Raw genomic sequence first — 72,089 nt, forward strand, 5'->3', positions numbered from 1 at the left:
TATGTCAAGAAGTTGCAAGTACGTTACAGTATCCTCCATCGGTATCACCGTGCATTGAGGGTCCTTGAAAATCCACTTATTCCCTTGTAATTCCCAAACACCATTGTAGGATACAAAAACGTAGACAATAGAGCCTGTGTTGGAAAAAAAAACATTAACATTGTCAGGAAAACTGTCATTTTTCCAGAAATGCAATAAAAAATAACATTATCGAGCTTTATCGAGCTATTATCGAGTTGGAATCGAGCTACCATTTCTCAAAACAGAATACAAACCTAACCAAACCCTCCATCGAACCCCTATCGAGCTATTATCGAGTTATCATCGAGCTACCATTTCTCAAAACAGAACATAAACCTAACCAAACCCTCCATCGAACCCATATCGAGCTATTATCGAGTTAACATCGAGCTATCATTTCTCAAAACCGACTATAAAACACAACCAAACCCTCAATCGAACCCTATCGAGCTCATATCGAGCTACTATCGAGCTCACATATTATAGATCCATTCGACCCCTTATCGAACCCTTATCGAGTTTCCATCGAGCACTAAACCGAACCTATCGAGCTATTATCGAGCTAACATCGAGCTACATCGAGCTCTTACAAAGACCTTCTTCTACATACCATCGAACCGTTATCGAGCTTCTATCGAGCAAAAAAATTGCAGAAAACCCAGAAAAACACAGATCGCGGAATCTCTCAAAAAATCCCGAAAAATACACCAATATAGGCTCAGATCTGTTCAAAATAGCCAAAAAAAATGTAAACAAATAATACCCAACACAAAATGTAAAATCTCATTACCCATGGTTTTTCTCCTCCAAAAACTCTCAAAATAGATGTTGCCTTTGATATTAACGAATTCACAGAAACAATGGAGATAACTAACAATGATTTTGACAAGAAAATTATACAAAACTGTAGGTTTTATGAAGATTTCGTGAGAATTAGAGAGAGAGAGGGAGGAGAGTGGAAGAGAAGGTTTTGTGAATTTTTGATATAATGGGAGGGGTATTTTGGGTATGGGAGGAAAGTTTAGCATTAATTTGAAAATATTATTAATGTTGGGATTTTTTGGTAATATTAGGTATTATTAGAGATAAAAAGTGAAATTTCCCAATATAAAACACACAATCTATCAACAAAATTAATTTATAATGGTGCTGTTTGGTGACCATTAAAAAAACAGTTTTTTATTTATTTAATTAAAAATTTGACAATTAAACATAAAATAGCATTTGATAACTCTATTTTTATTTTTTATTTTTTTAAATTTTAAATAAAATTTATTAAATTTTGAAAATAAAAATTTTTCACTTTCAAAATTTTTTTAAACAGTTTTCATTTTTTCCTTCTCTTCTTCAAATTAACACATCACATTGTTAAACAAAAAATAAAAATAAAAGTTATCAAACACGTTTATTATTTTTTTATTTTAAAAACAAAAAAACAAAAATAGTTACCAAACATATTTTTATTTTTTAAAAATAAAAAACAAAAATAAAATAATATTTCTATTTTTGTGTTTAAAAAATTTAAAAACAAAAACCCAATATTAACCAAATTAATTAAAATCTAATAAAAAAAACAAAATCAAAACTAATAATTAAAACATAACACGTTCTTCATCCTTGAACCCTAGAAATTCATCATAACTTCTTCTTGAGTTCATCCTTCAAATCCAAATTCAACATCAGTAATGCAAGAACTTCAATAAAAAAATTCGAACAAATCGTCTCTTCCACGTCATTATGCCAACAAATTGAACCCTTATTCCCGTCTAGATTATAATGTTTATATTCATTATGAAATTATCCCCAAATTTCATGTCCTACACATCTTCTTACAAAAATTTCTGAACAAATCCAAAGACACAAAAGCTTGGACAATTCTCTGCCATCAGCAATATTGTCTTCCTCGACTGAAAATTTCATGAGCATTCGATTTTTTCTGAGCAGGAATAAAAATACTCACTACTGGAAAACCCTAGGTTGCAAACAAAATTCTCTGGCATCACCAATGGCTTCTTTGTTGATTGAGCCTCCGCGAGCTCCCCACCTCGCCTCCTCAAGCCCAGATTTGTAGGTCGAAGTCGACCAAGCTCATCTATGTCAAATCCGAAACCCCATCCGTCGCCCTATATTAGATCTGAAGCCTCGCCTGCCTGTGTCGGATCTGAACTCTCGTTCGTTGCCCAGAAACTCGACCCCAACCAGTACCTCTCTTCCTTCGTGCTAGCCCATAACCCATTGACGTCTCCCTCCGACGACGACTTCGAGTATTTCACCAGATCTAGGTTGAAGGGAACAACTTGCAGAGAAGAAGAAGAAGAAGAGACTATTTGATTTTTTTTGTTTTTAATTAAATCTGATTATATTTATTTTTAATTTAATCTGATTATGTTAGATATGTTTTAATTCATTAAATTTATATTTATATTTTAATTCATTTAAATGTATTTAATAATTAAAATTTTATTTTATTTATTTTTTATATTATTAAATTAATTAATTAATAAAATATGAAAGCATTTTGGTCATGTTAAAAAATATTTAACCAAAATCAATCAGGGATTAATTTGTTCTATTTTATAAAATACTGAATTATCATATTTAGCAAAATACAGAAATAATTAGTAGCGTTTGCAAAATACTGAGTGCAAAATGGTATACCCTGCATATATATATATAGATATATATAAAAGTGCTTCAATGTTCTAATTTGAAGAGAGTGAAAGAGGGGGGAATTCGAGAAAGAGAGAAGGGGAAGAGAGAGATAACCTTCTTTGAATGTTAAGGCAGCTTGGTCAAAATTTTACAATTTTTTAAACTTGTTTTTATATTATGTAATGTTATGGTCAAATTTCCCAGTGATTTTTGGTTGTATTTCTTTACTAAAAGACTTCATTATCTCATTATTACAAGTACGTGGAAATTGTAACCAAGAAAGAAACAGCATTAAAGTAAGGATTATCATATCCTTTTCTTTCTCATTTATGAAAAACTTTGCAAAAGTTTCCAACTATTCTTCCATCTCAGAAACTTTCCCCGTTTCATAAACATGATACATCCAAACAGGTTCAAGCAATACTCTCGCACTCTCTAATTTCTGCTTTCCATCTTCATCACTTTCTTCTTCAATGTGTCTTTCAATCTGAGGATATATACTTTGCAGAGAGGCCAACATTATATCACCCCACTCTTTGTCACCATGTCTGAATAACTTGACACATACAAAGTGTACAAGTCCTAATACCAACCCATAATCTTTCCCTTCCAACCTGACTAAGGAGCCAACCAAGAAAATTTCACCAGCAGCATCAAGAATGCTGGGATTTCCTTTCACCAAAACGAGAATCATTTCCAAAAGTTTCTTGAAAGCAAGTAGTTCTTCTGGTTCAGAAACTGTTTCATCCTCCTCGTCAAGTTCAGTTTTGCTCAGCTCAGCTAGTTCAATCTTAGCCAAGGCCAAGAGCCACAGTGGAAAATGGACCCTGAAGGAATCGAGGACAGTCCTTTGTGCCACTTCTCCCTGTAACTGTTTCAACATGTGCCCATATCCTAATGCCAGAATCAAATCAGGCAGCCAAGGCTTAGCTGCCGCCACAAGCCTGGCAGCATAATTGGAGCCCAGATGTTGTTCAATTGAGGTCAGTAGATCAAGCATGTCATTGGCAAGAACAAAAGTTTGTGGCCTAGGTGGTGAAGTTTCTGTGACGTCTTTAAGAGCTAGATTGAGTAGTTTTGCTCCATAGGTGAGGGAGCTCTTCAGACACAGAATTATATCTTTCCCATCATCCTCTTCAAAATGATTCAGGTTATTTGGTTGCTTCCTTAAGGTCGATGCAATATGCCGCAAATAGTCTGATGTGAATTTTAAGCACCACTCGTGATTATGAAAAACAAAACCCATTGTAGTAGCATCAGCCATGAATTTGAGAACTGAAGTAAGCATTTTCACCTTATTTGACAACCTTTTTGATTCAGTACAGACAGATCCTGCATATATGTTACAGGAATTAGAGGCTTAGAGCAGTATATTGTTACAAGAGCTCAATACCATGCAATGATATCCAACCGATAGTGCTCCTTGATAGTGTGCATCTTTGCGACAACGGATAGTGTAAGTATTCTACTAGACTACCAACTTACTCACTAAAAAATGTCTGTCTTTACTCTTCAAAGAAGCAAATAGGGTACAAATATTATACATTCGAGTATATAATTATGATATCTATGAATAATCCACTAGAAATTTAAATATATATACCTGTATATTTTAGATAATAATTTATGCTCATAATACCTAACAAATATATAACATGTTGACAGAGGTTCCGTCAAGAGATACAGAACACTAGTATTTATAACGTGATTTAGATAAAGAATAGCCTACGTCCAAATTACTGATACATTATTTCTTGTTACGCTAGCAAAATTTAACGTCCAGAATTTTTACACAATAGATTTTACTAAATATGAATGGTAATGTATACAATAATAATAATTGATATAGAGTTCGACAAAGATACGTTATTTTTACTAGAATATTATTGTTCAATACTAATATTTAGAAGAAATAAGAAGACGAATCTCAGAATTTTCATCTGAAATTTAGAAATGTCTTGAAATGAAAATAAATTTCTAATTATAAAAGAGATATCCCCTTACAGAACATATAAAATGCGAATGCATATTTTTGTGACTAAAGTGTGAATACATATTTTTGTGATTGATATTTACATTATTTATGTGAGGTATTTGTGAAATCTAATATAAATAATAACATACAATGTTCCCTCAAATCTAATGTTGCTATAAGAAGCTTAGATACTCGTCAATCTATTACTCATTCAAATATTTTCATTGTGCTACTAGCTTTTTAAATTTCTGGAAAACTGTGGAATTTATATCATCTTTAATCATTAGGTGCCCGAGTTAAGGAAAACCATGTCGAGTTGGTAATTTCGGACAGTGATTAGAGCCAAAATATGCCTCTAGTAGCTCCTTAAGCAAAGTGAGCCTCAAATGCTCAAGGTGAGCAAGCTCCAAGCAAGGCACCAAGCTCAGATGCTTAGCTAATTCGGTCCTGTCTTGAACGACCATCCATCAATTTGAAACTATTAGCATAATATCAGAGTTTAACTTGTTTGTAACACTTATGCAACCTCTTGACAAAGGGAGGCCGCATACAGATCCAATGAGATTGGAGTTTAACCGAAACTTATAGTGACTTTAAAAGTACAAATATTACCTCAACTATCTAAATACATTACCTAATGATTGAGCCTATTTGATTGATTAAAATAATAGGAGAATTAGATAAGAAACAAAACAATTTGAAAAGACTAGATGACATGTGCGCATGCATGAAACCAAAACTTGTGATGTGTTCCACAACTTCAAAGAAATAAGGTCAACACTTAAAAGTCAGCATGCCCAACAAAGTCATTTAAATGATAGATTGACAAGCCCAAACTTTCCTAGGCTAGGGATGATTGTTATATATGTTATTATTCAAAATTAATAAACATTAACCACAGTATATGTGTTGGTAGTCACAAAAGAATGTGTTCACACGAAGATCTATTCTACATGGATAATTTTAAAGAATATGCTTAATAAGCCCTCAAATTGAAGAAAAAAACTGGGTTTCTAATTTAATATTTTTGAAAGACATGCCTCGAACTCATTTTTATTCAATGAAATTTTAACAGAGATCAATTTCAATCAATTTTTTTTTAATAATAGAAATCATTGTTAATCTTGAATGATTGTCGAAGATAATGAATTGACTCTTAACTGTTTCTTAAAATCGTTGTTATATATATAATTGTTTCATTTATTGTTTTATTTTCAAACTTTAAAATCACTTTTTCATTATTGTTTCTAATTTCGAATAATAAATTGAATATTAATCTTCGTGGTTCGACCTTTAATATTCAAACTTAAATATTGTTTCTAATTTTTTAATTGCTTTAATATTCTCTTGCTATATGTTAGAATATATATATATACACTAGGTAAAAGTAATGTGCAACGTACGTTTGCTTAGTTTTAAAATTGTAAACGTACTTATTCAAACATGTATTTATTTTTACTATATTATTTTAATTATCATTTAAATTCTAAATAAATAAACAATATCATAAAAATAAATAAAAGATGTTTAATATATAATGAATTACAGTTCTATAGTTTTTTTTTTTTTTTTTAAATTGTTACTAATTGATAGTAGATTATATTATATTACATGTTTAATATAATATTATTCTAATACATGAAGTTTAAGTTTAATTTTAATTAAATTTTATTTAAGTTATAAAATATATGCTTTTATTATTTTTAAATAATTATCATTGTAAAATATCTCTAAAATATCATATTTTAATTTGTTTATTTATTTAAGTTTAAGTCATGTTTACAATCTACTGTTAAATATAAAAATATTCCGTTAAAGTTAACGGAAAAAAAAACCGTTAAAATCAAGAATTTCTGTATCTACACATTTTTTATATAGAAGAGAAATATATTAGCTATAAATTAAGATTAATTGTAATTATTTTAATTTCCTATATTTTTCTAGTTTCCTACATTCTCCTAATTTCCTATTATGACTTCTCTAATTTGTATATAAATACATGTTATTTTCTCAATGAAATATAATTCTTTTCACCTCTTGTAACATAGTATAAGAGATTTTAGCTTACAAAATTAGGGCTTTTCTATTGGGGTTTTGAATAAACACAAATCAAGGTTTAGTCTATTTTAGGATTTATTTTGGAAGACCTACTTCTGTTGGTTTCCTATTGTGACAGTAAGAATCTCGTGATCCATAGGGGGAAAGACCAGGTAAAAAGCTGTGCAATCCCACATCGCCTGGGAAAGGTCAAGTGTGATGATTTTAAGACTGTGTAGGTATGGGATTACACAGTTAAAGAGGGCTTAAAAGGATTGATGGGTACTACCTATGCCAACAAGATGCATATTCTTTTCGGTAGCCCATCACTTGAGAATTCCAAAGTTAAGCGTGCTTAACCTGGAGTAATCTCAAGATAGGTGACCTCCTAGGAAGTTTTCCCAGAAAGCGTGCAAGTGAGGACAAAGCACGCTGGAAAGACTCGTGTTGGTTTGTAGGGTCAGTCGTCATTCCAAGAAGCAGCCATAGTGACGTGGAGCGTTACAAATGGTATCAAAACCTTGACCCAGCTGAAAGTGTGGCTGACGAGGACATCAGACCCTTAAGAGTGGGTGATTGTGACAGTCAGAATCCTGTGATCCGTAGAGAGAAAGACCAGGTAAAAAGCTGTGCAATCCCACATCGCCTAGGGAAGGTCAAGTGTGATGATTCTAAAAATTTTTAGGTATAGGACTACACAGTTAAAGAGGGCTTAAAATGATTGATGAGTACTACCTATGCCAACAAGATACATCTTCTTTTCGGTAGTCCATCACTTGAGAACTCTTTTCCCAGGAAGTCTAAAGTTAATTCCCAAGAAGTCCAAAGTTAAGCGTGCTTGACTTGGAATAATCTCAAGATGAGTGACCTCCTAAGAAGTTTTCCCAGGAAGCGTGCGAGTGAGGACAAAGCAAGCTGGAAAAACTCATGTTAGTTTATAGAGTCAGTCGTCGTTTCAGGAAGCAACCATAGTAACGTGGGGCATTACACCTATTCTCACAACCCACACCACAAGATTCCCTAGTCGCCGATCTTCGTTTCCCCAAAATCTGGCGATCAGACTCCCTGTGCGTGGGCCCCACGCGCAGTCACAAGCAAAGGCCACGTCTCCCACGCGCCAGCGCGTGTGGTTTCATCTCCAACAGGCATCTTTGTTCCAGTTGGTCTCCCCAAAGTTTCTGGTTGATTCGTGCCTCGCTTTTGCTCACTAGATTTTGTACTTGCGACTATAAAGGTTTGTTCTTAGTTCGTTGTTGTGATTCTACCTTGGTTTTTGTGTTTGTTGTCGTGTTTATTTGTTTAGGCTTTATGGTTGAGAGTAAATCAAAGGCTAGATCAATGGTTGTATCTGATGTGGTTCATGTGACGTCTAAAATCACAAACCATAAACTGATTGGTTCGAATTACTTAGTATGGAGTAAGACTATTTGGTTTTATCTACGAAATATTGATAAAGATGACCATTTAACTGATGATCCTCCTAAAGCGAAAGATGATTCGAGGCAGACGTGGCTTAGGGAAGATGCTCGCTTGTTCCTTCAAATATGAAATTCTATTGACCAGTAAGATAATTGGCTTAATCAATCACTGAGAGTTGGTTAAAGAACTAATAGATTATTTGGAATTTTTGTATTCTAGAAAAAGCAATCTCTCCTGTATGTATGAGGTTTGCAAAGCATTCTACCGTGTGGAGAAACAAGATCAGTCTCTTATCAACTACTTTATGGCATTTAAAAAGACGTATGAAGAGCTTAATATGTTACTGCCATTTAGTCCTGATGTGAATGTTCAACAATGCCAGCAAGAGATGTCTATCATGAGCTTTCTAGCAGGACTCTCACCTAAATTCGATTCTACCAAAGCACAAGTTCTTCTAGTTCTTATGTCTCTTCTTTACAAGATGTCTTTTGTCGTGTTCTTTGCATGAAAATTACTCCCTCCGTTCCTATTAATAGCGCTTTGGTTGAGTCGTAATAATTATCTGCCTTGGAAATCTTCTACTCAAAGTGGGCACAAAGGAGGCAATTCGCAAGGATTTGAAACTCAACAACCAAATTCTTGAGTCATTTGCAACTATTGTAAAAAGTCAGGCCACACCAAGTTTGAGTGTCGAAAGCTACAGTTTAAAAATAAGCAAAATCACTCTGCTAATGTTGCAAGTACTAGTGATGCCTCTAATAAATCGGTCCTTATTTCTGCTGATGAATTTGCCAAGTTCTCACGATACCAGGACTTACTCAAGTCGTCATCTCCCTCTATCACTGCTATTGTTGATTCAAGTAAATATAATACATGTCTTCTTTCTGCATCCTCCAAATGGGTCATTAATTCTGGTGCCACAGATCACATGACAGGTAATTCCAGTCTATTTTCAACTTTTCATTCTCACACTTCCACTTCTATTGTTACTTTAGTTGATGGACACATCTTGTGTTTGTGGATCTAGCACTATTAATCCTACGCTTATGCTTACTTTGTCATCTGTTTTACATTTATCAAGTTTGTCCTTCAATTTGCTCTCTATCAGTCAACTCACTTGTAATCTTAATTGTTACATCTCATTCTTTCCCGATCATTGTTTACTTCAGGATCTTATGACGAAGAAGATTATTGGTAAAAGGCATGAGTCTGGCAGACTCTGTTCTTGACATACCACCACCAACTTCAATTGCTTGTTCGAGTGTCACTTTCGCTTTTGAGGCTCATTGTCGTTTGGGTCATCCATCTCTTCCCTTCCCTTGCTCAAGAAACTTTGTTCGCAATATAATAAGGTGTCTTCGTTAGATTGTGAGTCATGTCAATTTGCCAAACACCATCATCTTAGCTTGAGTAAATAAACGTGCTAATATTCCTTTTGAATTAGTTCACTTAGATGTTTGGGGTCCTCCTATTTTGTCTAAACCTGAATTCAAGTATTTTGTTACTTTTTGTGAATGATTATTCTCGTGTAACTTGGTTATATTTAATAAAAAATTGTTCCAAGTTGTTTTCTATATTTTGTGCATTTTGTGTTGAGATTAAGAATCAATTTAATGTTTCTATTCGAACTTTGCGAAGTGATAATGACAAAATATACATTTGTTTTATTTCATTCTTATATGGTATCTAATGGCATACTTCATAAAACTTCTTGCGTTAATACTGCGATTGCTTCGATCCAGAATAAGGCGAAGAAGAGGCTAAAATAATTCTTTCAACACTTGCATAGACAGCCACTCGAATATTCGAAGATCCCAAAATGGTGTAGCAGACCGTAAAAGCAGACATCTACTTGAAATTGCATGAGCCCTCTTATTTCAAATGCATGTTCCAAAACATTTTGGGCCGATGCATTTCTACAACATGTTTTCTTATCAATCGCATGTCATCTTCTGTTCTTAATGGTGAGATACCTATTAAAATTCTTTTTCCCGGTAAGTTATTGTTTCTCGTTGATCCTAGAATATTTGTTAGTACTCGTTTTGCTCGAGATGTTCGCCCACATGTCACCAAATTAGATCTTAAGTCATGGAAGTGTGTATTCCTTGGTTATTCTCGTCTTCAAAAAGGGTATAGGTGTTACTGTCCCAATCTTAACAAATATATTGTCTTAATTGATGTTACCTTCATGGAAAACATGCATTACTTTTCGTCTTCCTCTATTCTTCCTCATCAGGGGGAGGATGATGATTTGTTGGTATATTCTATCACATCCTCTACCCCTATCTCGAAAGCAGCTCCTCCCAAGCCTCCTATTATTCAAGTCTATTCCAAGTGTCCACCTCCTGATTCATGTCCTGCACCTACTCCTTCGTCATTAGATCCACTCCCGAGCCATGATCTTTCTATTGCTTTGTGCAAAAGTAAACATCATTGTACTTATCCTATTTCTTCATTTGTTTCATGTAATGGCTTGTCATCTTCTTCTTGTTCTTTTATTGTTTCCCTTGATTTTGTCTCTATTCCTAAAATTGTTCGTCAAGCTATATCTCATCCTAGTTGGCATAATGCAATGGTAGAGGAGATGAATGATTTAGATGACAATGGTACTTGAGACTTTGTGGATTTGCCTTCAGGGAAACAGGCTATAGGATGCAAATAGGTGTTCGCAGTTAAGGTCAATTCGCATTAGGGGTGCACACGGGTCGGGTTTCAAGTTCAGTGGGTTTGGCTTTTACAGGTTTTGGGTTGAGAAAAATGGTACCAAAACCGATCCGAAATTTTCGGGGTTCGGGTTTGTGTTTGATTCGAGTTGGGCTGGGCCATTTGTGTTTTGGGCTGAAAAACCAAATTTTGCAAAAATAACATTTTTTTACACTTGCTTTTCAAGAATACCATTTTTTCGGATTTTGGGTTGGACTAGGCAAATTGGGTTTTGGGCTAAAAATCCAAATTTTGCAAAAATACCATTTTTTTACACTTTTTTTCAAAAATACCATTTTTTCGAATTTCGAGTTTGAACCCGAACCCAAGTTTTAACAAACTTCAAACCCGAATCCGACAGGTTTTCCCAAAAAACGGGTTTTCGAGTTGCGGGTTTTTCGGGTCAAATGTTCACCCCTAATTCGCATGGGTCAATTGCTCAATTGAAAGCCCGTCTCGTCACTAAAGGCTATGCACAAACCTATAGGGTGGACTATTATGAGAATTTTTCTCATGTTGCCAAATTGACAAATATTCGATTGTTTATTTCAATGGCGGCTACTCATAATTGACATTTGCATCAATTTGATATCAAAGAATGTTTTTTTTCATGGTGATCTTCAGGAAGAGGTGTATATGGAGCAACCTCCCAAGTTTGTTGTTCAGGAGGAGTCTGGGAAAGTTTGTCGTTTATGAAAATCTCTATATGGTTTGAAATAGAGTCCCTATGATTGGTTTGGGAAATTTAGTCAGGCTGTCGAAAATTTTGGTATGATGAAAAGTAAGTCTGACCATTCTGTGTTCTACAAACGAATGATTGCCAGTATCATTTTGTTAGTTGTATATGTGGATGATATCATTATTACTGGAAGTCATACTATGGGAATCTCTTCTCTTAAGTCTTTCCTTCATACTCAGTTTTACACGAAGGACTTAGGGATGCTAAATTATTTCTTGGGTGTTGAAGTCACGAGGAGTAAAAAATGTATCTTTCCATCTCAAAGAAAATATGTTCTTGACTTAATAACTGAGACAGGAAAATTGGGAGCAAAGTCTTGCAGTGCTCCAATGACTCCAAACATTCACCAAACAAGAGATGGGGAACAATTTGAAGATCCTTAGAGATATCGAAAGTTGGTTGGAAAAATGAATTACCTTACTATGACTCGTCTAGATATTGCATATTCGGTTAGTGTTGTCAGTCAGTTTATGTCATCCCCAACAATTCATTATTGGACAGCTAAAGCAAATTTTATGTTAATTGAAAGGAGCATCAGGACATAGTATTTTATATGCAAATCATGGGCACACTCATATTAAATGTTTTTCAAATGCCGATTGGGCAGGCTCCAAAATGGATAAAAGATCCACTTTAGATTATTATGTTTTTGTTGGAGGAAATTTGGTTTCATGGAAGAGTAAGAACCAGAATGTTGTGTCAAAATCCAGTGCAGAGTCAGAATATAAGATTATGGCACAATCTGTGTGTGAGATAATGTGCATATATCAGCTCTTGATTGAAGTAGGTTTTAAAACTTCAATACCTGCAAAATTGCGGTGTGATATTCAAGCTACCCTTCATATTGCATCTAATTCTGTATTTCATGAGTGAACTAAGCATATCGAAATTAATTGACATTTTGCTCGAGAGAAAATTCATCGAGGTTTAATTTCTACAGAATATCTGAAGGCTGGAGAACAACTAGGAGACATCTTCACGAAAGCTTTGAATGAGGCTCAGGTTGATTATCTATGTAACAAGTTGGGCATGATTAATATCTATACTCCAACTTGAGGGGAGTGTTAGAATATATATATATATTTATATATTAGTTGTAAATTAACTATAAATTAGGATTAATTGTAAATATTTTAGCTTTCTATATTTTCCTAATTTCCTAGAATGACTTTTCTAGTTTGTATATAAATAAATGTTATTTTCTCAATGAAATACAAGGAAATACAATTCTCTTCACCTATTGTAACACTATACAACATTGAAATTCAAACAGAAAATTTTTCTCTTGCTTTTTGAGCAAATCTAGGTCAAAAACATGGTTCATTCATGAGGAAGAACAAGAAAAAATCTACTTCGAAGGTTTAAAGAGCTAACGTTTGTGTTATTTGAACAAAAGAAAATAAAAAATGTTAGGAAATGAGAGATAGTGTGTGGTTCAAGAAGGATTTCAAATAAGAAATATAAAGTTTGAGAGAGAAAATATTGTGTTAATTTTATCCAAAAATGAGTTAGGCATGTTTTTTAAAGTTTTCAAATTAGGGGAAAAAATTCAATTTGAGAGCTTATTAAGCATATTTTATTCTCTCAAATTTCCCTTCTACAAATAGAGTGATTTATTCTTATTTCAAGAGTCAATTCTAAGTTTCTCTTCTTCTAAATATTAGTCTTATATTTTTCTAATAACAATAAAATACTAACACATGTAGTGTTGAGCACCACAACTAAGTGTTGGACTCACATGAAAATTTAATGTTGTGAAAACTTATATTAGTGCATGATATCTGACACCACAAATACCCCAATGCTCGTAAATATAATGTCTATATATATAGATGTCGAACTCTATATTAGTTCCTTTCACATAAAGAGTATATGATATTATTACACATATTACATATATGTTATTATTCACGTATATCTATTCATATTTCTTGGAAAGCACATTGTGTAAAAGTCTTGTGAGCCAAAACCTTGCTAGTGTAAAAGAAAAATATAATACTAAATCTATGGACTTAAGTTATTATTTGGACCAAACCATGATAAAAATGCCAATATCTTTTATCTCTTGATATTTTAATATTTTTAAATCCTACTCTAAGGACTTATGTTTCCTATTGACAATATCTTACACGATAATTGTATATTAATTGGGTAGGATGAGGTCAATAATTAGGGCGGGTATTCTTAGCCTGCTTAGAATCTGAAAGTGGCTTCCTCAACTTATATATATAAATATATATATATATTGTATTTATTCATCACTTACCATTATCACTTAGACCAGTGGCATCTGCTTCTGGTTCCTTGTTCCTTTTTCTGCGAGTACTCTTCACTTGCCTGGACTCTGAAAGTGGTTTCCTCAACTTTTCTATGTCACCTGCTCGGAATAGCTTCTCTGTACAGTTGAGCAAGTGGCCCAGTGCCTGTTCCAAAATTGTCTGCTGAAGAAAGAATGGATTTGATATTTGTTAACAGTACTAGGAACTTAAAAGTAGCATCAGGGCAAAAGTTTAAACAACTAAAAACTTCAGTTGCATGGCAGCATGCTCGACAAAATAACATAAAAAAATGTGAGAAATATCACTATGCTATTTTACATGCAAGAGCTACCATTACATAAAGAAAAGCAAGGATTAAAGTAAGCACATAAATTGTGAGAACTGAGTAATTCCACTTGCCTTCAGACTTGAATCAGAGCTATCATTCCCCATGTTACCACAATCTAAAATACTACTTATTCTAACATTTTCAAGAGTCATGTGCAATGAAAGAGCTGCGTATGCCAAAACAGACGACACGTCCATATATTCACAATTTGTGCACTGCAAAATGCTGATTTCAGAAATGGCCTTTAAGGCTAGAATTAGTGGTTCTAGATTCTGAGATTCCAATATAGCTTTCCTACCATCCATTGATTTAAGCAAGTCTTCAATTTGCCAGGCTATTCCTACAGAGACTGAATAGTCCTCCTCAAAATTGCCTGGCTTTTTTTTACTGACATTTTTCCACGGATCTATAATTTTGCTAGAGGACCTAATTTTTTTTCTTTTCGTAGAGAAAACACTTGGTTTAGGTACTTCAATATCAAATTTGAGGTGGCAACGATAAGCTGTTTTCTGTAGAAGTGATGTTAGAACTTCGAGCATACTATCAAGCTGACTACAAGACAGCAATAACTTGTGGGCAGACCTCACTTCAGCTTGTCTTTCTACATCTCCTGATAAACCACTACACTTTGTTATTAAATTTATGCATCCATCAAGAAGCTCAATCACATCATCCGCTGATATGATGGATGCAATGTTGAATATTGAAGACTGAGCATGCTGACTAGATGCTGCTTTAGCAAACAAGCTCTTCAATTTTTCGCCAGCAAAGAATTCTCTAAGAGCATCCTTGTATTTTGGCTCACTGGTAAGGTTACTGCAAAGATTGGCAGCAGCAAGAAGAAAACCATTAACGTGATCTCCTTGCAGCTTATCAAGTGACAAGACCAAGCTCATGATTACTTTGACAAGTTCCAAGGCAGACTTGAGAGATGCCCCCTCTGATACAGCAAACTCACAGAACCTTGCTCCAGCCATCGGAGATCTTTTTATAAGTGTAACACAACGGTTACAAGCCTCTTCAGTGGATGCTTTAGAGGGAAAATACGAGGGCATAAGTAATTTTGTTATTTTCTGAGCGACATGAGAATGATCATCAGTTAGTGTAAATAATAATACATCTAACTCCACCACCTGTGAACAAAATGATATAAACAAAATCCATCAACCCAGAATATGAAAGAAATACCAAAAAAAAAAAACTAAGCAAAATTTTGAACTCACTATACCTTATGAAACTGGAAATTTCTAATATCCCTTATGACAAGGAGAAGATCTACCACAGCTAGTCGTATTGAAAGGACATTATCAACCATCAAATGCCCCAATCTAGGTAGAAGCACTTTTAGAATTTCATGAGATTGTGGATTTCCAAGTAAATAAATAATGCCATTCAATGTGGAAAGCCTGACTTCATTGCATATGTCATGAGACATGTCGTTAAAAACTTTTGTTAGTATCTTTGTGATGGTTGGTGAAGGGATAATTTCCCAAAATAAATGCAGTATGCGGCAAGAACCTTCCACTGCAACAACTCTTATGTCAGGACTGTCATCCATGAGCATTCTCTCCAATAAGTAAAATTGTTTATCAAGCAAAGCATCTTTCACCTCCTTTGTCGCATCAGGATCTTCAAAAGGAAACAAGTCCAGAAACAGATGTAGTGCATTTTGACGAACATTTGAGTTTGCAACCTGAAATAGACGGCACAGCATTATCATACACTCTTCCCCACTCAATTGAATTTTGTACTTAAAGATTAATCATCATCATTTTCTTCAAATAGAAGATTGACTGGTTCTACAAACTTGAAAGAACGAAAGAGAAGCATAGATAAGTACGTAAATACACCAATTGACAAACAACAAAAATTAACAAAATGGAATTTTATCCAGCTAAATTGCACCACCAAACAAGTAGCTTTGGATGGAAATGAATCATATCAAGCTCGACCAATTATTGATAAAGAATTGCAACAATAAAAGACACATGATCCCAACTGAACTTTTGCATTGATAAATTAAACTTGCTCTTACCCATATCTCCTTCACTTCAAAATCAATGAGAATGCTTTAAAAAAAAATTGGGATGTAAAATCATAGATGCTAATCTAACGCCCACTAAAAGCATTCATTCGCACTAAACAATTCATGCAAGGAAGTTTGAATAAATACGAAAAATCATACGTGCTATTGTAGATCAGGTTAAGTTCTGAACTTAGTATGTCATTAGTAGAAAAACACATACAATGATACCTGTAAAGACCGAAATATCACAGGCTCAGTAAGCCCGAAAAGTAGCTTCTCGACACCATTTGTGGTCCGCTGATTAATAAAAGCTCCCAAAACTCTCCTTACAGAAGCAGCCAATGTCGCAGAGCCTGCATATATGGCACTTTCTACTAAACCCTGCAAAAACCCATTTTCAATCTCCTCCTTGGTGTCCATCTCAGCGATTTTCCAAGCTCGAAACAAAACGTCACCATAAGCCTCCAGCATTGATTTACTCCCGAAAGGAATTTGAGACCGAATCATGGCCAGAAACTCCTTCAACAGCTGCCTACTTAGTCCGAAAGCGAAAGCAATGAATCTCCTCCCTTCCTCTGTTTTCATATACAATGGAGCAATCACACACCGTATCAACAAAAGCTTGAGGTCTTCAATGCTTTCGTCCTCGAAATCAAACAGAATAAAGGCCTCGCGAAGGGCACATACTCTATACACATCCTGCTTCTTACTCAAAGTCAATGACCTCGACATCAAGAAAGGAAGTGACTGAGAAATCAACGATTCTCGACCCGCCAAATCCTCCTTCCACCACTCTTCGCACAAGTTCACAATCTCCGACGACAACGCCGAATCCGACTCGAAAACGATCAGATTATCATGCAAACCTTGAACCCCCGGCAACAAATCTAACGGCGAAAACACCTTCTTCGGGTGCGAAACGCACAATCGCGTAATGTAAGTGATAGCTTGGAGACTTTGCGTGATTTTATGCTTCTCATCATTTGAATTAGGCGCCGAATTGAGTTCCGGGTCGCGTTCGAGCCGGGTCCTGGGGTTCCGAGATGATCTTCGGTGGCGTTTGGTTGGGGGCGAGAGCGACGACTTACCGGGACTCCCGTTAGACATCGGTTCGGATTTGGGCCGAGGAGGGTTGCGAAAGGATTCGATAGCTTGAGAAATGGAGGTGTTGAGAGAGAGAGGTAGAGAGGAGCAGAGGTCGGAAGAGGCATTTATGGCGTGAATTAGGGTTTTAAGAGCTGACCTTGAAGATTTAAGGCCGAATTTTGAAGCTGAAGCGATAAATTCCTCTGCTGAGGATCGAAGACTGGAACGTAGCTGCTTCTCCATGTTTATTGTAACAATGGCAATTATCTGTGTTTTTCTGAAAACTTTTTCAAACAAAAAAAAAACGAAGAAAGAAAGGCGGTGAGTTTCGGACTTGATTGTTTGAGAATGGAAATAATAAAGTTACAGACTGTGGTATAGGGAAAAGTAACAGCCGTGGTTTCAAAGTCGAAATATTGTTTTATCATCCCATTCGTGAACCACGATTGGTCTGTTTCATATGAGTTCAAAGAACGATGTTAAGTTAGCGTTTGAAAATTTAAAAGTATATTTGGCGCTACATTTGATAGCGGGAAATTGGGCCTAGCCATGTCCGCGTAGCGGGAAAACAGCCCGTTTGTATCTGCACAGGCCTGGCCTGGCCCAATACTAATTTCTTTCTTTTTTTATTTTAATTTTTAAAAAATAACAAACTTTTACATCATTTATTTTGAATTTTAATAGTATTATACTTCATACACATACACATGTATGAATTTTAAAGTTTTTTTTTGGTAAATTGCATTTGTGGTCCCAAACTTTACTGAGTGTATTACTTAAGTCCCAAATATATTTTTTGTAGCATTTAGATCTCCAACCATGATTTATTGTCTGACATAAGTCTCAAATGTCATATTCTATAAATAAACCCTAAAAATTAAAGGTAAGATGCGATTTTAACAAAATAAAAATAAGAATCTGATTGATTTGTGATTGGAAAACTGTAATTTCAAAAATTGTGATTATGAAATAAAAATCTGAATTTAGTGACTGAAAATATGTTTCTAAAAATATGATTGGTTTACTATTTTTAAAATATTAATTTTAAAAAACTTAATATGTGATTGGTATATCAGTATCATAATAGTCATTGTAGAAAGTATAAGCACAGGGGTAAAAGGTATGAGCAACATGGGGTTATATCTCAAAACAAACTAGTGATGAATGGAGTAACACATGCTCTTATATATTGTTGAATATACTCACGCACTTTCCATATGGGACACACTAATACTAGGTGTGTTAAACACAATCTATATATCTATATAGAGGAAAGCCCCATGTACTGATGTGGTACTTTAAAATTATTTTAAATTACTCTATCTATTTTCTTATTTTTTTATTCAACTTTTTCTAAAAAAAATAGTTTTATTCTATTTTTAAAAAAAATATAATAATAATAATAAATAACTCTATTTTGTTTTATTTTAGAGTCTAAATATCTATCTAAATATAATAATAAATTAATTACTATTTACCATATTTTATTTTATTTTCTAAATATCTATAAAAAATATTATAATAATAATTAACTCTATTTTATTTTATTTTTATTTCTAAAATAACAATTACAATACATGTCAATTAAAAAATATCTACATATAATACTAAATAAATGATCTATATATTAATATTTTTAATATTTTAAAAAATAAATGTTCAATATGGTTTGAACCCTTACACAAAACATAAATTATACGTATAATTTACTTTTTATAATTTTAAAAAAATAAATATAATTAGCCAGACTAATCTTTACACAAAACATAAATTTATTTATATATAATTTAGACTTTTTATAAAAAAAATAATATAATAATAATAAAAGCACATGTATAACAAATTGTTTGAACTTTATTTTAGGCACTTTAATTATTAAAAAAAATCGAAAACATGCAAGAAGTTTGATATACAATGAACAATATCATGAAAAAAAGTTTGGAACAAGATACCCTCACATGTCCACATAAGGAGCATGTTATATGGGTAATGTGAAAAACACTTCATATAACATAATCTCCAAAAAAAAAAAAATTAAAACATATATTTTTTATTCATTATAAAGACTACGCAATGCGCAGTTATATTTTCTAATTAAAATAGAATGTACATAAAAATTTGCATTGTGTTGAACAAGGAAAGCACATACATGAGAAGTTTTTATATTATTTTGACTTGCAATTGACCAAATCCCATATCTCTTCTAGTGCGATGCTATTTAGGTCAAGTATCTTATCTCTTGCTAGTCATGATATACGAATGAAATAAAACTCCAATCAAGTCCAAATCCAAATCGAGTTCAACATCTCAGGCATCTTAGGGTTCATGTAAAAGAGCAATCAACAAGTATATCACTTACTCACTCTATGTTAATTGCCTATATCCGTCTATGGACAGGCCTGGCCTTGGGCACAGGCGGGTCAGGCCTGTGCTTAGGGCCCTCACATAATGAGGCCCCAAATTTTTTAAAATATCATTTTTTACATACACAAAGGCCTCAAAAAATTTGAAAAAATATCATTTTATATATAAATTATTTTAAATAACATATTTTGTATAGGGTCTCGTACCAGTTAGGGTCGGGTCGGCCCTGCCTATGGATGTACACAAGTCAGGTTCTCCAAGTTTAGGGTTTTCGAGTTCTGGTTTGCTGAGTTCAAGTTGGGGAAATGAGCTACCAAAACCGGTTCAATATTGGGTTGGTCTAGGCTAGGGTTTTGGTTTTGGGCTTCAAATAACAATTTTCAAAAATGACATTTTTTCTACAAAGTTCATTTTACCTCTTTTTTTTTAAGCACATTCATTGTTCTTCATTTCAACAACTATTTGTTACACATAATATCGCATCATTCACCATATTTGAATATTAATATACATTTAAACTCATCAAATATTACCAACAAAATAAAAAAGAAAACAAAATGCACTTCAAAGTTCTAAGTTAAACTAACAGCCAGCCAAATCTGAAACTCAAAAGCAAAAGAAAAAAAGAGAATTGATGTAGGAGAGCACAATGAGAGAGAGAGAGAGGTGTGAATGAGAATTGATATAGGAGAGCACAGTGAAAGAGAGAGAGGTGAGAGGCTCATGGTCGTGGGTGTGCACTGGTTAAGGTTTGGCGCCATGAGTGAGGGAAAGAGGAAGGAGGTCATTACTTGTGAGTAAGAGAAGAAGGTTGTGACTTGTTGTGGTTGAGGAGAGCTAAAAGGGAAAGACTCAAACTTGAAGTTCGACATGGCAAGAGAAAAAGGCAGCAGCAACAACTATGGTGGACTAGTGGCTAATGAAGGGGAGAGAGAAACTTTAAATTAGTGTTTGTTTCATTAAATTATTATATATAGAGTTACCATGTAAGAAAAAAGTGCAATACACATTTACTTAGTTTTATTTAGAAAATGTATTAATGTATTTTTATTATGTTTTTTAATTGTCATATAAATTTTAAATAAACAAACAATATCATATGTTACAAAAGAATGACATAAATATATTTTAAAAAAATTAAACAAAAATATTGTCTATAATTTAAATATAAAAATAAAAAATAAGATAAATTTATTTTTTTAAGAAAATAAAAAAATTGTTATTACATTCACATTTTTTATATATAAAGATATGGTATAATTTTTAAATTAAATAACCTTTTCTATTTTTTTTAGAAAAAATACCTATGAATTTTAAGAAATTAAAAATATTATGAATTTAAAAAGTTTATTTGATCAAATTTTAATTATTTAATTAAAAAAATTTAAAAGTCAACAAAAATTTATACATAAATATACATTATTTAATTAATGGCTAGAGCAATTAAAATAAGTAATTTCTCATTAAAAAAACTAAACCGCAAAAAAAAATGTATATTTATGCATTATTTCACTATTACATATATGTTTGGATAAACAAAATACTTTAAATGACAAAATAAATAATTAATAAAAAAATAATTCAAGCACATAAATATTTTTTTGTTATAGTTTTGGAAACATAATTAATAGAGTAATTTAAACAATTTAATATGAAATTTTAAAATATGTGACGAGAAATTATTATGACTCAATGATTACTTTTTATTTTTTTCTTCAATTTATTTATCTTATTTAGATGATTTTATTATTATTTTTAAATGTATCTACCTTATTTAGATGACTTTAAAATTAACGGTATTATAAAATAATAAAAAATATATATTAAATTTAATGAAATTTTTTCATTAAACTCACATTTATAATATATAAAAATATATTATACGTGTATTATTATATCTCTTTTATATAAAAAGTATGTAGATAACAAAAATTCTTAGTTTTAACGGTTTTTTATTTTTTTTTTCCGTTAACTTTAACAGAATATTCTTATATTTAGCATAATATTCTTATATTTAATGGTAGATTGTAAACATGACTTAAACTTAAATAATTAATTAATTAAACAAATTAAAATATGATATTTTTGATATATTTTACAATGATAATTATTTAAAAATAATAAAACCATATATTTAATAACTTAAATAAATTTTAATTAAACTTAAACTTAATATTATATTAAACATATAATATATAATCTTTTGTTGTCACTGCCAAATTCAAAAAATAGAATAAACATAAACTTAAACAAAAATAAATTAATTAATTAATTAATTAAAATATAATATTCTAAGATATTTTATGATAATTTAAATAATCAAATCATATTTATTTAAAAATAATAAAGACATATGTACGCCCTGGTTTTCCCACGGGCTGTTTAGCAGGACGAGCCTCGGACTAAACATAATTTAGTCCGAGGTTCCCACAGGCCAGAGGCTCTATTTCCAGGACGGGCCATTTCCAGCTCGCACTTGTTGCACCAGGAGCTGGGAATAACATCCGGCGACCACGGACGAATAAGCTCGGGTTATGGATTGCTCCAGTGACGAGCTTCTCAGGAAGCTCTGACCCTATGGGAAGTCAACACGCAAGATAAACGTGCATAATCCTGCCATCACGTGTCCGATATCCCCCTGACTTCTCGGACACGCAGCAGGAACATGCGTATTCAGACACCCACGGATGAGTTGGGCCGTGCGGCCCATTATCTCCTTCCATACTGATTAGACCACACTTGTGTGTCAGGTTTAGGAATTAATCATGAATATCACAGACTTGATAATGACAAATGGTAAGGTCACGAGATGACCTCCCTACCAACTTCCAGGTGCCTTCTCCTATAAATATGGATACCTTGGGAGTTGATAGGGGTTGGAAAAATAGTCTTGTAAGAACTATATACTTTGTAAACCAATTACCCAGAAAAGATCAATAATATTGACTAGTGGAGTAGAAGGATTTTAGCCTTCGAACCACTTAAAAACGTGTCTGGAGTCACCTAGTTCTTTCCACAAAGATTTCATATCTGCGACGGTTCTACTTTTAAGTACTAATCTCTTTCTCTTCTTCTCTTAATTACCTGTTGCCGAAGAACCGCGTCAACAGTTTGGTGCTTTCATTGAGAGCAAGTCCGATTAGTACTACCACAAACATACAACTATGGTGACCACTCGATCCAAACATGGCAACGAGACAGAACAGCATGATGGGCAGGAGGCCCGCCATGTTGCCCTCCCTGATGAGCAAGTTCCTGAAGTCCAGCAAAGGCCAGGAAAGCAGCCGGCCGGCCAAGACGACACTGGTAGTTCGGCACCCCGGCCGCCTAATCCGAATCCATGTTATTACACTGCGGTGGAGATGGAGAATGCTCAGCTGAGGAGCCAGCTAGCAGCAGCTGGTCAGCAAATCCAGGATATTCTGAGTCGACTACCCCCTCTCACAACCAACGGTAACGTTGGAGAGAGGCAAGGCGAGGCTCCTAAGTCTCGCCGGAGTAATCGATCCAGGCATAGCCGTTCGGGTAGACTCCATGCAGCCAACTCCACCCCTTCAACGCACCATCAAGAGGCGAACTTCAGGGAAATGCCTCAGACCGAACAGCAGCAGTACAGCCGTTCGGTTAGGACATCAACCCCTAGCTCTCAGCCTTCGTCGAGGACGCCCAGAAGAGATCGAGGAAATTCCCAAAGGAGGGCCGAGGGGATCCGGAGATGTCAGCCCGTCCCCGAAGAACGTCCAGTTCCTCGTCCAGCTCGCCCAGCGCGAAACCATCAAGCTGGCAGGGCCGAGAGGCCCCCACCAAATTTAGTCCGTCCGGACGGCACTAGGATCGCCTCTCCGGTCAGGCATCCTCCTTCTCCCATCAGATACCCGTCTCCTCAGCCCGTCCGAGACATCCCGACCTACGGAAATAGTAGGAGAGACCCGCCATCGGTCGGGCCTTCCCGGCGCAGCAGGGTGCCGGGGGAAGGATCAGGTCGGAGCCGCCAAAGACGCACCTCGAGCCTGTCCAGCAGGAGTCACTGGACTGGTAGTGCACGGAGTGATCTTTCGGGAGGAGACCTGCGACAGCGACTAAGTTCAGCACAAAGTCACCATAATACCCATGGAGGCGACCTTCGAGATCGCCTCAACTCTCACAGAGAGGATCGAGTTAGGGATGGTAGCCAGGCCCGCTCAGTTGGGGTCCGATCCGAAGTACGTAATGGCGGGAATGCCCCAAATGACCTATCTCCAGATAGGAGGGGCAACAACCCGCCTAATATGTACAACGGGTCCGGAGCTGTTGAACAGCCCCGGAATAACCCAGGATCTCAGGACAAAACCCTAGAGCGCTTAACTCAAATGGAGGAGCTGATGAAGAAGCTCCTGTCGGAGAAAGAAAAAGACGAATATGATTCAGGGGATGAGATGGAGCTCTTCGCCCCCAACATAGCAGCAACGGCATACCCTTCTGGCTTTCGTATGCCTCACTTGTCAAAGTTCAACGGGGATGGAGACCCATCTGACCACTTAGGGATGTTCAACACCCTAATGATGGCTCATAACATCGGGCCAGAGCTTCGTTGCTTGATCTTTCCTTCCACCCTAACTGGACCTGCCAGGCAGTGGTTCAAACAAAGTAAAAGGCAGTCAATCAGCTCCTGGAAGACCTTTTCGGCTAACTTCAAGAGGGCATTCCGCGCCTCTCAGGCCGCCAGGGTCCAGGCCGACTCCCTAGCTAACGTGAGACAGCAACCTGGAGAAACGCTAAAAGCCTACTTGAGCAGATTTGCAAATGTCGCTGCTCGAGCCAGAGACGCCGACGACAGCTCCAAACTCATGGCTATGAGGACCGGGATCCTAGTAGGCGGAGATCTGTGGAAGGATATTCAAAGGAGGGGGGTCAGCTCAGTTAGTGAATTCCTTAACAGAGCCCAAGAGTGGATAAACTTGGAAGAAGCTGAAGCTTCAGCCGCGGGGACCAGCCAGGTCCTCGAGAAGCCCGCTGGGACGGGAACAGAGATCGTAGTAGCGACTCCCGACGTCACGCAGAGTAACCAGCCCGGTGGCGGCAAAAGAAAAGGGAATGGTGAAAACATCCAGCACGGTCAAAAGAAGAATAAGTCTGTGGATAAATTCAAGCCCGTGTTCACAACGTATACCGAGCTCACCCAAACCAGAGAGAATATTTTCCTGGCCAACGCTACGCGAGTCCCCTGGAAAAGACCGGAGCCAATAAAGCACCCTAAGGGAAAGAGAGACGCTTCCAAATTCTGCCGTTTTCATAACGACGTCGGGCACAATACCGACGACTGCAGACACCTCAAAGATGAAATCGAGACTCTCATCCGAGCAGGTCTGTTGGCGCAATACTTGCGGAACAAGGTCCCGACAAGTCGACCCGCTCCGGAGATCCCAGCCAGTCAACCTGGACCTCGAGTAAACCAGGACGTCCTTCCCCCCGTGGTCGAGGGAGAGATTTCCACCATCTTTGGAGGACCACACATGGCTGGCATGAGCAGAGGCGCCCAGAAGAGGTACATAAATGAGTTGAAGGCCCACAATGGAGGGGAGTTCGTCCCGGAACAGCGTCAATCAAAACAACAAAGATTAGAGAAACAACCGATCACTTTCACGGAGGAAGACGCGAGCCATGTCCAATTCCCTCATAACGATCCCTTGGTCGTAGCAGTCCAGCTCGCCAACCGGAGAGTAAGGAGAGTGTTAGTGGACAATGGGAGCTCGGTGAACCTCCTATTCCGTTCCACCTTAGAAAAAATGGGTCTGACCGTCTCCGAGCTGAAGGCAACCTCGATGATGCTATATGGTTTTTCAGGAGAAGGGTCAGCAGCGATAGGAACGATTGAGCTGGTGATCACCCTAGGGGACGAGTCCCGAACAGTGTCCAAACTACTCGAATTCGTAGTCATTGACTGCTCCGCGGCCTACAATGCAATTTTGGGCCGACCTACGCTCGTTGCTTTCGAAGCTATCACGTCCGTCCGGCACCTCGCCATGAAGTTCCCTACTCCAACAGGGGTCTGCACTATCAAGGGCGATCATCTCGCTGCCAGGGAATGCTACAGCATTTCCGTGAAGGGAAAATCTAAACCCGGGCAGATGACGATGGCCATTCAGGATGGAGAGGAATCACAGGGACCCAAGGCGGCCCCTGAGATTGAAAAACCTCGGGTTTCCGAAGACGAAAAGCTCGCCCTAAGCGAGGACATTGACCCCCGAGTAGGCGAGGACAGGTCCGAGCTCCAAGCTATTGAAGATCTCGAGGAGGTAGGCATCGATGAACAAAACCCGTCACGGACTGTTAAGCTCGGAAAGAACCTCTGCGATAGAAGAAAGGCGGAACTGACTGCGTTTCTGAAAAAGAACCTGGACGTATTCGCATGGTCGCACGAGGACATGATAGGGATCAGTCCGAGCGTAATCATGCACACGCTCCACCTAGACAAAAGCGTCCCGGCCAAGTCTCAAAAGCAGAGGCGTTTAGGGACAACCCGAGCCGAAGCCCTTGAAGAAGAAGTGGCCCGGCTCAAAAAATGTGGCTTTATCCGCGAAGCCAGATTTCCCATTTGGGTTGCCAATCCCGTGTTAGTTCCAAAACCCAATGGGAAGTGGCGGACCTGTATCGACTTTTCCGACCTGAATAAAGCCTGCCTCAAGGATTGCTTTCCGTTGCCGAGGATCGATCAACTGGTGGATGCCACGGCGGGGCACGAGCTCATGTCCTTCATGGACGCGTACTCGGGCTACAATCAGATCGCGATGAATCCAGCAGACCAGGATCATACCAGCTTCATGACCCCGACTAATGTCTATTGCTATAAGGTCATGCCGTTCGGTCTTAAGAATGCCGGGGCTACCTACCAAAGGCTGGTAAATAGAATGTTCGCGGATCAGATCGGGAAAAACATGGAAGTGTACGTCGATGATATGCTTGTCAAGTCAGAGATTGCCAGCAACCACGTCACCGATCTGGAAGAATGCTTTAGCATACTGCGAGAATATGGCATGAGGCTCAATCCTCAGAAGTGCACTTTCGGTGTCGCATCGGGGAAATTCTTGGGTTTCATAGTCAATACCCGAGGAATCGAGGCAAACCCCGAAAAGATCAGGTCACTGCTCGAGCTTCCCTCCCCCAGGTCACGGAAAGATGTCCAAGGCCTCACAGGAAGGGTGGCAGCACTGAACCGGTTCATTTCCAAATCGACCGACAAGTGCCTGCCCTTCTACAACCTGCTCCTGGGAAACAAGAAGTTTGAATGGACAGTAGAATGCGAAGGCGCATTCCTCGACCTAAAAACGCACCTGGCTGAGCCACCTGTGCTGTCAAAGCCCAAGGTAGGAGAACCTCTTTTCCTCTATATGGCCGTCACTGAGGACGCAGCTAGTGCTGTTCTGGTGCGAGAAGAGGACCAGGCTCAGAAACCGGTTTATTACATCAGCAAGAGACTCCTCGGAGCTGAGTCAAGGTACCCGTTGATGGAAAAACTGGCGTTCTGCCTAATCACGGCCTCGCGAAAACTCAGGCCATACTTCCAGTCCCACTCTGTACACGTCATGACCGATCAGCCTCTAAGGCAGGTTTTGCAAAAGCCTGAAGCCTCGGGACGCTTGCTAAAGTGGGCGGTCGAACTCAGTCAGTTCGAGATTTTCTATACTCCCCGAACTACCATAAAAAGTCAAGCCTTGGCCGACTTCGTGGCAGAATGCGCGGGATTCCATGAGATCCAATCGGAAGACTCACATCAGCTCACCTCCTCAGGTTCATCGTGGAGGATCTCCGTTGATGGCTCATCTAACAAGAACGGCTCCGGGGCCGGAATCATTCTGATATCCCCAGAGGGGCATAGATTCCACTCGGCGCTGAGGTTCGGGTTCAAGGCGTCTAACAACGAGGCAGAGTACGAGGCCTTGTTAGCCGGACTTAGGATAGCCAGCGAGCTAAAGGCAAGCTCTGTCCAATGCTTCAGCGACTCCCAGCTCGTGGTGAATCAGGTCCTAGGCGAGTATCAGGCGCGGGGTCCCAAGATGGCCTCCTATTTGGCTAAGGTAAAATCCGAACTGTCTGCGTTTGGGCAAGGGTCGATCGAACAGATACCTCGGGAGCAGAACGCCAATGCAGATGCTCTCGCCAAGCTCGCCACCTCGGGAGAGACAGAAACCCTGGGGTTGGTGCCAGTTGAGTTCTTGGACAAACCCAGCATAGACGGAGATCGAGCAGATATTGGGATGATTGACATCAGGCCGACCTGGATGACTCCCATTGTTGAGTACCTCGTCGAGGGCAAGTTACCCGAAGGGCGCAACGACGCACGACGAGTCCTTTATCAAGCTCCGAGGTATACTAGTCGAGGGGGTGTTGTACCGACGTGGGCATTCCTTACCTCTCCTCCGGTGCGTTCTTCCAAGTGAAGCAAAGGCCATCCTGCAAGAAGTTCATGACGGATTTTGCGGAGATCACACTGGGGGGCAAAGCCTGGCCTTGAAGATCCTCCGGCAGGGTTATTACTGGCCGACTCTGTCCAAAGACTCGATCTCATATGTAAAAAAGTGCGACAAGTGTCAGCGGTTCGCCGCGGTTGCACGAGCTCCTCCGACCGAGCTAAAAATGATTTCGTCTCCCTGGCCCTTCGCCATTTGGGGGATAGATCTAATAGGCGCCCTGCCCACCGAAAAAGGCGGGGTCCGTTACGCCGTGGTAGCCATTGACTACTTCACCAAGTGGGCCGAAGCAGAGCCGTTGGCGACAATAACATCGAAAAAGGTGCTAGACTTCGTGGTTAAGAGCATCATATGTCGATTTGGCCTACCCAAAAAGATCGTCTCCGACAATGGCACTCAATTTGACAGCGACCTGTTCACCGAATTTTGCGAAAGGCACGGAATTGTGAAAAGCTTCTCGTCCGTGGCCTATCCCCAGGCGAACGGCCAGGTCGAGGCTGTCAATAAAACTCTGAAGGCAAGCTTCAAGAAGAGGCTAGATGAGGCAAAGGGGATATGGCCAGAACAGCTCCCCCAAGTTCTGTGGGCCTATAGGACCTCACATCGGACTCCCACGGGTCACACTCCTTTCTCCCTAACCTTTGGAAGTGAAGCAGTCCTCCCCGTGGAGGTGAGGGTCCTGTCGCACAGGGTCCGGTCCTATGCCACTCCTTAGACTTAGTGGATGAAAGGCGAGAGGATTCACAACTCCAGCTCGCCTGTTATCAACAGAAAATCACTCGCTACTTCAACACTAAGGTCAAAAGACGTGCCTTTAGCGTCGGCGATTTGGTCTTGAGGAGAGTTTTCCTGGCCGGGAAAGATCCCAAAGATGGGGTTTTGGGACCAAGCTGGGAAGGACCATACCAGGTCATCGAAGTCATCAAAGAGGGAACTTATAAGTTAGCTCGACTTGGTGGAGGGGCGATCCCGCGGACTTGGAATGCTATCCACCTAAAGAAATATTATCAATGAACATTTGTAAGGCCTAGAAGGTCACCTTCCATGTATAAATAAAAATCAAATGTTTCTCGTTATTTGCAAGTGTAATTTTAAAGTAACAACGAAAGACCCTTTCCCAGTTACTTGGGGGGCATATGGTACCCGGATATATCCAAGTCTCCTTAATGACTTAGGTGTTAATTTTTATCTACGGATAAGAGTTATCACAAACTAAGTCCTATCCTGGTCTTAACCAGGTCATAAAACTTAGAAGTTAACAAAAATTTGTTGACCGCGGTTCTTCTTTAAAGAGCCCGGGATACGGATAAAAGTTGACGCGAACTAAGTTTTTTCAAAATAAGTTCCTGGTCTTAACCAGGTCATAAAACTTAGAAGTTAACAAAAATTTGTTGACCACGGTTCTTCTTTAAAGAGCCCGGGATACGAATAAAAGTTGACGCGAACTAAGTTTTTTCAAAATAAGTTCCTGGTCTTAACCAGGTCATAAAACTTAGAAGTTAACAAAAATTTGTTGACCGCGGTTCTTCTTTAAAGAGCCCGGGATACGGATAAAAGTTGACGCGAACTAAGTTTTTTCAAAATAAGTTCCTGGTCTTAACCAGGTCATAAAACTTAGAAGTTAACAAAAACTTGTTGACCGCGGTTCTCCTTTAAAGAGCCCAGGATACGGGTAAAAGTTGACTCGAACTAAGTTTTTTCAAAATAAGTTCATGGTCTTAACTAGGTCATAAAACTTAGAAGTTAACAAAAAATTGTTGACCGCGGTTCTTCTTTAAAGAGCCCGGGATACGGATAAAAGTTGACGCGAACTAAGTTTTTTCAAAATAAGTTCCTGGTCTTAACCAGGTCATAAAACTTAGAAGTTAACAAAAATTTGTTGACCGCGGTTCTTCTTTAAAGAGCCCGGGATACGGATAAAGTTAACTCGAACTAAGTTCATAAAAATAAAGAGATGAATTCTGACCAAATGCATAAAAATATAAATGTAAAACTGGCTGAACAAATTGTCTCGAGGCGGAAACTCCTCACATAAAAAGAAAATTACAATAGAAAGAGTTCAAAATACTTAAACAAGAAGTGTCCTAAGCCCCATCAGTTGGCCCTTTGGAGGTCGCGGTCTCATCCTGCTCCGCCGCGGCAGAGGCCTCTCCAGTCTCCGATGGAGGAACCTCCTTATTCAGGCGAGCTTGAAGCTGCGGCAACAAGAATGCCCAGAGGTCCGGCGGCATGAAAGAAAAGTCCGCGTCCGGATTGTGGGACCAGCAGTGATAGAACAGGTCTTGTAAGGACTGCTCCGACACGGCCCGCTCGTCTTTCAGGGCGGCCTGGGCTTCGGCCTTCGCCGCCTCAAGATCTGTCCGCGATGCGGCCAGGGAGTTTTTAAGCTCCTGGTTCTCGGAGCGGATCTGCTCTAGCTCGGACGCGGCCAGGGAGTTTTTAAGCTCTAGGTTCTTAAAGCGGATCTTCTCTAGCTCGGCTTTAGAGGCCGCCAGAGCGTCTCTCGCCTCCTGAGACTCCTGGAGGGCGGTCTGGCGATCAGCTTCCAAACCCTCGAGCTGGGCCTTGGTCCTAACAATGCCTCTATAGGCGGCAGCCATGCCCTACAAGAAAAGAATGATAAATTAGCAAACTGGAAGGAAAAAGGCGGCGTGTGAGTGTTAAAGCCTTAAAAGAAGGGGGCACTTTACCGTTAAGGTCATGTCCATCCCAGACTCTATAACTCGGACCGGGCTCGTTGTTTCGATGGCCCGGAGCTCCTTCTCCCTGATATTGTAATAGTGGCTGACGGCGTAGCTAGCCGACTCATACACCGTACCCCGGAATGCTTCGGGCATCTTCTCCAGAGCCCGGGGGTCGACCAGGATACGCACGTCCGGGGCTGCTGCGGCCAGATTCCCGACCTCTATTACCCCGTCCTGGGCGGCCAGTGGAGATCGTTGGGGTGGCGGGTGCATGAGTCCTGTCCTGGCGACAGGGAGGTTCGCCCCCGCGACCTGGGATGGCGGGGCTTTCTCCTTCTCCTTAGCCGGGGATTTGGTGGAGGCCCCGGCCGAGCTCTTGGACTCGCGAAGCCTCTTTAACCTCGGCCCTGCTGGGGGATTCCCACCGAACACAACGCCCCGCAAACTATTCCCGGGCTGAGACATCTCTTCTGCCAAGAACAAAAAGCATGGTTATTAGCAATCATGCAGAAATAAAGACAAAAGGTCCAAAGGCAATAAGAAAGCAAATATTAAGGGAACCCTACCCCCCGAGCTGGAAGAGCCTAGGACGATTATCTCGCGAACTGGCGAAGGTTCTAGGTCCGGTTCTGAATCGGGGCTGGACTCTTCTACGTACTGCCTAATCCCCGGAGCATAGATGCCCCTCTGGAGCGCAGGCCACGTGCGTAAATTGGTCCCGTACTCCTCAAAAATGACCGATCTAAAGGCTAGGGTATTATCTACTACTACGGTACCCTTAGGCCGACTCTCTTGGTTGTCCAGCACGAGCTGGTCAACGCAGTGGAGCAGGAGCGTGTCCAGATGCGGATTCCTTGGGTGACGATGGACGAGCTGCCTAGGGTTGAACCTAACCAGCCGGGGGTCTGCAGTAGCCCTATCTACGTTCTTAAATAAGTAAGAGTTACCTTGACCGGAAGGACCCGCGGCTGCTCCGGATTGGGCCCTCTCCTCGCTCATCCCCTGGGCGACCTCCAAGGTCCTCTTCCTGTTCATCACCAGAGGAACTTCCTCACCTTCTTCCTCGCCTTCGTCGTCTGCGACCTCCTCCGCGACGATCGGTCTGTTGTCGCGGGCTGGGGGGGGGCCCCCGGGGCCTTTTCAAATTCAAAGTCTGATTTGGGAAAATCAGCTTGCAGAATACCATCGTCTCGTCCGTTACGAGCGCGCGGTAGTCTTTCTCACTGGGGGGCAAGTTCGCCAGTGTATCGTATTGACCCCCGAGGGTCACAGACTTTCTGGTCCTCGCGTAAATGGCTGCAAGGCTGGTTGAAATCAGAAATGGAATAAGGGGCGAGCTAAAATAAGATAACCTTTAAAAGGCGAGCTAAATCAAGGATCACTTACGAGGACGGTTGAAATAGTGATGATCGCAGTTTCGGAACCCAGTTGACATGAAAAACTGGTCTTTGAAGTCGTTTGGATGGCTCGGCAGCTCGATCATTGCTGCTGTGTTGGGGAAGCGGGTTAAGTAATAGAACCCGTCGCCTCGCCCCCGCTGGTCCGGGCTGGCTTTGAGGCAAAAGAAATATAGAATATCAGCAGGAGTGGGGACCTCCCACTCATGCTCTTGGAACAAATACCTCAGTCCCGCCAGCAGACGGTATGAGTTGGGGGGGAGCTGAAATGGGGCCAACCCCACATAGTTCAGAAAATCAGCAAAATACTGATCCAGGGGAAGGAAGGCCCCTGCCTTGAAGTGTTCCCCGCTCCAGGCCGCGAACGACTCGTCGAGCGGCGTGCAGCTCCGCTCCCCATCCGCAGCGGGTCGGGCGATCACGGAGGTCTTCCCCAGAGGAATGTTGTGGTTGAGGAAGATTTTGGTGATCTTTGCCTGGCTGGTTATCTTCGAGACGATTCTCTCCACCTTGAAAAACGCGTCAGGAGCCACCTCGGCTTGCTTCTCCACCGCCGGCCCAAAGTGAGGAATTGGCGAGCTGGTCACCACCGCCTTTCCTTTATCCTGCTGGGAGGCCGAACTTCCCACATTCTTCTGTGGCAGATTTCTCTTTGGAGCCATCTGGTCGCCTATCGAACAAAAGAAAACACTTTAGAAAAGGCGACCCAAGCAGGAGAGTGAAGCAAGTATTAAGTACACGAGCTGGGGTAAGCCCAGCCCGTGGAGAGTGATGCCACGCGTTCCAAGGAACACGCGCCTATGCCCTCAACAGATCCCAGATTACTCGGAATTCGTGTGTCAGAGGACTCAGAGTAAAAAATTGCCTTGGGGGGAAAGTTTCAACAGGCAAGGCATGGCAAAACCGCTTTTGAGGCGTATTCCCTAAGCTACCCGGTTTTTGCACCCAAAATTCCTAAGGATCCTACCCAGAGATTGTTCTTAAGAACGAACCATGGAAACCATATTCTAAGGCGATGTCCCATGGCAAGGGGGCCCTAATCTAAGAAGGGCTGTCACCCTCCATATCCGCGCGACCCAGAAAACCTCTGCATGTGGCTACAGTAAAATTTTTTACCTAAGCTACAGTGGCATGCTCTCAAAAATAATCAGGGGCAGAAGACTTACAGTATATGGTTAGATGGTGAGCGAGGTCGCTGCGCTGATAGGAGCTTCGTTGGCACAGTGGTCTCCAAAGTTTTGAAGGAACTCGGACGCCTAAGCTTCGTGAACGAAGAAGATGAGAGCAATGGAAATGAGGGTTTTGTTCTTCGGAAGGTCAGAGAAAAGAAGGAAATTTGAGAGGTTTTGAATGGTAAGGTGGCCCGTACGTGGGATGACCACCCCTTTTTATACACAGGAAGGATCACGTGTAAAAGGCCCTTGGGAGACCCTCCACTCGAAATGTGAAACGACGGCTGGACAGTAGGCTAGGCCATTTAATGCGGTTCTCGTAGAGTGTACCGTCGCCATCCACGGCGTTCCACGTATCAGACGCCTGCGAAAAGCATGGAATACGAAGGGTTGTGGGAGAAGTTTAAAAGCCCCTACTGTGGTCTCCCATATCTGACGTCATGAACCACGAGCAGGAGCTTGGGGGGCAGATGTACGCCCTGGTTTTCCCACGGGCTGTTTAGCAGGACGAGCCTCGGACTAAACATAATTTAGTCCGAGGTTCCCACAGGCCAGAGGCTCTATTTCCAGGACGGGCCCTTTCCAGCTCGCACTTGTTGCACCAGGAGCTGGGAATAACATCCGGCGACCACGGACGAATAAGCTTGGGTTATGGATTGCTCCAGTGACGAGCTTCTCAGGAAGCTCTGACCCTATGGGAAGTCAACACGCAAGATAAACGTGCATAATCCTGCCATCACGTGTCCGATATCCCCCTGACTTCTCGGACACGCAGCAGGAACGTGCGTATTCAGACACCCACGGATGAGTTGGGCCGTGCGGCCCATTATCTCCTTCCATACTGATTAGACCACACTTGTGTGTCAGGTTTAGGAATTAATCATGAATATCACAGACTTGATAATGACAAATGGTAAGGTCACGAGATGACCTCCCTACCAACTTCCAGGTGCCTTCTCCTATAAATATGGATACCCTGGGAGTTGATAGGGGTTGGAAAAATAGTCTTGTAAGAACTATATACTTTGTAAACCAATTACCCAGAAAAGATCAATAATATTGACTAGTGGAGTAGAAGGATTTTAGCCTTCGAACCACTTAAAAACGTGTCTGGAGTCACCTAGTTCTTTCCACAAAGATTTCATATCTGCGACGGTTCTACTTTTAAGTACTAATCTCTTTCTCTTCTTCTCTTAATTACCTGTTGCCGAAGAACCGCGTCAACAACATACATATCATTTTTTTTATCTTATAAATTTGTGTGATAGTTTGTTTTTTATAATGTGATTGAAGCTTTTTTTCTTCATCAAATTCATCAAGGGACATTGTGAGATACATTAGAAACTAAAAATAGTTGATGCATGTATACTACTGTATACACTATTACTTTTTCCATTCTTATTTTATTTCTACTATTAAATTCTTTTTAAATATTATTGTATTTTATATATATGTCATGCGGTCACGTAAATATATATATCTATATCAACACTGTGTTTATATGTCATATATGTAAAGATTATTGATATAAATATTTATATATACTATAAAACTATAATTCGTTCTATTATATATATATATATTTTTTAAAAACAGTGAACTGATTTTTTATTAAAATTATAGGCAATGTTTACAACGTACTTCTACCTAGTATACATTTATATATATATATGTAAAAATAATTTCAAATTTCACATTTAGTTTTAGGATGCATATGAGCCAAATTCAAAATGAATTCAGATTGGGCAGATTAAACCTAAAGTTGTGGTTAGACTTGAGGGTGGCTCAAATTGGCTAGGTTTTGTGTTTAATGTGCATGCCTATCTCCACCATAATCATCTCACTATTTCTCGCCAATGAAAAAGAATACTATAAAAGTGAAAGTTATAAAAAATAAATATAATTAACGGCTAAAGTCTCTATTCTTTTACAATTGTAGTTTTTAAGTCCCTTATCTTTCTTTTTTTTTTCTGGCAAAAGTCTATAACGTTACACAATTGATGCATATTTTCTCCAAACTGTTATTTGTCTGTTAAAATGATAATTAAATATGAATGTTAGGGACTATTACCACCAAAAAATAAAATATTGATGACTTAAATGCTTCAATTTTGAAAGAATAGAATTTTAGCCGCTAATTTCCCTATATTTTTAAAAAAAAAAAGATCAAATACTCTATAAATAACATATAAAAAAAATTATTTCTTACAATTTTAAGGGGGCTATTGACTACCCTAAACAAGTTGTGATTCTACCATTGTATAATCTCATATTAATTTTTTTAATTACAAAATTAAGATAATTTTTTTTTTTACAATATATCAATTTTCTATTTTTTTATTTACATCATTTAAATATTATATCTTTAAACATTCTTATTCATTAAAATAATAAAAAAGAATAAATACATGAATAAAATAAAAACTAATAAATTTGGAGAGAGAAAGAAAGAAAATTGAATATTTTTTTTTTAAATGAGCTCTAAAAATATCTAAATGTAGAGAATGATTTTATTAATATAAAGGATTTAATAATTTCCTTACTACATTTATAGATTTTTTAGAGCTCTTTTAAACTTTTAAAAAAAATATTTATTCAAATTTCTTTCGTTCTCTCTCCAAATTTATTATTTTATATTATTTTAATTAATAAAAATGTTTAAAGATATAATATTTAAATGATGTAAATAAAAAATAGAGAAACTAATATATGACGTAATGTAAAAAAAATTATTTATCTTAATTTTGTAATTAAAAAAATAATATGAGATTATACAATGGTAGAACCACAACTTGTGTAGGGTAATCAATAGCCCCTTCAAAAAATCTAAGAAATATTTTATATATATATTAATTATAAAGTATTTAATCTTCTTGAAAAAAAAATTTATAGGAAAATTGGCGGCTAAAGTCTCCGTTATTTCAAAATTGAAGCATTTAAGTCTCCAATCTTTTATTTTTTGGCAGCAACAGTCCCTGTTGTCCGTGTTTTCACCAATTGACACCTGGCAATCATTAGAAAGTAATTAAGCTCCACTGAAGCTAAGGAATCCCTGGTGAGCTTGCCCAGAGCTCCTTAGAAGGTAGGCCATTCCCCATCTTCATGCACTGCCCCCAGAGAAGGTTGTCCTCAGGCGAGCTACGCCTCAAGGAGCATAGTTATGATATCCTCTATCTTCTCTATCCAAGTCCTCCAGGTTTGCGAGAAGCATTATTTGGAGCATCGTGCTAGTTGTCAAGCGCACAACTGTTAGGAGTGTGTCCTAAAAGCATGTAAAGACATTTGTTTTTCTGTGAATAAATAAATACAATGGTTTATTATTATTGTTATATTTAGATTGTTAAATTATTGTTTGAATAATTTTGTAAATATCATAAAAATTCCATATTCATTATTGAGGATGTGATCTTGTATTAGTACAAGAGAATTAAGATCACATGAATGAATAAAAATAGTTAACAACAACAAATTAAAGTTATGGAATTCTTTAATTGGAGTTGTAAGTACGGTTTACTAAGTATCATAATGATACAAATAATCTAGATTCAGATTATTGATGTGGAAAAACATCTCGGTAAATGTGTTTTATATAATATGATTATATATGACATGGACCGATATGAATTAAAGTCTTTATCTAAAAACCATTTAACAATAAAGATTTGTAATTCATATCATAACTGATGATCATTTATAGATCAACCTAAATCCTGAGTGTTCATGAACTCATGTTCATGTTTATTAAATCTTTTGATTCATTCGTTAAGGTCTCTTCAAAGAATGAGGCTAATGACTTTTGTTTTGGAGATTTAATATCATGGATGGCTGGGAACATATATCAACAATACGGAATCTAATCTTTCCTAACAGATCGTATATTAGTTCCCTTAAGGGTTAATTCTGGAACTGAATGATTTTGAGCTCAAATCTATAATTAGATTATAGATTATGGCACTTAAGGAATAAGAAGTAAATTAGAAAGGTGAAATGGTAATTCTTCCATTCTAATTTATGAACTAATTAATTAGAGGGTTGAACTATTGTAAGATGGTTATATCAATGGACGACTTAAGAAAAGATTTCTGTGAAAGTATATCTATAACATAAAGAGTGCAATTCTAAATTTATAGTGGAGTAATATCAGAATTAATAAATTAACTATTATAATTAAAGAGTTTAATTATTTAGTTTATTTATTGGAGCTTAATGTTATAGGTCCAAGGTCTCCGAAATGGCTCAAACAATCATTGACAAAGGTAAACACAAAAATTGGCAAAAAGGACTTATGTGATAAGTAAAATATTTTTCTATGTATCAAACATAATTATTGTTTAATTATGTGTAATTAATTAATTATTTGATTTAACAAAAATATAATTAATTTTGAATTAATTTATTTTTTGGGATTTTTGGTATTTAAATGATAATAAAAATTGGGAAATATCACATGCCATCACTGGCATGTGGTACACGTGTAGCACAGTGCACAGTCACTATGCACGCATAAGAGACTGTGATCAGTTTCTTGGTTCCACAATTTTAGTTATTTAAATATTAAATAAATAATGAGATATTTTAATATGATTAAAATATTATTATTTAAACAAAGATCTGATAACTGATTAGTTATTTTAAATTGTTTAAAATAACAAATATTTTAATATATTGGATATATTAAATACATGATATCAATTTTACCAAACGTAACTTTTCAAGGATAAAAAAATATCTAGAAATCTCTCTTAGAGAAAGAGAACAGTGATACAAACAAAAGTCACTGTTCTTCACAAAACCTAGGTCCAAACTTTATCAGTTCTCATGTGTTGAGAACATTTGATAAATAGTTTTTTGCCTATTGTTTGTATAGCGAGCCCACACTCGTTCTTTGTGTGCTGAGAACATTTTGGAAGATCTTGGTGTGAGATCTCAATGATTTAGCCATACAAAAAAATAGCAGCAAGGAAGGACCTGAGGTAATTTTTCTATTCATGTCTTTGATTCAATATATATATGCATGTGAAGAAGTAGATCTATAAATCTTATGGGATTAAACTAACAATTTAATTGTTGTTCCGCTGCGTATAATCTCTTATTTGATCAATAAAAACCAACAACAACGACCCTGGACCACCAGCAACCATCTGACATGTTACTGTTACCCAAGTCGTGGTGTTGAGTCCGTACATGCGACAAGAGGCATGTCCCACGACGCCACCTGATTTTGGAAAACGTGCAGTTATCCCTTGACACTGTCAAGTACGTGTTACCCCAAAAGTTTGTGGGTTATAACCTCGTAAATGGGCCTTGTGTGATACGCATAGCCCACCAACTCATTAACTACGAGAATGCATGTAATAAATCCTCATTAAGGGAATTAATTGTCCGCATCCATTTATAATAAATGGACGAGGACTAGGGGTGTACACGGTTTGGTTTTGTGCGGTTTAGAAGAATTTTTAAATCAAACCGCTCATGCGGTTTTTTCAAATTGAAAAACCAAACCAAACCATTAAAATTAAAAAACCAAAACATAAATAAACGGTTTGGTGCAGTTTGGTTTTAACCATATAACCAAATTATTAAAATTAATTTTTTTTTATTATAAAATAATTAACTAAATAATTGTATTTAAATAATAATAATTTTAGCTTTACTTTTAAGACCATAAAAGTCTACAAGGAGCTTATTGTCTTTGTTGTTGTAAGTTTAAGTATTTTGAATCATTTTATAGAAGTGAGAAAGAGAAATGATTACTTTCTAAACAATGTGAGATTTTACATTTTTTTTTAGTTTTAGAAATTTGTGCATGTATTAAATACTACTAAAAACGTATCATAAACAATTAAATTATTTGGCTTGGATGGTTTGGTAGACTTTATATTAACTTAAGCGTAGGGGTTCAAACCTTTGGACCATCATTTCTAAAAATGATTTTTTAGAAAAAATCATGGTCCGGTCCGATTTAATTGGTTTTAAAAAATTAGAAACCGTAACCAAACCATTAAAGTTGAGCGGTTTGGTTAAACCGAACCATCAAAAAACGGTTTCATTGGTTACGGTTTTTGACAGTTTGATGCGGTGAGGTTTGGTTCCAAACCACGGTTTGCGGTTCATATGAACACCGCTACATATATAAGTAGGGCTAGGGCACACATTGTAAAGGATCCCCGAGTTTTTGTTTTCAGAGCATTGCTAAAAGTTGCATGTGAAGCTTGAAACCCTCAAATCCTAATACAATTGACTTGTGGACTAGTGTTAATTAATAACTTGAGCCACGTAAAATCTGTGCTCTTCTTAAAATTTCTTTAAGATTATTTTAGTTAGTTGATAGCAAAAAAGACAGTCAACAGTCTCTAACATTCATGTTCAGCCTTCATTTTAACAGACAAATATTAATTTGGGGAAAATGTGTACCAATTGTGTAACATTAGAGACTTTTGTCAGCAAAAAAAAATAAGGGACTTAAATGCTATACTTGTAAAATAACATTAACTTCAGCCGCTAATTATCTTAATATTTTTGTCAAAAAGTTGCATAGGAGGTAATTTTTTTTATAAAATAATTAATAATGTTATAGTGGTATTTGTGGTGATGTTTATAATCATGTTTTTTTTTGGAACTACAAATGAAGGTTATTTCTTAAAATGAAAATTATGTTTGGCCATCTTTATTTTTCATTTTTTAAGTTTTGTGTACGGGGCATAGAAATGTGTATGGCTAGAGGAAAATGTGTCCTTTTTTTTCTTCAATTGATGTGAAAGTGTATCTCATTTTTTCCTCAAAAAAGAAGTGTATCTCATTTCAAATCCATAGATATTTTGTTCCCACACGAATTTATAATTGTGTCAGTTTTATGAAATCCTATCTTCTATGTGTAAATATGAAAATTTTCATCCAACCATAAGATGTCTTACTTTCTAAGACGAGTGCTAGGTTTATTTGATAGCTGAGCTTAAGAAATTTTAATACTTATACCAGTTTTAATTTTAACAGCTTGTCTAATTTAGTAAGTGATGAATAGTAGCTCAAACTCTTAATGTTATTTTTCAAATTGTAATAGAAGTCAAATTGACTATTTATTAACCATACGTCTTCTTTGAAGATTGCTTTGAAAAAATTGCTAAATGTATCAACACATGCATATACTCAAAATGCATAGTTTTGAAGAAAAAAAATGCATTAGATAAAAAGATATAGAATCTTTTTTTGTTGTTGTTGATAAAACCAAAATTGAATCAAAACAAGTTCTTATTGCCTTTCTATATGAAAAAGTTAAAGAAATAGAGATAGACGAAATGATGAAGAATACAAGGAGGTTCCATGGTTGGAGATTTATGATAGAACAAGATAATAGATATGATGCTATTCCAAAGCTAAAGTTACTTTTGATCCCTCTCCCTACCACCCACTAAAGATAGAAAATATATAAATGTATAAGGTCTTATCATATATAAGTCATTTGAGGCATATTTGCCTATTTATAACTCTAAAGAGAAAAAACACTAGTAAAAACCCTACAAAGCACCTCTCAACATCAACAAATTCTTAGTCATTATTATTATATATAACTTGCACATGTTACTTTAGTTTTTTTTTTAATAAAACTTGGTTGAAATTAGTTGTTATTTATTCATTTAAAGGAACAAATTGATTAATTATTGAAAGGAAAAAGGCCTTTGCCTAAATTCAGATAATCTACTTCTAACTCAAGGCTTGATAAACTAAGCCAAATTTAACAAAAGTATTGAATCGACCTATGAAAAAAAAAAAACATAAATATAATATTCTATGAGAAAACTATAAATCCCCAAAACTCTTCTAAATACATTTGTTCTTCATTTTTCCACTAAACAAACTTAGTTTTAGCAATTTATCACATCTTCAATGGCCTTGACAAAAAATTATAATGCACTAAAATCTACTAGACATATAATTTAGTCATGGATATTTATTATTATTATTATTTTGGTTAGAATTTAAGCCCACTGCCACTGGTGCCAATTCATGTTCCTTCCTTTATATATATTCTTAAAAACAAAATTTTTAAAGTCAAAATACTTAAAATGGTCATTTTCTCTCAAAAGAAGGAATATGTTGTTCTTCATGGCATAAAATACAAACAACTTATCAATCCATATGATGTAGATACGTTAATTGTATTGTGGTCCATGTCCATCCATATCATGGAGAATCCAAGAACCCAAAAAATTGATACACATTAATAAACAATAACTTGAGCTTTAAAAAAACACACATTTATAAATATATATATATAAATTTATATGATATGACAATTTTTTCCTGTACTACAATAATCTTTTTCTAGTATCAGAAAAAGAATACAATAATTGTACTCTTTACTTCTTGAGAAAAGTAATTGTATTTCTAATTAAGTTTAGAATAATATTACTGCAGTTCTCTGCTATGACTATTACTGCTTTAGTTTCCCAAAGATTTTCATGATTTAATATATGCACCACTTTTACAACAGCAATCATATTTATGAAGTGTAAAACTAAATCTAAAAATGCAGAGTTGGGAATTTAGCAAACTATGATTACAAACATGCAGCCTGATTTATAATTATAAAGTAAGATCAATCTATGGCATAAAGACTAAAAATAAAAAAATAAAAAATTGAGAGGATTGGTTTGAAATGAATGACCAAGTAGTCTTTTATTTATTTTTCATTTCATAAAGTAAATCATTCATAATAAAAAAAATAAGAGTCAATGTTCTAATGAAACTGAACCAAAACAGCTAGTAGAGAACATCATCTTACAAATCATACCCCAATAAAATAGTAGCAAGCCAATAGTATCTATGGTAAATGCAATGCAATAGGCACTGGTAGCAAGGTTAAAATACTAAAAAATTTACATCCATAGAGTTAGAGTGAGTCATTACCATGTTACCTCTTTTTTCCCAACAGTTGTTCTCATCTGTCCCAGTCAATGAATCTAAGAAGTTTTACCAAGTCATGAATAACATTATTTATTTTTTAGTGAGCAGGGAACACTGGTCTGCAGCAGAGCAGAATACTAGATAAAAGATGGAACTGTTTTGTTATGAAGAGAGTTGGCAGCATGGTACTACTGACTCTGAAAAATGAATTGTACTACTGCTACTTCTATATACATATATGCCAGCCAGACTGGATATGAAACCCCTAAGAAGGCATGTGGAGGGGTTTCAGCCTTCTGACACCATTTTTTGCCATGAATCTGATGCCCTTCTCAATAAACCCCACACCACCCCAAAACAAGGGTCTCTACTCTCATTCATTATGATAGTTTATTTGGGTCCTACTACTATTACTACTACCCTTCCCTGAGTGAGGTGATGCAAATATCATCATGCATCAGCAATCTTAATTGCTAGTGAATAGCATTAGCTTTTTCCGAGATATGCTCTCTTAAATAGCTACTTGAACCGAGTAGTGTGTATTAACAATGCCACATTACATATCCTCCACTTGATATAATATTTCATATATATAAAAAAAACTTAATGTGTTGTACTCTGGTTTGACTCAATGATAACCACTACTGCAATGAGTAGTAGGTTGTTGCTTGAGATATTTAGTAGTAGTATGATGAGGAGGAAACATAAGTGTGAAAATCCACTTGGTGATGGAGTAAATGTTAGTCCTCAACCTTATTCATTGTTTTGTTTGTCAATATTAGACCCAGGTTTCATGAACCCCTTCCAAAGTGCAACCTCAAACAGTAAAAAGTGGGAAAGAAGCTAAAACCCACTCATAAAAGGGGAAATCCCAACATTCCCAGCAAATAAAATCATGTTCAACTTTATATACTTTTCATTCAATGGCCCAATATTTAACACAGATACATCAAATCAAACTAAAACAATTCCTCATTCCTCATGGCTTTCAGCCTTTTGAAAGACATAGGAAGCATCCCAAGCCCCCCACATCAAAAGGTAGGGGTTTGCTAGTGAGATGTACACATTAATAAAATGTTTTTTTCTTCTTAAATGAAGATGAAACAAATAAATCAAAAAAGAAAGAAAGAAGAAGAAAAAAAGTGGCTGGTAAGCAATAGTAGCATTATGAAAGAAAGTACTATGCTGGCACTCAATATAGACAAGCAGTCTTCAATGGCCTTTCTGGTTCACTCTTGGCCTTCACTCCCTTCCTTGATGGCTCTTTTGAACTTCAGTCAGCTTCTTACTTCTTACTGTAGGCTAAAGTTATCTTCTTTTATTTACATACTTTCCCTTTTCTCTATCTTCTTTTCTCACTCACTGGCTGAAAAAACTTTTGGTTTTGGTATTGGAAATTGTAACCTCAATCATCAAATTGCAAATCATACCATGTCACATGGTTTTTAAACCCTGATTAAACCTATAACTCCATCTAATACAAAAAATCAATTTCAAAGGGTGAAAAGGAAAAAGGAAAGAAAAACCTGTAGTCTAAAAAAGGGAACTCAAATATATCACCAGGGCAGAAGAAGGAGAAGAACAACAACAAATTTTCCTATGTCCTGTGAACTTTCTTTTCTGGACTACTGTGATCAGACTCATTGAAAGTAAGCCTTCTTTTAGTGCCAACCCCAGAGTTGAATGAAGCATTCTCATTAAGGTAATGAGAACTTGAATGGATTGATAAAACATTGGGTGAAATTGATAACTCTGGTGTCCTTACTGCTCCTTTCTCTATTTCTTGCACAAGACTATAAGTTGAATACAAAAGTTCCTGTTCCGACAGAGAGTGGAAAAAGAAAACATATATCAGTATGACACATTTTTATGCCAACCCCTTCTCTTAATTTATTGAAAACATCATGATTATAAACTCACCTTGTCATCTGATCGCCAGAATGAGATCACATTCATCTTAAGCTCCATTATCTTTCTTGTTAATTGGCAATCAAAAGCAGCTAATACTGCGGCGGCAGCAATAATAGACGACCGAGTATCAATCAAACTAGCCTCTAAATCAGATAAAACAGATTGATTAGCAAAGAATCTTACCCAAAAAAGAGAGAGGGAGATATTGATTATAAGTGGCAAATATAACAAAAATTAGTAGTCTGGGATTGTAATCTAATGTCATAGTTTACCTTTTGCCATGGCCACAATCAGATGAACAGCACTAGAGACTAGTTCTTTTGGTCTAGAATCACCACAGAATTTATTAATGAAGTAATTTAGATAAGTAAAAGGAGTTATTGATCCCAATTTCCATTCTAAGGTGCTTAAAACCAACAGCTCCATTCTCTGAATGGCATTACTTTCAAAGTCATAATCTGAAGTTGGGAATTCTGAGAGTATTGGGACATTGCATTCCTCCATCTTAGCCGCCAATGATAAACAAGCTACTGATAATAATCGAATAGCCCACATCTTCCCATTCTGATTTTATAAAAAAAAAATACAAAGCCATTACATTCAAATATTTACCAAAAATGAATAAAAGATTGAGACCCCATTACTCTAAGAATGGGAAAATAGCTATAATTAACTTACATCAATGTATCTCTTGGAAATAAACCGATCAAAATAAGTGACTGAGAGATAAGCAGTTCTGTAGTGGAACCCAAAAACTGCTCGAGTCTGATTCACAAATATGCAAACTTTCAATCTCAAAACACTAAAAAAATTAAAAGAAATAATAATAATAACAAAAGGGTCAATAGTAAAGTAGAGAAACAAACATTGAAAATCCATTCAACAGCATCCAAGCGAGCAGATTTCAACCAGCTTTGACATATAGTGGAACAATCATCAGAAGTTGAGAGGCCTTTGGATCCAAAATAGGTAGTTTCTCTCTTGAACAAGTTTTCAATATACTCATCCTCATCTTCAGCAACAAAACAATAGGGCTTAATATCTATACAAGTATTGAAACTTTCCTCATAGCCCATTTCGTTTAAACATGACTCGTCTTCTTGGCACAAGAGGCTAGAAAAACACAATGAAGTTTCAGCAGCAGAGTCTCCCATTCTTGATCCTCAATCTCTCTTTTCATCTATAATGAGAGAAAAAAAAGCCAAAATCTCTTCAAAACACCATCTGGGTATTGCTTTGATTCTATCCTCTGACTCCTTAAGGCTAAGATTTAGCACAATTGGGGAACAAGAAAGAGAAAGAGAGAAAGAGGGAGTATAATCTGGGGAGTGAGAGGAGAGGTGGAGGAAAGTAGCGGTTTTGGTGCCGCCAAAATAAGCGGATGAGATATAGAGTGAGTGGGGAAGTTAATATTAACAGTTACATTACATAGTGTAGTATATACACATTACTGTACATACACAATACTATAACATAGATACTTGATACACTCCATGGCCATGATCTGTTTTTGCAAATGTTTTTGCAGAAATCTAGTTTTATAATTATTTATAATATAAATATATATATATAGTTATACGTGGGCTTTGGGGTACTGATTAGGTACATGCTGTTGTACAATTCTTTTGGGTGTGTCTTTAAAACTTTGGACAGCTGTAGGATTGTAAGTTTTGTCCCATATGATTAAGAGGGGACTCATTTTTGGTCATGAGGTTCATCATAATCATCTACACTTACATTGCTCAACCTTTTTCCTTTCTCAATTTTAATTTTAATTTTTTTTGGAAGGGTTGTTGGTGGGGTTTATGAGAAACAAAATCCTCTCCATTTGAACCAATATTGTTCATGTAAAAAAAATTAACCAAAATTTCAACCTGTTAATGATCATGGTTTAATACTCTGATTAGCACATTGAAAGGCAAATAATGTAAATCATTGATTGTGATTGAAAAATAAATAAAATTGACAGTTATGTATACTTTTTAAAACATTTATTGTATGCATTTGTTTTGTTGCTCAATTGTTGTGTCCAACTGTCCCTCTATTTGTGATTCTATACTATTGGCTTGCTCTGTTTTGATACTAATTTCACTAATATTAGATTTACAGGTCGATTTGTATGAATGTATTTTTAGCATCCACATTAAAAAAAGGCAAAGGCTTTTTTAATGGGTTTTGCTTGAATTGACCAGAGACATTTTTGTGTATTAACAAATTTCAATCCTTAATAAAAAAAATTTGTCTTCATTTCGTATGTCTTACCAATAAAAAATGGCCATGTATAATTATAACAAGTTGTTTTTAATTATGAGAGGCTTGACTCTTGAAGTACTTTTTCTATGCAAAGTAGTGTTTATTGTATAGTATTCCAACATGTGTGTATATGTACAATTTAGGTTGGACTATACTATGGATGGTGGTCCAAACGTGATAACATAGTTATAGTGTCCTTCATTTAATTTTTTATTTTATAAACAAACTTTTTGTTCTTTTTTAGTTAAGGATACTTTTAATTTTCTGATTCTCTGGGCACCTTGGATTTTGAGAATAAATACAACTTTATTTTCCATTGAGACTCCACCCTCTTGTGTTTCTGACTTGTTAGACATTTGGGTTAGCTTAAACACTATTTTTATCATTGAATTTATTATGTAGGTTCCAATAAGCATGAAGAATAAAGTGATTTCTTTTTTTTTTTAATGGGGCAGAACCCCTGCCCCATATATATTTCTTTAAAAGGGAAAACTAGGGTAAAATAATTGTTGATAATAATTTCAAAAAAATAAAGTTTAAACAATTGACACAAGATCCGAAAATTGGCCTGTCAATATAAGTGGTTAAATGACATATAATACAACTGTAACGAGTTTAGATAAGAATATTGCTCAGTCTTATATAATATATAAATAATAGATAGTGAATGATGCTATACCTCCTTGCTGATTATTTACAGTTTGTGTGTTGATTTTTTTTGTTATTTTGTCTTGACTATCAAATCTTTTAGTGGTTAATAAATGACCTCAGAATTTAATCAGAGATCATTTAGATCTAACCCTCTTAAATAGTGGAACTTATTGACTTGGTTAAGTACATACTTAATTAACTCTAACTAATAAATAATGTACTTTTAAAATGTTGACCTATTATGGCCTAATTAGTTTAAGTTGACCATGACTAATTCCTCTTCATACTTCCAATATGAAAAGTATTTTACACAAAAGCTATTTTTTTCCTTATCGTTTGGAAATTTGTACCATGTAATGGATGTCTCCATCTTTTACATGATTTGGTAATTTGGAGCAAAAGACATTAAAAAATCAAACTAAAGGGAATGTGTAATTCCAAACAATATAAATTAATTTTTACTTGCCTCATGCTCACTTAACAAATATAATTTTTTATTTTTTATTTTTTTTAGAAAAAGGTCCTACCACTAGTCTTGTAAATGTTTTTATTTTTTAGGATGAGAAAGGTTTTGGGCCATAACAATTTTTCATCTTCTTCTTTTATGAAAGTTTTTTGGGCCATAATTAGAAAGCCGAAGTATGAGGAAGCAAAAATAATATCAATAAGATTTTTTTTTTTAAAAATGATTAATTGATTAAGATAGAAGAGTATGATAATGCACGTGAATATAATTGCAGAAGAGGAGCGTCTTTCACGTGTGAAAGGCTGGACCACTCCAGAGGGAAGAAGAAACAAAGGAAAGGAAGAGAAAGAAAGACGCTCCTCTTCTCTTCTATCCAAAGTTGCCACCCACTCATCTCATTCATAATAATATACTATAAATAATTATTTATAAATATAAATTATATCATCGCATTATAAAAAAAATATATAATTATATTTAATTTGGAGTTAGCTAAGTTTGGCAGATGGCAAAACTTGGGTCTTGGTGCTGTGACTTAAGAACCTTTGACTCTGAAATATATGCTAAACCCAAGATGGTCAACAGCTAGGTTTGACCGTTTTCTATGATGTGGTTTTCCATTGCTTACAGATTCAGACTAGGTGGGGAAAATCATGGTTCTAATACCCTGTTTTTTGTTTTTGTTCTTTCTTTCTTTTTATATTTAATTTAATATTTATATATATTTGTTGTCTCCCCTAAGAATTATGCTCAATTGAATGAATGTGAATTATTATGAGGGTACATATTTTTCACTGAGTAACGCTAACAAATGGAGCAAGAGAATAATAGAGAATTATGAGAGTGTTTTTTCATTTGTTGTGTTGGAGAAACAAGAAGAGAAAATAAAAAAGTTGGTTTACACTCTTAACTCTACTATTTGATTTGAGTAGACAAGACAATTATCTTTTTAATCATATACTTTTGTTGCTGTCATTCATTATATTTCTTACCATATTTATTTTATATTATAGTTCAAAGATGCACTTTTGTTGGTAAAACTATTAACTTCCGAATTAATGTCTTTAGCAAAATAGTTTGGTTTGTGGTTGTGGTGAGTGATATAATAGTAAGTAGACAACTGTGAAAAGGAAATGAATAAGAGTGTAGTGTGGAGGAGAGGCTGGATGGGGCCATTGGTGAATGTTAGGTAATCTCTATTGATGCCTGTCTAGGTTCCCTATATGTCTCACGCATTGAATTTTTTTTAATACTTTTATGGGCAAAATTATCAAACAAATACCCCCACTTTACTTACATGGTTTGTTCAACTCTTCTATTCTACCTCTCTCTCTCTCTCTCTCTCTCTCAAACAAACATGCATATACTTATATAAATATTTACAAGTAGAACAAATTCGAATCATATCCCATTTCTCATAATGATGTTTTGACCCATTCAAATAGAGTGGGCTGAAATTGTTTTCTTTATGAAACCTAGGATATCATAGTTATATTACATTTACCTCTTGCTTATTTATTATTTACTTCAATTGGGCTTGCTTAAAAGTTTGCCAGCATTCATTTTATAGACTTTTTGGTTCTTTGTTTTTAATTCCCTCAGCCATTTTTGTAATTTGCTTGATTAATTGCTTAGTTTGAAGGGAACAAAGTTGCGCTATTATAGTAGAAGCAATATGTAGCTAGAATTTTTTTTTCTCGCCAAAAGTATGTATTGAACAACTGAGTGAAACGGAGATTGATGGTAAATACTAGATTTTTAGAAGGCTTAATTTATTATTTTTCTTTGTAGAGCCTATTTTAATCTTTCTCATATTATGACTTAATATAAATCACTTTTTTTTCTTTCTATTATTGTATTACCATAATTTTGCAATTTCTCTTTTGATCTCTTTGTCTTCTATGCAATTTGTTGGATATTTATCATGGTATCAAAAATTGGTAATGAAGGTTTATTCGTATTGCATCAAATTAGTTTCTTTTATTTTTTAAATAGTTTCTTGATATTTTGTTTGAATTACAAATTTAGAGTTTCGTTATATTTAGCAACTAAGCAATATAACCGCACCTCCCATGGTGTTTATATAATAATTAATATTATATTTATTTTTATAAAAAATAAGATTTTGGTTTATTTTGTAAATTGTACAAACTAAAATTTATACATTTTAAGCTAAAAATTTAAAGTAAGAACATGAATAAAGAAACTATATCATTTTCTATAAGTGAATATTTTGACATATTTCTTGTAGAGTATTGTTTAAGTCACCAAAATCTAATGATTGCATAAATTAATTCTATGTACTATGTTCCCTCCAAAAAAAAACATAAGAGTAGAATATGAGTGAAAAATTAAATAAATAATAAAAAAATAGTGTCATTCAGACATAAAAATTGTACAACATGTATATAGAAATCCTACTATTAAAATATTTTACCCAACTTTGTTGTTGTCTCCTCGTACTATCCTCCTGATTGTTAAAATTGGAACTATCCTTCATCATTAATTTTATGAATAAAATAAACAAAATAATTAATAATTAATAAAACTACAAATATCAGTAGAATTGGAATTAGTTGATAGCTTTTCTTATTAATTTTTCTTGCAAAATCAGCAAAAATAAATCACAAAACAAATCACGGTAATGATAGTTATAGTAGTATTTAATTAATTACGATATATAATAATTGAAATTAATTTAATTCATTTTTAAAAAAGAAAATAACACTTATAATATCAATAATATAAAATAATTATCTAGGGCTTTGATTTGGCCATGTGGCTAAATGGTCTAATTAATTTATACGGCAAAACAGAGGAAAAAAAATACAACAATAAATTAATTAACATGTAGGGGGGTTATATAAGAATAAGATCGTCCTTTCAAACATGTATAAAGTAATTATCATGTAGGAGTTAACTTTGAAGTAAAAATATAATTTTGATAACGACTTATAGAGATTATAGAGATGAACATAAATATATATATATATATATAAAACAAAGTATATATATAGTTTAATTAAAGGCTTCAAATATAAAATATATATTAACATATATTTTTTTATACACGAAATATTCTTATATATAACAAAATCTTCTTATATTTAATAATAGATTGTAAACATAATTTAAACTTAAATCAAATTAAATAAATAATTAATTAAATTATGATATTTTTGAGATATTTTACAATAACAATTATTTAAAATTAATAAAACCATATGTTTTATAATTTAAATAAAATATAATTAAACTTAAATTTTACGTATTAGAATAATATCATATTAAATATATAACATAATATAATCTACTATATTTAGCATATTATATTAACAACTACATAAACTTCAACAAAAATAAATAAATAAATAAATTAATTAAAATATGATATTTTAAAGATATTTTATGATAATTTAAATAATTAAATCATATTTATTTAAAAATAATAAAGTCATACATATCATTATTTTTATTTTATAAATTTGTGCGATAATTTTTTTTTATCAAGTGATTATAGCTCTTTTTCTTCATTAAATTCACTAAAGTACATGCCGAGTTACATTAGAAACTAAAAATAGTTAATGCATGTAAACTACTTTACACTATGACTTTTTCTACTCTTATTTTATTATAATATTAATTTATTTTTAAATATTATTGTAATTTATATATATGTCATGTAGTCATGTAAATATATATATGGGTTTACTGGTGATTGAGTTTTTTCCCCATTGATGAGTTGTCAATTAATAGCCATTGGTTTAAGATCCAATAGTCCACATTTAAAGATGTTAATTAATGCTATCTTTGACTTTTTGAAACTTGGTAATGGGCTATCTACTCACATGACGGTCACATTTTAATTTAATTAAAAAAATCATTATTTAAGATTAATTCCAAGATTCCATATCTCTATTCTTTCTCCATTCCTTGTTCATTCCATATTCTTTCCAGATTTATTCCTTATGCATTAATGACTCTTATCTTCCCAACTACAATTAGTTGACTAATTAATTATGCATATTTCGAAATTTATATATATTATATATTTTTATACAAAATTTACTCATCTTAAAAAACTTGTTTATTGAAGAAGCTCTAATTTTTGAAAGTGTTTTCAAGTAAGATTTCTAAGTCATTTTCAAAAATCACTAGTAGATTTTCTATTTTTTTCAAAAAAATTCCAACATTTTTTTTTGTTATGTAAGATTTGAAATTTACATAAATGAGTAAATCTTATTTCTCTTGAAAAACTTGTTTAGTGAAAACCCACAAGAATTATTTTTTTGAAAGTGTTTGATGAAAAAACTCTAGATTTTCATAGTGCTCATTGTAAGATTTTCAATCGTTTTTGTACTTTCTTTATTTTTACAAACAAATTATCATCTATTTCTTCAATTTTATATTTTGAAATTCACTACTAGAGTTTTTTTTTAAAAAAAAATTCAACTTAGTTTTATTTGTCATGTAGGATTTGAAATTAAAAAAAATGACTAAATCTTATTTCTCTTGAAAACTTGTTTAGTAAAATCTCACGAGAACAATTTAAAAAAAAAATGTTTGATGAAAAACCTCTAGATTTTTCATAGTGTTTCTTGCATGATTTTCAATCATTTTTGTGCTTTCTTTATTTTACAAACAATTTATCATCTATTTCTCCAATTTCATATTTCAAAATTCACTACTAGATCTTTTTTTTTTTTAAAAAAAAATTCAAACTTAGTTTTATTTGTCATGTAGAATTTGAAATTAAAAAAAATGATTAAATCTTATTTCTCTTGAAAAACTTGTTTAGTAAAATCTCACAAGAACAATTATTTAAAAAAATATTTGATGAAAAAGCTCTAGATTTTTTATAGTGTTTCTTGCAAGATTTTCAATCATTTTTGTGATTTCTTTATTTTTACAAACAAATTATCATTTTTTTCTCCCATTGTAAAATTAGAAATTATTCAAATTTCTTAGATGTCAACTATTAGGGTTATAAATTTATATTGAAGGTTATAGGGTTTTAAAAATTTCCAATTAAATTTTTTTTTCAAACATTATTATTACAAATTATTTTGTAGTTCATTTTTCTTCAATAAACTAAAAATGTGAGGAGTTTTTAAGTTTTGAAATTTCATCATGTAAATTTTTCATACATATTATTATTTTTCAAAAATATTTCTTATAGAGTGATAATCTTCATCAATTTTTTTTGTATAGAAATTCGTGATGGAATCAGAAATGGAATGGAGGACAGTAATTGAACATGAGTTGAAAGAGTTGAGAGATGAACTACACTCTATTAAACTGGATTTACAAGCCAATGATAAAATTTCATGTAGATATGAGAATAAAAAAAAATTGACATGTGAATCCATTTGCGAAAAAAGCCTCACCATCACTATTTTAAAAAAAAACATGTTATTAGCCAAGATGATGTTGTGTTCTTTGAACATTTTAAACTCGGTAATACTTTAAGACCGAAAGATAGGGAAGTGTTAGAATATATTTTCTCAAACTCTGATCAATTGTAAGTTTTTCTATCTTAATGTATATATTTTTTGTCATTTTTTCAATATATTTGAATGTATATTATTGTATCTATCATATGGAAATTATAGTTGAAAGTGAGTTTAGTTTTCTATGACGGTCTGACTTCCGTTATCTTGGACCTAAAATGGAGTTGGAGACTGAGGTAATTCATTTGTATATATTAATAATTTTAGCATGACTGTTATAATTTTTATTTTTGGTAAATGCAGATTGTTACTATGGTTTCTTCATTCTTGACCGAGGATGAGAGGTTGAAGAAGGGTAAAGAGTGTAAGAATTGGTATCTTCCTGCTTGAAATATGGTGAGTTTTTTGTTGTTGTTCTTTTTTGTCAAAACATATTTCATGTTTGTGAAGTTAATTTTTTTTAATTATGACAATAGAAATACCTACTACCCGAATCCTACTCCAATTTACCACTACATCAAATTTGGAGGAAAATGCATTACTACGAAAGATTTATGGGCTTCCTCGAACATTGCAATGAAGTATAATTCTAATGGTTTATGTTGAATATATTTTTAAGCATCTATTTATTATGTAATTTCTAACGACAATTATACTTGTAGATTTATATTCCTATGTTGCTTGTAAGACACTTCATTCTTGCACGGGTGATACTGAAAGAAAAAAAAGTAGAAGTTTGGGACTCACTTGCTGATGAAAAGAATCCTATATTACAGTCATCTAAGATTGTTGATATTGTAAGTTTTTATTGGTTTAATATATTATTTTTTTTATAAATTTTAAATTTATAAATTCTGATGTTAGAGTGCAAATGCAGCTACGCAATCTATATTTGTTCTTTGAGAATCAGATCAAAAGGAAACTAGGTAGTTTCAACTTTGCTAGTTTTGGTATAGTTCATGGTAGAAATGTCCCTAGACAACAAAATTTGTACGATTGTGGAGTCTTTGTCATATTATTTATGATTAATAGTTGCAAGCTCGAATCGCGGTCTTTTGTGGTAAGTATATTTCATACTATTTTTTTTTTTAATTTTGTTCTTATCATACTATACTTGAGTAAAAAAATTTCACTATTGTAGTTCGACTCTAATGAAGAAAGGTGTCACATAGCTTCATGGATTGCACGCTCAAATTTCAACAAGAATAGAGCAAAATTATTGAAAGATGTTCGAGAGTTCATTTCAAGCAGAGGAATATAGTACTAGGGACAATGATCTTTGCCCTCTTTTTGTTATTCTCAATCAAGTTGTGTAAAAGAAAGAAATTTGTATTATTATTTATCAATTTTGAGAAATTAGAAGATGATCAATATTTGGGAGAATTTGAATAGTTTATTTATGAATAAGATTAAAACATACTTTAAATTTTATCATTTTCACAATTAGCGTTATTGTTTATTGGAAGTTTCAAATGGTAGTTGTAGACATTAATATCATATTTATTAAATAAAAATAATTTTGTATATGTTGATTTCGAATTTAATGATTAATATATCAACCAATTAGAATTTTGAGCATGATGTTAGGGAATTGGAATGGATTTATGGAGACATGCATTTAATGAAATTAGTTGGCATGATCTTAATTGTACACATTTTTTTTATGAGAAATGATTAATAACTCAACCAATCATAAATAGAGCATGATATTAGAGTATTTGAATGAATTTATGAATACATGCATTTAATGCAATTAGGTGCTTTTTCTAAATTAATTGCTCACATTTTTTAAGAAATTTTTTAATAAAATATATATATATTTTTTACACAAGCTAACTCAACCAAACTTTTTTATCTATAAAAAAATTAAATATATTTCGAACTTGTGTTTTAAATTTAAATTAAAAATTAATGCATAGTAACTAAACTAGTTAATAATAACTTCACTATTTAGAATTTAATGGTATAATTATGCATAATCAACCTAATCAATAACAAAATTATTGTGTTATTTGAGGGAATTGAAATATGTTCATTTTATGTTTTGAGAAGTGTAACTAATTAGAAATTTGAGCATGATTTTAGGGATATGAATAGCCCATTAATTGCTATATTTTCCATAATTATTACCCATCTTATTTATTAATTTAACCAGGTATTGGTTCAAAATGGAATTTAGTTTTTATTTTAAATTTTTTTTTTGATATTTTAAATGTCATAATTTTGAAATTATGTGGTTTTTAACACTATTTATAAATCATTTTATCTTATATACACTGTTATCATTTGTAGGCAAACGTAAACTTTGTTTTTAGGTAGAGTTTGAAATCATATACTTTTAAGAATGTGTCTATTTACTCAATATTATGATGACTTAGGAGAGAAAGAAGTTAAAGAGATTGCGTTGCTTGCTACACATTTGATTGATCGTCTTGGAGTGAGTTTTGGATCCGACAATCGCGAAGCATTATTTGAGAAAATGAAGAAACTATTCGAAGAGGAACAAACAAAAGTTGATGAGCACTTGAAAAATATGGATGTGCTCTTGAGAATGATGGAAAAGTTGAAGAGAGCGTAAGGAAATTGTTTGTTTGTCTATCTACTATTGTACTTTGTAGATTTTTATTTTTATGTTTGATTGAACTAATGAAATTTTATTTTTTATTATATAATGGTTTAATTTACAACTTTCATATGATCCTTGTAAACATAAAATATAAATAGCTTTCATTAATTCTTAGTACAAAAAAAGCTTGATGCATATATATAGAGATAATCATGCATCACAAATTGCACCAATAAGATTATTAATAGCATCTTCCAAATCCAAAAGCTTGATGCGAGTTTCAAATTTTAATCCTCTATCGAGACAATCATGCATATTTTTAGTTCTTCTACGCAAGTCTTTTGCTTTCATGAGAATGTTGTAGAAACCCTTCGAGTTTGGAAAGGTTTTGGTAGAAGAAGGGATGTTATCTACCTGGCTATCATCGTTTCATTCAAGCTCCTTATAATATTTATTCGAATCTGTACATATTGTTGGTGAACTGTTGAAATTTTTAATTAACTGGACAACATCTATTTCCCCGTCAGTGTTGCTTGATTCAACATCAAAAAAGCCTTCTGAAAACTCCATATCGAGTAATGCTTGAGGCCATTTTCCGAGTACATGAAAATGTTGTTCTTCCTTAACTTTATCAATTGTATTGCTACTTTCGCCTTCAACAACAATGTCTTTGTCTGGTTCACGTGAGATAATGTCTTCATATTCAACCTCATTCTGTGCATCTTTGAATTCATAGTTGGATTCACTTTTTGTTTCATGATTGCCACTATCTTCATCAACCCTTCTAGGCACCATAGAAATCTCCATCTTGGAAATTATACCAATTTTTGTGTTATATTTAAAACTTGATGAGAAAAATAAAAAACATTTATGATAGGTGGTTAGGAATATGAATAACTGTCTTTTAAAAAGTTATACATAATTATTAAAAAGACACTTGTTCAACTTCCAATCATTGTATTTTTCGAAATGAGAAGAATGGGAAGTGAATATGTATATTTTTAATAATTATGTATAATTTTTATTAATTAATTTTAAAAAATACAATGGTAAATTGAATAATTTCTTTTGTTTAATGGGAAATTGAACAAGTGTCTTTCCAAAAACTATGTACACTTTTTATTAAATAATTTTGAAAAAATACATTGGTAAATTGGAAGTTGAATATGTGTCTTTTTATTAATTATGTATAGTTTTTATTAAATAATTTTGAAAAAATACAATGGTAAATTGAATTGTTTATATAATGGGAGATTGAACAGAAGTCTTTTCAATAATTATGTATAGATTTTTAAATGAATTTCAAAATAATAAAAAATTAAATTTGAACAAGTTTGTTTGTTCAATGGGGAGTTGAACAAGTGTCTTTTTAATAATTATGTGTAACTTTTTTTTTAAAAATGAATTAAATAAAAATAAAAATATAAAATAATATTAAATTAATATGACAAAAATTAATGTAAATTTGTTTAAAATTTATTATGAAATTCAAAATTAATATTTTTTAATTGAAAACTTGTCTTTTGAATAATTCATAGAGTGTAATAAATGTATACAAATATTGAATTAATTTTGATTCTATGTCTAGGTTCTTTGAAAATAATAAATGTTGTTTAATTATATTTTGAAAATATATAATTATTAACTTTTTTTAATTGGTGTTGTGAAGATGAATAGGTGTCTTGATAAATTAAACCTGTGATGTAACAAATGTGTAGAAATTTGTGAGAATAAATTCATTTTTTGAAAACACAATTTTTTTTTAATTTATATTAAAAAATTTGAAAAAAATCTCAATAGGTGTTACTCATATTAATTTGATAAGATGCCATCATTATTAACTACACTATTGAATGATAAGTTTTAAAATGATTTATAAATAATCTATTACATGTATTAGTATTACATGAAAAATAAGGTTGAGAAAGAGAAGGAAAAATGAAAGACATGAAAAAAAAAGGATAAAGGGAAGGAGAAAATGGAAGACCTCAAGAAAAATGGGAAAATGAAGCAAAAGAATGAGGGGTACACTACAGATGATGTATCTCACACGTCGGAGGAACCATTGTTCCAAAAAAAAAAAAGATGTCCAACATTCGAACGCCTGGATCTGAGCCTCCTCCTGGTTGATAAAACCCTGGGCCCTCCTTATGAATTCTTCTAAAGTAGCTGCCTTGCTACGCTGCATGTCATCCCAGAGGGGGGACCCGACCCGGATTGCAATGCCACCAGGCGCTGCTCATCGTCCACCTTGGTTTTGGAGGCCTCCTCGGTAAAACGTTGTATGTAGGCCCTCAGTGTCTCCGCGGGGAGCTGTTTAAGGTTGGCGAGGGCACTGATTTGCATGTCCATCCTCATGGCGGCCACGAACTGTTTGCGAAACGCCGACTGTAGCCCTGACCAGGATTGGATGGATCCAGGCTTAAGTCTTTTCCACCATTCCTCGGCGGAACCGCCTAGGGTGATCGAAAAATAGAGGCACTTGCCATCATCACTAATGTGGGCCACGGTCATAAGCCGGTTGTACCGGGACAGATGATCCCTAGGGTCGGTGTTCCCGGTATAGGAAGTGAGGCTCGACATCTTGAACTCCTTGGGGAGCACAGCGTCCAGGATGTGCCTCGCACATGGCTCTTTGTCCTCTTCATCGGAGTCGGTATCCGTTCCTTCCTGCTTTTGGACCAAACGGTCCGTGACCTTTTTCAATGCGGCCAGCTGCTCCATGAGCTGCCTAGCCATGCCATCCTCCAGGGGGATTTTTTCGTTCCTCCTGTCATTGATGTTGTTCCTAAGGTCGCCACCTCAGGGGAGGATCTTTTCCTTACGGGCCCGCTCTTTCCAAGCGTTTAGTCCGTCGCGCAGGTCTACCCGGGATGTGTCGTCCCCGGAACTAAGGGCGTGATTCTCCCCGCTACGTGGGCGTTCCCGGTGATTTTTGTTCACCGAGGCGCTGGGGTGGTGCAAAGACCTTTCTCGACCAGCTTGCCCTGGGGCATACCGGGGCCTAGCATCCCGCGGTCGCATCCCTTGCGGATTGGTCGGGTGGCCTTGTCCTAGGACGGGGCGCACCTTCCCTTTCCTAGGGAGCGGCTGGGGACGGGTCCCGGTTTTCGGGACGGGGTTATGTTTCTCTCGGGTCTCTCCCCCGGCTTTCTTTTTCTCCCGATCCGGGTTTCCTGGGACTGGCTCAGGAAATTGCTCCGGGGGAGGGGCCTTCCTCACATCTTCGGGGGCTCCAGTTCTGCCCTGCGGAGCGGGCTGTTGCGCTCCCGGAGGCGGGCCAGCGGGGAGATTGGTCGCCGAACCCTGCGCGACTATGAATGCCTGCAGGGCTTGGAGGGACTCCTACATCCGCCGAGATGCCTCTGCCTGCTCAGCGATCCTGGCCTCCTGGTCTAGGACTTGCTGCCTTAGTCTAGTCACCTCCTGATCCTCCTGGTTGGGGTCCACTCTGGGGACCTCGGGATCCGCAGCTTCGTCGTGGTATTCCCCCTCATTCCCCTCCTCTTCTTCGTAATAGTCCTCCTCGTACTCTGTTCCATCTTCGTAGTCTTGTGACTCGTCAGGGTGGGACATCTGATGAGGAGCATCCTCAGGTGGACTTTGAGGAAGAGGTTGGGAGGGCAGTGACTCTCCATTGCCCTGCTCTGGGTTAGTAGGGTCAAAAGTGGTGTGTCTTGTATTCACCAATGTTGTAAAGGTTTAATGTTAGCACTAGCTTTCTCAGGCTCTCAATGAAAGCACCCAAATGTTTACCGAGATTTTCGGAAACTATATTAATAAAATTAAGTGAGATTAATGATAAGGAATTTAGAAGATATAAACAAGATTTTTACGTGGTTGGGGCGTTAATGAGTCTTAGTCCACGAGAAAGTTGTATTAGAGCTTGGAAAGTCTATAACAATGGAGTTTTTCTCTTTGTTTTAGCAGAGTAACTGCATACAAGCCAAAAAGAGACCCCTTCCCTAGTGCTCTGTCACATGTATTTAAAGGCTCACAGGAGCGCTAGGCTTGGGCCGGGCTGACCCGGGCCCAACGAAGGTATAAATACCACTGGCTTCTCTATCGGAAGCCCAATGCAAAGGATAAAAACATAAAAGACAAACAGTAACTGGAGCCCATTGGACTAGCCCAAAGCCCATTCGTCACCCGACAAATTGGGGCTTTTGGTCTGGGCATTTCGAGTAACGAGGTAGATTCAGGGGACAAGATCGGTCAGAGTAGTGGCGGCGCAGGTCTGAACCAGCGGTGTACAATCCCGAGGTGGCCTTTTCCGGCGTACAACTCCCACGCTCCATGGGGCGGAGTCAGAGTCACGGATGCTTTATCTTGCCAACCCTAAGGACTTGACCTGGGTTTGTTTACCTCTGTCCCCCTTCGTTTACCGAAAGCCCAGATCATCTACATAGAGCCCGGATTGTTTACCAGGCTCCGAGACCGTTTGCATACATCTCGACCGTAACCCCAAACAACTATACGTCTCCCAGATGATTGTCCCAGATCATTCTTCCTGGACACCGTCCGGGTCTGGGCCCACACTTGGGCCGTCGATGTCGATCACTCCCTGCCAAACGGGCCTGGGCTGGGCCCAACCCCATTTGCCCAGTTAGTGGGCCTGGACCACCGTCCTAGGACCAAGGCAGAAAATGGGGATAACAGTTGGGATCAGCCCAAACATTATAAGCCATGCACTCAACATGGACAAAAGCTTCCCTCCAAAGCAACAAAAAAGAAGGCTCCTGGACAATGATACGAAGAAAGCCCTAAAAGAAGAGGTTGAAAGACTGAAGATAAATCGGTTTATCCGAGATGCTTTCCACCCTGATTGGAGAGCCAATCGTGTGTTGGTTCTAAAGCCCAATGACAAGTGGCGAACTTGCATTGATTATTCAAACCTTAATAAGGCATGTCCAAAGGATTGCTTTCCCTTGCCTTGAATAGGTCAACTTGTAGATGCCGCTGCAAGTCACGACATCATGTCGTTCATGGATGCATACTCTGGATATAACTGGGCTGGGCCCAACCCCATTTGCCCAGTTAGTGGACCTGGACCACCGTCCCAGGCCCAAGGCAGGAAATGGGGATAACAGTTGGGATCAGCCCAAACATTATAAGCCATGCACTCAACATAGACAAAAGCTTCCCTCCAAAGAAACAAAAAAGAAGGCTCCTGGACAATGATAGGAAGAAAGCCCTAAAAGAAGAGGTTGAAAGACTGAAGACAAATCGGTTTATCCGAGATGCTTTCTACCCTGATTGGAGAGCCAATCGTGTGTTGGTTCTAAAGCCCAATGACAAGTGGCAAACTTGCATTGATTATTCAAACCTCAATAAGGCATGTCCAAAGGATTGCTTTCCCTTGCCTTGAATAGGTCAGCTTGTAGATGCCGCTGCAAGTCACGACATCATGTCGTTCATGGATGCATACTCTGGATATAACCAAATAGCCATGCATGCACCTGACCAAGAACATACAAGTTTAATGACCGAGAAAAGTTTGTATTGCTACAATGTAATGCCTTTCGGGCTCAAGAACGCAGAAGCCACATACCAAAGATTGGTGAATAGGATGTTTGCCGAACAAATAGAGAATAACATGGAGGTTTATGTGGATGATATGCTAGTCAAATCCAAACATAACTATAACCATGTGGACGACCTTGTTGAATGCTTTGCTTTGCTCCAGAAGTACAGTATGAGAATTAACTCGCAGAAATGCTCATTCGGAGTATCCTCGGGAAAGTTTATCGGATTCATAGTGAATGCTCGAGGCATAGAGGCAAATCCTGATAAGATTAAGGCGTTAATCAATATGCCCTCACCTCAAAAACATAAAGATGTCTAAAGCCTAACTGGATGAATGGCAGCCCTCAGTAGGTTCATCTTGAAATCTACAGGTCAGTGCCTCCCATTCTTTAACCTTTTGAGAGGGGGCAAGAAATTTGAATGGTCGGATGAGTGTGAACTCGTGTTTCAAAATCTTAAGAAGCACCTCGCCAAGCCACCAGTCTTATCCAAGCCAATTACAGGGGAAATATTGTACTTATACCTCGCCACAACTGAGCATGCCATCTGCGCAGTACTTGTTTGGGAGGATAAGAAAGTGCAAAAACTTGTGTACTATGTCAGCAAAAGGTTACTAGGGGCAGAGTCGAGATATCCGTTAATGGAAAAGCTGGCTTTGTGCCTAATACATGCATCTCAAAAGCTTTGAACCTATTTCCAAGCGCATCCTATACATGTATTAACTAATCAACTGTTAAAGCAAGTATTATCTAAGCCTGAGGCCTCTGAGAGGCTGTTACAATGGGTTGTTGAACTCGGACAGTTCGAGATCACCTATCATCCAAGAACGACGTCAAAGGGTAGGCCTTAGCAGATTTTATTATTGAATGTACGGGAATCACCAACGAGGAAGTCATAACCCCAGCCCGCGAGTTGTGGAGACTTTACGTCGATGGATCTTCTAATGAGAACGGGTCGGGGGCAGGAATCATTTTGATCACTCCGACGAGAAATCGTTTTCATTCAGCATTACGATTTGGCTTTGAAGCTTCAAATAACGAGACTGAGTACGAAACACTATTAGCAGGCCTCCGGATAGCCTCCGAGCTCAAGGCAAAGACCATTCACGGTTATAGTGATTCCTAATTAGTCGTTAACCAAGTCCTAGGTGAATATCATGCTCGTGGCATTAAAATGGCAGCCTATTTGGAGAAAGTTAAGGCGGCATTTGGGGGAGTTTGAATTCTACGCCATAGAACAAGTTTCGTGAGAGAAAAACTCAAATGTGGACGCCCTGGCAAGGCTCGCCACGACCAAAGAAGCTGACATGCTTAATGTGGTGCCGGTCTAATTCTTACCAGTCCCAAGTATAGCCGAGCCCAAAGAAGAAGATGTCAACATGATTGATTCACAACCTACCTGGATGAACCCCATAATTGACTACCTCAAAACCGAAAGTCTCCCAGCAGACCGGAACGAGGCTAGGAAACTTATGTACATAATACCAAGATACAACATTTTGGAAGGAAGGTTGTACAGAAGAGGGTATTCCATGTCCCTACTTAGGTGTGTAACTCTGCCCGAGGCAAGGAAGATTTTAGATGAAATCCATGAAGGATTTTGCGGAGACCACACTAGGAGCATAGTCTGTCAAAAAAGGTGATTAGGCAAGGATACTTCTAGCCTATAGTGAAAGCAGACTCGTTCGAATATGTTAAGCGATGTGACAAATGTCAATGGTTCGCTTCCATACTGCGAGCTCCACCCACTGAGCTTACCATGATGAGCTCTCCGTGTCCGTTCACAATATAAGGAATCGACTAATAGACTCCTTGCCAACTGGGAAAGGAGGAGTAAAATATGCGGTAGTCACTATTGATTATTTCACAAAGTGGACCGCAGTTGCATCTCTAGCTACCATCACCTCAAAAAAAGTTATGGATTTCGTGGTGAAGAATATAATTTGTACGCACGGGATGCCCATGAAGATCGTATCAGATAACAGAACCTAATTCGATAGCGACATGTTCACACATTTATGTGAAAAGAATGGAATATTTAAAAGCTTCTCCTCTATGGCCCACCCCTAAGCAAATGGCAAGGTCGAAGCAGTAAATAAGACTCTAAAGAGTTATATGAAGAAAAGTCTAGAAAAAAGCTAAAGGAAGATGGCCAAAGGAACTACCACAAGTCCTATGGGCGTATAGAACGACAACAAGAACCTCAATAGGACATACCCCTTTCTCCCTGGCTTATGGTTGCGAGGCCCTGTTTCTTATTGAGGTTGAAATCCCAACTATAAGGCGCGAGGCATACAACCAGACCTTGAACCAATCCCAGCTCAAAGAGAGTCTAGACCTAATTGAAGAAAGATGAGACGAAGCCCAGCTAAGAAATGTTGCATACCAGCAGAGGGATACGGGATATTTCAATAAGAGGGTCCGATATAAGTTATTTGGATTGGGAGAGTTGGTGCTCAGACGCGTGTTTCTGGCCACACGAGACCCATTTGCTGGGGTGTTTGGGCCTAATTGGGAAGAACCTTACCAAATTGAGTCCATCATTTGACCTGATGTTTATAAACTAGTGAGATTGAATGGAGGTTTGGTCTCGCGAGCTTGGAATGGTGAACATCTATGACCTTATTATCAGTAATATAAGAATGATGCTTATTCATTTTAGCCCAGCTTGTATTTAATTTTTGCTTTTCATCAATAAAGCACAGGATTTCATTCAAATTTTGTATTTTTATTGTTATACTTTTTGCAAGCCCTCAAAATTCAGTAACCTAAGATCTCAATCATAGGATATTAAGGGGACATAAGTGGTATGCAATCATACCATGAGCTTGAAAAAGCATAACATCAATAAAAATAAACAATAACAGTATATGAATTATTAGCCAAACACGAACTAAACAAGTCTGGAACAAACTAGCAAAGCCTACAATAATCGTGTATGGATTATTAACCAAACATGAGCTAAACAAGTAGGGAACAAACAAGCAAAGCCTAATTGGCACCATCAAAAGTTGGAATTCTAGATAAACCGACAAAAATCATAAGTCGAGACAAGGGCTGGAATTTTTTGCCAATAAGTTTCAACCTCGCAACCTCGAGATCATACTTGAGGATGATGAAAAGTTATTGTGGAAAAACAAAATATAACTAGACTAACAAGGTTACACGCCAGTAAGTATTTTTTAAAAGGGCAATTGAGTGAACTATGCATGAATTCGTCGAAATTCGAGCTTAAACCCAACAAGTATTTGTATAAGTAAACAAGTACAACACTTTATGCACAATAAGTGTAAATGTTTTGAGCAAGAAATGTAAGCGTGTGAAAAAGTAAAAAGCATCCAAGGTAGAAAATATGCGTAAATATTTTTTTGAGCAAGGAATACAAGCATAAAAATAAAAACTACCATTTACATATAAGTAAGAAATATAAGTAAATGTTTCAAATTGTCTTGGCCCAAAGGGCATAAAAATAATTACAAAAAAAATAATAAGGGACGCAACCCTTTTTAATAAAATTCAGTCTTAGCTAGCAGGAGCAGACTCGACTTCCTCTCTTGTCTCCTCTTCACCCCTGCCATCCAAAGTGGTGGCCGCAACCTCCTCCTCGACTAATCGAGCCTTCCACTTGGAGATGAATTCTTCTTCTTTATCCTCGAGGAACGAGGTGTCCATCTCGGGGTTCAGGGACCACATCATGTACATGGCCTAGTCGGTTGCCCAGTCCTTTTTGGCCTTGAATCCCTTGAGCATGCATTTATTTTCATCCTCGAGAATCTCGAAGGAAGAGTGCTTTTCCTCCCTCAGGCGTTCGGCCTCCACCTTGGCAGCACTTGTCTCTGCCTTTAGGCGATCAATCTCGGCCTTAGCGGTGTCAAAATCAACCATCTTGGTATCAAGGTCTGCCTTCAGGTTGTCGATAATGGTCTCAGAAAAGGCGAGTTTGGCCTGAGAGATTTTGAGGGCGTCCTCGAGTTTGGGTTGGGCCCCATTGGCCTCCTTCAGATCATCATCGGCACAGATTCAAGCTTGGTTTGTGTCATAAACCAGGGTCTCAACCGCCACCATTCTTGAGGAGAAGAGCAAGCTTTAGTGAAGGATACCTAGGAGAGTTTGAAACGCAAGCTTACCATGGTTAGAAAATCAACAAGTAATCAAGAAAATAAAGATCACATTAAATAGACTTACCGAAGCCCCGAGCTCCATGGTTTGGTCGACGAGGCGTGTGGGATTGTCCCACCTCAGAAATCGCCATACATCGACATCGAGGTTGCTGCACGATTGGCCAGCTCAAGATAATAAGTCTAAGCATAGATCGAACCCTAGGGTCCCAGCCTCACTTGCCAAAGGGTATTCCCACATATGGGATGAGGCTATGAATTGTTGAACTATGGTTTGGGGTTGAGGCACCCACAGGCCTAGGATTCGAATGAGGCACAACGATTTTGCCTCTGTTTCCAGCAGGTACCAGGCAAGGAGGAGGAGGAGGAGACTTCACTTGAGTAGGTGGCATGGTAACCGAGGCTTGATGGTGATTACCATTGAGATCGCATGAGTAGTGCCACCGACCATGCCTATAGATTCTAGAGCCTGGGGATTGGGCTCGTTGGAGATAGGCTTCGAGGGAGAGGAACCCTCTGTAACCTTCGCAGATTTTGAAGGAGCGCCTTTTTTTCAAGGTGGCGCGTCCTCGCTTTGTCCCTCGGGCCTTAGGAGGTTTCCCTAAGAAATTGTCCAAGTCCGACTCCATGTCACCTGAAAAAAGAACAAAGAAGGTCAGTTAAGCCGAGAAAGAGAAAATTATACACATTTCAATTTTAAAGATGACTAAGTATCAAGAACCTAACTGGAGGACTCATTAGAGCTCGAACTCAGGGACAATGAAATTCCCCTATCTTCTGACGAGGCTACTGGAGTCCCTTCCTTGAAAGTAGGGGACATCCTTGAAAGGTCCCTATAGTTGTTTGTATCGTATTGAAGGACTACCCCATCCCAAACCTCGTTTAAACTAGACATGGTCTGGTATTTCCCTAGCCAACTATCGAACCTATGGACTCTAAGGTCTACCCTCGACCATGCCAGGAAGTTATTCCTGGGGTCCTAAAAAAGAACCATGACATTAGGTTCATATTTAGTAGAGAGGGAGACCACATAGAAGGGTCAAGCACAAATTTACCTCATCCTGACGAGCTCGCTGAGGCCTCGTCCTGTGCCTCATTACTCGAGCTTGAGGGTTCGAAAGGACGAGATCTAGGGGTACGCGAGCTCAGGCCCGCGTATTTTACTCTCACGGGGAGCTTGGTGGTGGGCACGGGGACATCTTCCCATCTCGCGTATTTGTGATTGCCTGAGTTTTTAGTAGTTTCACCCTCTTCAAGAAGGTTTCAAAGCCGAACCTTGTCTTTGTGAAAAAGGTATGAGAGGGAACATTGACTGTAGGGAAGCTTAAGGATAGCTTCCTTATGTTCCCTAATGGCGTCAGTGGGCTGGATACGGTAATAGTTGGCTGTATACCAGATTGGAGTGAGTTAATCGAGCTTGAAAATGAAAGGGAAAATAAAATAAGAAAAAGACTAGCAAAATACTTACGAATTCGCTGGAAAGAGTAGAAGCGAAAAGGAGCAAAACCATCCATCCAGAAGAAGAAGGTCTTGAAGTTAGGAGGATGATCTGGATATCTTTGAATAGCCGTTTCTCCTTGGGATAGCTTGAAAGGTAATAGAACCCATCTCCGTTGTGAGCTCGGGAGAGGTTACTTTTGAGGCAAAAGAAATAAAGGATTTCATGTGTCGTGGACTCCTCCCACTTCATTTCCTGGTACAACAACCTTAACGTGGTCAGGACCCTGTATGAGTTCGTCTGGAGTTAGAATGGGGCTTTACTAGCGTAGTCTAGAAAGCTCTGGAAGTAATCCTTCAATGATAGTAAATCCCCAACTCGCAAGTGCTCACGACTCCAAGCTGCAAACTTAACCTTTCTCTCTAGATCGCCATCGTCAGGGGCAAAACAACTCCTCTCGTTGGAACTGGCAGGGCGACAAACTAACTGGCCAGAAATCTTCAACCCATGGCAGGAGAGGAGTTTAGAAATCTGTCGGGTTAAGGTTATGGAGCTTTGGTAACGTTCAACCTCGAAAAAGAACTCCACGAGACCGGGATGGAAAGAGATTTGGGGGCTTTGGATGGATGGTTAGATGGACCCTCCATGAGGCTGAATACGAGGTCACTAGGAGGATAGGCTATAGTGACTTTGAGTTTGGGGTCTAGCGGAATCGGCCGGATCTCGGGGTCCAGATTGGGACATGCTGCAACTCGGAGCTTCTTTCTTTTCCTCTCTTCGACCTGTTCAATCTGACGTCGAAAATGGGCTCGTATATGTTCTTGCTTGCACCGTTCCTTGTGCTCACAGATTAGTCGCTGGTTTCATGTGAATGGAAATTCAGGTCCGAGAGCTGATGGATGGAAGGGATGGCAAGCTTGGGCCTCCACGGATTCTCAAAAGACTGCAACATCTAACAAGTAAGAAAAAGGTGAGTGCCCATTATAAAAAAGATAAGAAGAATAGGGAGGGGTTAAGATCTTGATAACTCGAACTCGTAAGCTCGAGATAACAAGATCGCATTAATTGAGCCTAAAGGCTCGAAAAGGGGAGGTTAACTCGGATGCCTATCGCAAACTATTGTGAAGTTCGGGGCATCGAGATTGCACTCACGCGAGGGTGGGACAGTTATTACCAATTTAGAAGAGTCTGAAATTCCTAGGGAAAAAGTGGGCAGTTACCCAAAAAGGTGATATTTTGGGAATGTATGCATTAAAAACCTAATCCAAAACCCTATTCCTTAAGCTACACGAAATCTGTGACCTAAATACCCCATAACCTAAAAAGACCCCGTTTTCATTTGATTTTACCAACAATTTTGGCCTAAATTCATGTTTCTAATCACTTCAAATCTACCTAAACCAAAAATTTACATTATGCAAAAAAAGCCTTAAAAATCTAGTGGAAACCATAGAAGTTTTCCTTATACACAGAAGAAACACGTAAAAAAAAAAAATGTAAATAAGGATCAGAAACTTACATGAAAATGTTCTTGGAAAAGATGATATTGTCGTTTGAAGAAGTGGAAGCAAAAATGATCCTACTGAGCCGAAGATTGAGAGATTATTTTGTTTTTTGGGTTTAGATAACATGCAAAGAAAAAGAAAAAAAAAAGGCTATGGTTTTTGTTCTCTAGTTCGTGTTTTTTGAAAGATGAAACACAAAGTGAAGAAGAAGAAGTTGAAGAGGGGGCTTAAATAGACAAAAGGAATGTCAAAGGTTAGGGAGATTTGAGCCTTTGATTTGGGTTAAAACGCAATCTGAAGGACTAGGTTTAATTCTAAAAGTTGGCAGTAAAAAGGGTCATATGAAAGGATGTGCGCAAATAGCAAGGTACTCGAGTACTTTCAGTGTGCAATCCCCCAATGGCACGTGTCCATACTCGAGTATGGTAGGTGGACACGTTTTTCGAAAGTGGAGTTCAAAAGTTTCATTCTCAAAGGATTCAAACAAACACTTTTCAAGGGGCAAAATGTTACACCCAAATTTCGAGAATGAATAATTAGCCTCGAAATGTAGGCTCGAAAAAAGTAAGCTTGAAAAATAACAAGTGTTGGCAGTACACTTGTATAAATTGACATGATTCCAGATCCACTTTCAATTATCAATGCCCGAGCATGAGTTGCATTGTTCGAGCCTAGTTACAGGTTTGAAGGTATTAGTCTCCGAAGAATGAGTTTGATGAAACCACTAGGTGAGGAGGAGGCTGACTGGAATAACGAGCTCGGTGTCTTATTCGATCTCGAAAGCGCGACCACTTTCCGATCGAACTCATGAACGCGTTTTACACATGACAGTTGTTAGGAAATCCCTATTCCTAAGGGATTTGTTGCTATCAGATATTAAATCCCAAGTATCATGGGATATTATGTAATTAATGTATTTATTTGTATTTATTTAATAATTTGAATGATTATTGGTAACTTCCCAAAATAAGGGGAAGATATTCTGTCAACCAGACCTATAAATAGCTTGGAGAATTTTATTTGTAGGGAGGCACAAAATTGTATTAAGAATACTCTGCCAAGTTGCTTCTGAAAAAGCTTTGAGAGAGTATCAAGATCAATAATACTGACTCGTGGACTAGGCAGATTTTAATTGCTGAACGACGTAAAAAGTTCTGGTGTTCTTATATTTTTTATGGAATATTTTTAAGTGCTATTCGTAATTAAGTTGACAAAAAATGGCGTCAACATGTATATAAATTACAATAATATTTAAAAAGAAATTAATAATAAAAGTAAAATAAGAATAGAAAAAGTCATAGTGTAGAGTAGTATACATGCATCAACTATTTTGATTAATTAATTAATTTTTGTTTTAAGTTTATGTTTGTTCTAGTTTTTGAATTCGGCAATGACAACAAGAGATTATATATTATATATTTAATATAATATTAATATTATACGTGGATTTTAAAATTAAGTTTGTTGCTAGTTTATAGTATATTATATGTTTAATATGATATTATTCTAAAACGTGAAGTTTAAATTTCAATTTAATTAAATTTTATTTAAGTTATAAAACACATGATTTTATTATTTTTAAATAATTATCATTGTAAAATATCTCAAAAATATCCTATTTTAATTTGTTTAATTATTTATTTATTAAATTTTATTTAAGTTTAAGTCATGTTTACAATCTACCGTTAAATATAAGAATATTTTGTTAAATATAAGAATATTCCGTTAAAATTAACGGAGAAAAATAAAAAAATTGTTAAAACCAAGAATTTCCGTTATCTACACATTTTTTATATTAGAAGAAATATCATATTAAACATATAATATAGTATAATCTACTATCATCTAGCAACAAACTTAATTTTAAAATCCACGTATAATAATAATAATAGTAATAATAATAATAATAATAATAATAATAATAATATTTTAAACATATAATATATAATCTATTATTGTTACTGCCAAATTCAAAAACTAGAACAAACATAAACTTAAACAAAAATAAATTAATTAATCAAAATAGTTGATGCATGTATACTACTCTACACTATGACTTTTTTCTATTATTATTTTATTTCTATTATTAATTTCTTTTAAAATATTATTGTAATTTATATACATATGTCATGTAGTCATGTAAATATATATCTATGTCAATGTTGTATTTAGATGTGATATATATAGAAATTATTGATATAAATATTTATATATACTATAGAACTATACTTCATTCTATTATATATATATTTTAAAATAAACGAATTTTTATTAAATTATAGATAATATTTTGCCCAAATTTTTTCAATACATTTATGTCATACATTATATTAAACATCTTTTATTTATTTTTATGATTTTTTTATTTATTTAAAATGTATATAACAATTAAAAATAGAATAAAAATAAATACATGTGTTGAATAAGCATGTTTACAACTTTAAAATTAAGCAAACATGCATTGCACGTTGCTTCTACCTATTAAAATAATAAATATGAGATTTCAGATTAAACTTACACATATGGACTTATTGCGCTTATAACTTGTTTATAAATATCTTTATATATTATTGTTATACCCAAAAAAATAGGAAGATGCATCCTAGGAGACTAAGGGGAGTGCATTCTAGGAGAGTTAAGGGGAATGGTCCTAGGAGACCCCAAGAAGGATGTGGTCCTAGGAGACCCCAAGAGAGTGATCCTAGGAGAACCAAGGATGAGGTTCGAGGAGAACTCAAGAAAGTGGTCTTAAGAGACCCCAAGGAGAAAGTGGTCCTAGGAGACCCCATGGAGGATGTGGTCCTAGGAGACCCCAAGGGTGTGTAGGAGGTAAGCCTCCCAAGGTTTTCTAAGTGTTGGCTCGAACGTGTCCAAGGTAAGTAGCTAAGGAGGAAGAGTCTCATGCAAGAGAATGGAGACTTAGATTTTGATAAGGAGAGCCTATACAATGTTCGATCGGACATGTTTGGGAGATGCTAGAGGAGAATGCCTTGAACTTGTCCAAGGTGGGGTGCCAAGGAGGTTGCTTCAATGTTGTCCAAGGTGAGGTGCCAAGGAGGTTGCCTCGGACCACCTTGGTCCGAGGAGAAGCCAAGGAGATTGGTTCAAGGGGGAACATGGCATGCTAGAGGAGAGTGCCATGTTAGAGGAGAGAAGTGCATGTCCTACCACCATGCACGTTCAACCCACCATGCATATCCTACCACCATGCATGTTCAACCAGCACTTGCATGGGTAGTGAGTAGGAGGTGGACCAACTAGCTAGAGGTGACTAAGTCAGACACAACTCCAACAACATATGCGGGAATCTCTCATTCTTCCCACAAATGGGGGGTTTGTTACATTTCGAATTTTGAATGTTTAAATGTAATAAATGTAATAAATATAATAAAATATCCCTATCATAAGGGGATATCAGTTGAGGATCCCAGGCCTATAAATAGAGAGCTTATGGGATGAGAGAAGGGTTTCCTTCTGCTTCTTCTTTCTAGAGAGAGAAAATTGGGTCTGTCTATTCTAGAGAGAGAAAGTGCTGAAATAAGAGAGAATTCTTGTATTTTTCACAATCTGTACTGAAGAAACTCAGTTGGCTCAGTCCATCTGATCTTGAGTATAGGTCTATAAATCACAACTCTAAGTGGATTAGGCTATTACCGACAATCGGGGCTGAACCACTATAAAAATCTCCTGTGTTATTTACTTTTCTTGTTTATACCATCTGTTGTCGTTTTTATTTCTCTTGAAGGCTTGTCGTTATTAACGTTCTCACGTCGTTGGCTAAAAACGCAGTCAACATTTTGGTGCTTTCATTGAGAGGCTGAAGAGAAGAACAGACGGTCCTTGAAGCAAGATGGCGCCTAAGAACACCACTGCTGCTTCCAAAAGGACAAGCTCCTCTAAAGAGCCTGCTAGATCAGAAGGTCCTTGCCCACAATATCATGAGAATGAGCCTAGAGTCATGCTTGAGGACGTG

The 72,089-nt window shown here is 36.3% G+C and overlaps 2 protein-coding genes across 3 annotated transcripts; both read right to left on the minus strand.

Annotated features, from left to right (window-relative positions):
- Nucleotides 1–1,716: 1,716 nt before the first annotated feature.
- On the minus strand, nucleotides 1,717–17,589 carry LOC133807872 (uncharacterized). Of its 2 annotated transcripts, none has more exons than XM_062245835.1 (5): nucleotides 16,408–17,589; nucleotides 15,382–15,846; nucleotides 14,225–15,286; nucleotides 13,813–13,987; nucleotides 1,717–4,005 (listed from the first exon to the last, which is right to left on the minus strand). In XM_062245835.1, exons 1-5 carry the CDS (start codon nucleotides 17,506–17,508, stop codon nucleotides 3,029–3,031), a joined length of 3,780 nt encoding a protein of 1,259 aa, XP_062101819.1. In that variant the 5' UTR covers nucleotides 17,509–17,589; the 3' UTR covers nucleotides 1,717–3,028. The 2 variants fall into 2 exon arrangements, with proteins under 2 accessions (XP_062101819.1, XP_062101820.1); XM_062245836.1 differs by having other exon boundaries at nucleotides 13,813–13,984; nucleotides 16,408–17,588.
- A 25,568-nt stretch (nucleotides 17,590–43,157) lies between these two features.
- Nucleotides 43,158–45,662, minus strand: LOC133807898 (cyclin-D5-1). Its single transcript, XM_062245837.1, has 5 exons — nucleotides 45,011–45,662; nucleotides 44,823–44,909; nucleotides 44,417–44,708; nucleotides 44,154–44,287; nucleotides 43,158–44,049 (listed from the first exon to the last, which is right to left on the minus strand). The coding sequence occupies exons 1-5, from the start codon at nucleotides 45,296–45,298 to the stop codon at nucleotides 43,831–43,833; spliced, it is 1,020 nt and encodes a 339-aa protein (XP_062101821.1). The 5' UTR covers nucleotides 45,299–45,662; the 3' UTR covers nucleotides 43,158–43,830.
- Nucleotides 45,663–72,089: the final 26,427 nt, after the last annotated feature.

The sequence above is a fragment of the Humulus lupulus genome, chromosome 1 (genome assembly GCF_963169125.1).
Source record: "Humulus lupulus chromosome 1, drHumLupu1.1, whole genome shotgun sequence".
In the NCBI taxonomy this organism is placed as follows: Eukaryota; Viridiplantae; Streptophyta; class Magnoliopsida; order Rosales; family Cannabaceae; genus Humulus; species Humulus lupulus.

Coding starts and splice junctions, on each gene's coding strand:
- LOC133807872 (XM_062245835.1), bottom strand. CDS start 17,508: ATGGAGAAGCAGCTACGTTCCAGTCTTCGATCCTCAGCAGAGGAATTT. Junction 15,287..15,381: donor GAAATTTCCAGTTTCATAAG/GTATAGTGAGTT, acceptor TTTTGTTCACAG/GTGGTGGAGTTAGATGTATT. Junction 4,006..13,812: donor CACTGGTCTAAGTGATAATG/GTAAGTGATGAA, acceptor ACATATATGCAG/GATCTGTCTGTACTGAATCA.
- LOC133807898 (XM_062245837.1), bottom strand. CDS start 45,298: ATGGGAGACTCTGCTGCTGAAACTTCATTGTGTTTTTCTAGCCTCTTG. Junction 44,910..45,010: donor CTGTTGAATGGATTTTCAAT/GTTTGTTTCTCT, acceptor TTTGTGAATCAG/ACTCGAGCAGTTTTTGGGTT. Junction 44,288..44,416: donor GATTGTGGCCATGGCAAAAG/GTAAACTATGAC, acceptor TATCTGATTTAG/AGGCTAGTTTGATTGATACT.